The sequence below is a fragment of the Arachis ipaensis genome, chromosome B9, assembly GCF_059453495.1.
Source record: "Arachis ipaensis isolate K30076 ecotype BB chromosome B9, ASM5945349v1, whole genome shotgun sequence".
Taxonomy (NCBI): Eukaryota; Viridiplantae; Streptophyta; class Magnoliopsida; order Fabales; family Fabaceae; genus Arachis; species Arachis ipaensis.
Genome location: NC_142444.1, coordinates 14,862,632 through 14,934,381, shown reverse-complemented (window position 1 = coordinate 14,934,381; position 71,750 = coordinate 14,862,632). Strand labels below are relative to the sequence as shown.

Sequence of the window (71,750 nt, the reverse complement as noted above, 5' to 3'; positions counted from 1 at the left end):
GAGGCGACCAAGCTCCATTATTGCGTTCCACGGCCGAACTTATAGAATCGTGTCGATCAGAGATAAAGCCCACACCATCCCGTGTCACCACATGTCGTCGCAAATTACTAAGGAAAAAATACCACGCATCAGAAGTCTCACCCTCGACAATAGCAAATGCAATGGGCACTATATTGTTGTTTCCATCCTGTGAAACTACCACCAACAGACAACCCTTATATTTTCCATATAAATGAGTCCCGTCTACCTGTACAACTGGTTTGCAGTGCCTGAATGCTCTAATGCAAGGGTAATAACTCCAGAAAACCCGATGTAGCACCCGAATATTAGGAACCAAGTCATCCCCCTGATAACAAGGCATGGTCTCAAAGTGGACGGCTGCTGATGGCTCCTTAGCACACATGACTTCAAACCATATAGGCAGAGCTTCATAGGAAGCCTCCCAACCTCCAAATATTTTTTCTACTGACTTCTGCTTTGCCAACCATGTTTTCCGATAACTTATAGTGTAATTAAACTTTGATTGAACTTCAGCAATGACAGATTTTACCTTTATGGATGGGTCAGCTTCTACCAATGTCTTAATGGCTTCTGCAATTATGATTGAATCCAGCTTGAAATGGTCTTGAGAAATACTTGATCTAGTGCAAGTGTGACTACCATTATATCTTCTAATTTCTGAACAATACTTCATCTGGATCATGCTAACCCTAATCAGTCAATTACAACTTGTTCCGTACTGTGTACATTTGGCATAGAATGTTTGGGGTTCTGATTCATACATCCGGTAATCTACGCCTCTTCGGATAGCATAATCTTTAACTGCTGCAATCACAAATTCGCGAGAACTAAATTCCATCCCCACGACAAATTCACCATCTGCCACAACCAAAGGCTCTACAACAACAATATCATGATATAAATTCACAAAAGTACATGTACAAGTATATATAAATACATACAATTTTATTAAACAAATTATAAATATATAAATTTATAATAAAATATTAATATAAAAATACATTAATATATCCATTCACGTAAATATATAACTTTCATGTTAACAAAAAATATAAGTTATATTATTCGGTAACCGTATAATATAACATAAGAATGTATTATACGGTTATATAATAATATCAACATATTATCTAAATTTAAATAAATATATACATAGATTTTAAATTTTGAATACTTGGACAAAATATATAATAGACATACATAAATAAATATACAAATATGTATAATATAAATTATATAACCATATAATTCTTAAATATAATTTAACTTTAATATATATATAATTTAATTTTATACACATCAGGATAATAATAATCATACTAATTGTCTTCAATAATAATATATAATAGTGCAATTTATATTTTAATTCTACAAATACAGTTACACATCACTACAGAACCTAATAATAACCATACTATTTGACATCAAATTTAATTATTTATATCATAAAGTTACTGTATAATTATCTAAACTACATACTTGCATTAAAATTTTTAGGATATTCTGGTGCATGCATAGCCTCCAGATCTAATGCACGCATAAAAGATGGCTCTTCGAATGGTTGCTGATTTGCTAGTGCATTTGTCACTTCCGCCACATCTGTCTCCATGATGTCATCAGCTTCATCATCGTTTTCGTTTGGCTGAACAACCTCATAGTTGCTGGAACTCAATGTACAGCTCAATAAATGACACTCGTGATCGACTTTCGAAGTAGACTGAAAACATCTCTTGCATGCTCCCTTCATCCGATATAAAATACTCGATATCATCTTCGGTATATGCGGATCTATTCTTTCGCAAATAACACATTTTAGTTCTTCAAATAGTATTGTAAAAGGAACAATAACATCATATGGATTCTCGCATACAAATCTTACTCCCTCAGGTGTTTGTAATAATATCTGACCATGATAATATAATTTTAACATAATTCTATCCTCCATTTTTTTTCAAAACAATGTCTCTCCTTTCAGCATTAGTTCAAAGTTGCAAAAATGAAAAAGAAAAACCCAGGCTTAAAACGAAGAAGGAAAAGATGAATTGAAGATGAATTGAAGAAGACGAAGTGTACGAGGAGAGTATATATATATTACAAATCTGACCCTCAGTTTTCAATTTTAATGAATTAAAGTTTTTTTAAATTCGAAAAATTGATCCACAAATTTCAATTTTGCATTTCATGAATTTTTTTTTAATCCAAAACTTACCTTCCGATTTGCTTTCTTCTATAAAAAAAAAAAAATCTAAATCCACACAAATCAAAGCACCGATATGTCCACTCCTTAATTTAAATTTTACATTATTAAAATCTGACCCTATGTTTTCTAACCCCCTACAAAACTGAGGCTCCGATTTATATTTTTCAATTTTAAAAAAAAATCAACTCCATATCTTTCAAAAACACACCAGGTTTCCATATCCAAGCATAACATGTATTCCAAATTCATAACTAAATAAATGAGCCAATTACATGCATGTGTAAATCTTATCTTTCTGGTTGTCTCCTGTTACAAACTTACACTTGTAGTCTTGTGTAAGAATATATGGATTGCAGTAGAATTATCAAGTTAGGGAAACAAAATGTCGTTGTGTACCCAAATTGTAGTGGTATTAAATATTAATATATAAATATACGATTTAGCTAACATGTACTTTAAGGGTATATGTTAAAATTACCAATTAAAATAAAGTTTTATAGAAAAAATACAAACTTTAAATTTCCAATGCATTTATTAAAATAATAATTTTAAAAACTTCTACTAATAATAACATTAACATGTGCTAAACCCATAAATATATTGGCTGCTAACATCCAAATAAAGATAGATATAAGAAGGAACTCAGACTTCTAACAAGTGCAGACTCTCCTTGTTATAATACTACCAAACAACTCACCATAGATCCTCATCTCTGGCATGGACTAAATTAACATCCTTTAGTGCAGGATCTTCATCAACCACCTTGAAAACAACCCTTTCATGGATGCAGAAATTCTTGGAAGACGTTGCTTTCTTTGTTAAAGTATTACTTCTTTCCCTTCTTGCCTTGCTTCTTCTCTGTATGATATCAACAAAGAACTCCAGATGTGTTTGGAGAAGCCAAAAGATAAAAATTGTTTCAACAATTACTTATCTGCATAATCACTTTGTTATATAATTGATTATCTGGGAGTTAATTAATGTTTAGATATTTTAACTCGAGGGATTTAAGATAATACGTTGTGTTTGGACCATTCAAAAGAATGTTACTTTTTGTATGGTAAAATTACTGATAAGGTTATAGAATGATTGCTTACATTATTTAGTACTTAGGAGTTAGGATCCATTCGGTAAAAGCAACATTTCTGAAACAATAATCAGCTTTTACTTACAATCATAAACTTCAAAAAAAGATTTATACTTATAAACTATTTCGCAACTTACAATCTATTTTTTTATTTACCAAACTATTAGATTGTTTCAAAAAACTGTTTATAGAGATTATAAAACATGCTCTAGGTGCATTAGTGATAAGGGTTCATCAGTCCTAATCTTTCCATCCAATTTTTTCAATTTTAGTAACACCACACTTGACTTCATCTTGTGGATTTTGACTAAAAAACATATTTGAGACAAATATAAAGGAAGAAACAGTATGCAGGCCTGAATGACTTGCTCAATTTCTCAACTGTAACAGGTTCACTTGAGATTTGAGAATAAAGTACACATAACCCTAAACATATCAACACACACAAACTGCACTACATCTCTTTGCGTAAGTATCTATATAAGAAGATATATATTAAAAGTCTGTATTAATATGAGAATGCTGAGGACAAATTTGCTAACCTTGTTTCCTCCTTGCTTCAGATTTTGCAAAGAATTCTCTCCATTCATCAGTTAGAACAAAAATTGGCTCGTCATCTTCTTCCTCGTCATGTAGCTCTACATGCTCCAGCTCTTGTGAACTCCTTATACGAACAAAAAAGCATCAGAATAAGATCACCTTTCAAAGATAAACAAAACAACATCAAAGTCTTATCCCATTAGATTGAGTAAGTTACATGGATCAAATGAAGACAAAGATAAACAAAGAGGAGATATATATAGTGCTTAATGTGTTTCATGGGTTCGTAGTTACAACAACAAAATGGATACACCGGCAATGAAATCATGTGTAAACAAAATTGTAGAGTTCAATTTCCCTAGTCAACCAGGACAGCACAACATACAGTATCTATAGTAACATTGAACAATGTCACACTTATTTTGGCGATGGAAAAAAATGGATAATCAAACTAACCAGGACAATTATCACAGGAAAAATTCCTTAATTTTAAGGAAAAGATTATATATCTAGTCAGCTTGTGATCTTAAGGAAAAACTATTAGCTGGGGTGACAACAGCTCAATTACAAAAGTGAATAAGTGATTGGCATTACCCAACCACAAATTTGTCCATCGTTAGAGATCACAGAGACAGTTCCTCACACAATAATCCAATTCTAGGTTTCTAACCAAGAACAGCAGGTTTCCCTTAAACTTTTACAGTGTGAAGTGTGCCATTTTAGTTCCCTAAACACAAGGTGGAACTCAAAATCTAACTATCCAATGGTTGAATTCAGAATCTGTATACTCTTCAACACTTCCCAACATTGCACTTTCTAGCATCCTTTCAACTATCAAGAGAAATCAAATCACCCTTTCTATCTTGCCTATTGCCCTCACAATTTTTTGGCCCAAGGGTTGCTTATGTAAAATTCCGGAGATTCTTGCATGAGCAGAAATTTAACACATCACATTTACATAGACTCAATTATTTGAGTCCCAGGATTTTTATTGTTAGCTAGAGCCTAGAAGCATGGACAGGCCGACTAAGTGAGGTGTCTGTGTCCTATCATTTTAAAAATTGTGCGTCGAGTGTCCGTATCCTTGCTTTTGCTTCATAGATTATGAGTGTTTCTAAATGACTAAATGTGATGCAGTAGATTCGTGCTCATCCAGCAATTTTTTTTTCATAAAATCCTCCCTAACAAGAATAATTCCAAGATTCAAACCCCTTAACATTAAAAACCATATAGTTCTTCTGCAATCGCAATCTAGTTCAACTACTGCCATAAATTACTTAAGCAAAAGCAAACTTCAATTTGATTCTGCAAACTATCTAACACAAACTTAAATTTCCAACTACAGTAAGGGTCTAAGAATTCTGCAAGAAACCCTAACACTGGAAACTACCATATTGCTATAACCTATATATTTCCATTCTCTAACGATCCTATGAAATTAGCTACAGTTAAACCTTTGATCTTGCTTTTTTTCTTTTACTTTTTTTCTTCTCAACACAACTAGTGTTTCAATCATAAGAAAGAAAACACTGAGAGAGGAGAACGAAAGAATCTTACTGTGCAACAAAAGCGTTGGATTCTTCATTATACTTAGTAGCCTGTGAAGTTGGAAGGTGTAAGGGAGCAAAGAGGTGGGGATTCTGAGGAAGCGGACGGAGATACTGTGGCGGCGGTGGGAAGTGGTGGGTGTGGAGTGGGCAGTGGTGGCAGTGACCGCGGAGGGGGCAGTGGGGACAGTGTGCTTGTGGAAATGACCTCCGTACCCTGAATTCTTGTGACGAAGCCATTTTCCGTTACACTACGATTTTAGGTTCACCCACAACGGAAGAGAAATGTGATGCGAACAAAAAGAAGAATGACTTGGTGTTGCAAATGTCCTATGATAAGATCCGGGATAAGCATACATATAAAATATAAATTAATTTTTTAAATTATTTTTAATATTTTATTTTAATTATATTAAATATTTAAAATATTTTTTTATTTTATTAAATAATAATATATGCTATATCTACATTTATATTAAAAATATATGTTAAGAATAAAATTTAGCATGTTGATATATGATGATATTTATATGTATTTAAATATGTTTAAAAATTTTTTTTTATTTTTTATTAAAACACAGTTAGACACAATAGACACAAGTATCAATGAGTGTCGAATCTAAAATGTGTCCGACACACGAATACAACAACTCAACAAAGTGTCCGTGTTTCATAACAAATGTATAAACAGTAAACGAATAAACTCCTATTTTTAGACTTTTTTTTTTTATAAATAAAAAAATCATATTTATGTTTTTAGTTAAAATTCAAATTTTTTACTGTTTTAGATATTATTTCTTTATTTTACAATCAAGTACTATAATAATGCATTCACTACCAACACTATAACAAGAAAACAGGTCTCAAACTATAGCGCAAATTTGCATACGATATAGCTAGATAACTTATTATTATTAAATATATGATTATTTTAATTATTAAATAGTCATCCAATATTTGTCGTGAGCAAGAAAAACTAGAAAAGTTACAACATCAGAACGTTCATCTACAGAGAAGATTTGTAATTTGTTTTCGGATGAAGAAAATGAGATTTGTGATTTATTCCTAGATAAGACAGAGGATGAGTTTATTGGTAGTGATTGGAAGGAGATGAGATAGTATAATGGTAGTGGTGGTAAAGGGAAGGAGGCAGCGATATCGGCAATGACGGTAGTGAACAGGGACGGATCCATATGAGTGGATGTGGAGACAAGCGTCCCACTACAATTTGAAATTTTATTGAGTAGTATATAATAATAATATTTATTTGCTCCCACTAAATTATTAAATTTGACTTCACAATAATTTTTTATTCAACTTTTGACACTTGATAGTCAATTTGAAAATTTCATATTAGATGTCAGTTATAATGATCAATTTTTAAATTTAAATAAAATTGGTGTTCTTTCTTAGAGATCGACTCGAAAGAATATTATCTATCCATTTGTGTTTCTTCTTTTAAAATTAACTTTAATTTTTTTCATAATAACTACACTAATTGAATGAACTTTTTTAACTATGAATATCATCAAGAGCTAATTTGTATGAAAGTTGAGTTTTAAATGATTGTTAATAAAAAAAAAGGACATTTTAATTATATTATTAAGGTTTCAAAATTTGAAATATAAAAAATTAAATTTTAAATTATATGTTATTATTTAAATTACTATTTTAGTATTTTAATTTGTAATTAGATATTTTGAAACCTAATCATATTTTACAATAATAAAATATAATTATAAGAACAATTATGCTACGTATACATAAAATAATCACTTGTACAGAATAAATTTTAAAATATAAATTTTGAAATATAAAATATATATTAAAAATAAGTTAAATGATATATGTATTTATACACAAATTTATAATAGATAATTTGATAGCTAATTTTTTATGGAATAAATTATTATTTGTATCCATGAAAGATGCAAAACAAATGTATCCATATAAGAATAAAACGACAATTATACCCACGAAAGATAGCTTTCGTGTGCCAAGAATACCCTAACGGACCAATTGTGTAACCAACGTTCGGATATTCTTGGCACACGGAAGTCATCTTCTGTGGTTATAATTGTCATTTTATTTTTATATAGGTACATTTGTCAGCATCTATATTTTTTATGGGTACAAATGATAATTCATTCTTTTTTATGTAAACATAATATTTTTATTATAAAAATTATTATAATGTTATATATATTTTGTCCCCACTATCAAAATTTTCTGAATCCGTCACTGGTAGTGAAGGTGGTAATTGAAGATGAGAATGGTGGTGAAAAAAAATTTAAGTGGTAGTAAGATTTTTTTTAGTGACTAGGTGGTAGTGAGATTTGGGACCAAAATGATAGTGACGTAGAGTAAAATTAGAATTTAAATTAGATTAGATTAAAAAATAGTTTAAAAATTTTAAATAAATTTTTAAAATTTAGATAGTTTTATCAATAAAAATCCATCTTTCATAGATATAAAAATCAATTTCATCTTTTTATAAATAAATTTGTTAGCATTTTAAAATTTTGTGAGTAAAAATAATAATTTATTCAAAATAAACACTAAACTCATTCCTTTTATTTTGCCCGATACAATTGAAAACCATTGCCCAATAACAACAATAATAATAAAACGGGCAAAAAACATAAATAAGTCAAGGAAAAAATAATTTTACACAAATCAGCCAAAGCAAAATCTGATTCATCAATCAACCAAACCACGTTTACATGTAGTTCGAACCTACCTGCTTCGAACTTGGAATGCATGTACTTCGAATCATATAGATTCGAATTACTCACTGGCACTCAAAGCAATATAATTCGAATTCAGCTGATTCGAATTACGCAGTAACATGTAATTCGAATCATGTTGATTCGAACTACTTTCATGCACGTCATTCAACGTAATTCGAAGTGGGTTAATTCGAACTACACCAAGTGTAGTTCAAACCAGGCTGGTTCGAATTATAAAGGAGCAGAGTTGTATATATATGGTGTGAATGTGGGTTGCTCTCATTAGAGGGGAAAAATGGCTAGCGAGGAGAGTTTTGTAGTGTTGGTTCACCATAGAGGATCGATTAAGAGGAAAACACATTCCGGTGTGAAGTTCACTAAGAAGGGTCATCTCTGTATTATCGTGAGGCCTATGACTAGGTATGATGACCTTGTTAACTCTGTACTGCTGAAACTTGGTCTGGAAGGTGTGAAACGGGTTAAGAAGTTTTTCTATCGCATTCCAATCACGGTGCTCCAAGAAACCGTGAAGTATGATTGTTTCACCATCGGGAGTGATGAGGACTTGTAGGTCATGTTTCAATGTCGCCGGCAATTTTCCGAAGTGAGGACACCAGAGCTGTTGGCAAAGTTGGTTGATGTGGTATCCAGCTCGGGGGTTCGAACCAGAATACCCCCACTTTAGGCACGGTAGCCGGTTCTAGCTCCAGACCTGCCGGTGATTCTTTGTCTGTCCCTGTGTATGAGCCACCCGTCCAGCCAGTCGCCTCCCCTTCGTTCGCTGTTGATCTCAACGGCAGTGTAGGCGTCGAGGTTGGAATAGGGGATTTTGTGCCGACCTCTTTACAGTGTGCTTTATCGGATGGGGTTTGGAGATGGATTGTTGGATGATCCAGAGGACGATGATGTGGAGCCAGATATGATTGCTGATGACAGTGGCAATGATGTTGGAGCGAGTGAGCCTGCAGGGGTGGGAGGTGGTTCTAGCTCTGGCACACAGCAGTACCCTCCACATTTTTCATCTTTGGAGTTGGATGCCATGAGGCAGGAGGGTGTTCCTGGGGAGCCTGCTGGATTTGGCGCTAGAGATGCGGAAGGGTCTGCAGGTCTGACAGAGTTTCAGGTTGGTCAGCAATTTCAGGATAAAGATGAGGCCTTGTTAAGTGTTAAGACTTACAGCATCCACCGAGGGGTATAGTACAAGGTAGTGGAGTCTGACTATCGCCGGTATGTGGGCAAGTGTTCTGAGTTTGGGAATGGGTGCACATGGTTAATTCGGCTGAGTCTCCGGCAGCACAAGGGCATTTGGGAGGTCAAACGGTACAATGGACCGCATACGTGTCTCGCGACCTCCATCACCAGCGACCACAGGAGTTTAGATTATCATGTGATCTCGGCTTTCATTATGCCAATGGTTAGGGCTGATGCATCCGTCAGCATCAAGGTGCTCCTAAATGCCACGGCCGCACACTTTGGGTTTAGGTCGACGTACAGGAGGGTCTGGTTGGCGAAGCAGAAGGCTGTTGCCCTCATCTATGGTGACTGGGATGAGTCGTACAACGAGCTCCCTAGGTGGGTGTTAGGAGTTCAGCAGGCGATGCCTGGTACTGTTGCAATCCTTAGGACGAGCCCTGTTCAAGTTGGGGGACAGCTGGACGAGTCTCAAGCTTATTTTCACCGAATGTTCTGGACGTTTCCACCATGTATCGAGGCATTCCTTCATTGCAAGCCGTTGGTTAGTATTGACGGCACCCATCTATATGGCAAGTATGGGGGAACGTTGCTTGTCGCGATTGCATAGGACGGGAACTCCAACATACTACCCGTTGCATTCGCACTAGTCGAGGGTGAGAATGCTGAGTCCTGTTCCTTCTTTCTCTCCCACCATCGTCAGCACGTGACACCGCAGCCGGGTCTGCTGGTTATATCGACAGGCATAACGGCATCAAGGCCGCGCTTGAGGCTCTCGACGGATGATGGCTACCTCTAGCTGCATACCGTGCATTCTGCATTCGACATGTAGCAGTAAATTTTCCCTTAACCTTCAAGGGCAAAGACGCAAGGAGGCTTCTTGTGAATGCAGCGTATGCTAAGACCGAGGTAGAGCTCGATTACTGGTTTGATATTCTGCAGTCTGAAGACCCTGCCATGTGTGAGTGGGCGAACCGGATTGAGTATTCATTGTGGACACAGCATTGTGATGAGGGTCGGAGATTCGGGCACATGACGACAAATATCTCTGAGTGTGTTAACTCAATTCTCAAGGGGGTCAGAAACCTCCCTGTGTGCTCGCTGGTGAAGGCAACATACGGAAGGTTGGCCGAACTATTTGTCCGCAAGGGGAGAGAGGCTGAGGCCCAGCTGGGTACCGGACAACAATTCAGTCAACACTTGGTGAAGTGTATCGAGGCCAACTTGAAGACGGCGAGGTGCTTCACAGTGACTTTCTATGACAGGAATAACTCGAAGTTCACCGTCACAGAGACAACTCCCACTGGTTCGTTCTCACTGGGTAGCTACAGGGTCTCACTTGGATCTCAGACATGTGATTGCGGATACTTTCAGGCACTTCATTTCCCGTGTCCTCACACCCTGGCATGTTGTGCCTACTCACGGCTTACTTGGCAGCCGTACGTCCACCAGGTGTATCGTCTTAGTTTCGTGTTTAGTGTGTATCGGATGGGGTTCACACCTCCCATTCTGGAGAGTCTCTGGCCACCATATGATGGGTCGACAGTGATCCCAAACCCGAACAAAAGGCGTGCGAGAGAGGGTCGTCCCAGGTCGACTCGGATACGGACCAATATGGACGAGGCAGATCCGAACCGGCCGAAGAGGTGTGGCCTCTGTCGGCAACCCAGACACACACGTCGGAGTTGCCCACAAGTCGGAGGACATCAGTAGGTGTATTGTTAGGTTTGGTACTTTGTTGATTTTACTTTGGCGTTTAGATTCCACTGTTTTAGGTATCCTTAGTTGTAGTTGATAAGTGTTAAAATTTGTTAAACTTAATGCTATGTACTTTGCATGGGATACTAATTAATGAATATGTTCCGTTTCCATGGTGAAGCATGAAATGTCCGATGAATACACAAGGGAAAAATGCCATCTACAATTACATGAATACATGATGGGAAAAATATCCTAATAACTTAAAGAAACAATGAACACCCGTTTTCAAAATAACGGAAACACAATAAAGCAACAAAGTACTCAAACATAAATAACCAAAATACAAGTTGGATCGCAGAAGTACATGAAAGACATAAATAAAGGTGGCTAAGATACAACACTGATCATCAAATAAAGTCATACAACATACAGAAGAATCATCTGAACAGATGCGAACCGGTGAAGCAACGACGGGGTACCCGTGTCTTGTGGCCTCTCTGGATAAGCGGCTCCTCGTCTTCGATCTCATCCTCCTCCTCATCCGGGGCAGGTTGTGCAGGTGGCCTAGGCTGGACGGGTGCCCCAGACGGCCCGGCAACTAAATGTGACGCAGCAGTATAGGCAGAATGAGGGGTACCACCCAATGCAAAATAGTCAGGAGCAAGCATGGTAGGAGGCTCGTTCAGATGGACATCTAAAGGTGCCTGTGTGCCCGACGTCTGACCACGCCGACGGGTCACATCATCCTCCTGCATGATGGCACTAATCTCATCTAGGAAGTGTGACCCGCCGAAATCCGCATCAAGACCATCACCGGCCAGGAAGTCTAAAAATATTGTCGTCGGGCTAACCCATGGCGTACTCTCCTGAAGTGTCTGGTCATGGGCGGGGACACCAAAAAAGTAATTGCCTAGCAGCCCTGAGCCAAGTCCACCATCACCCTGGTCAGACCCATCACCCGTACCGGACCCGTACCACTCTCCACCATGCCCTCCACTCACGCTGGCTCCGTCGTGTCCCCACACGAGCTCTCCTCTCAACCCGACACCTATCCGGCACGTCGTCAACACGATCCATATCAGGAACTCGCCCAGCACCCCTCTGCGTAGCCTCCACAAGAATAGGAACGATTCTCGGATCCCCCAGGTACATCTCTGGTGACAAGAACCTCTTTCCATGCTGACTCCACCACTCCAGGAAGTCATGTGAGGGTCCAGGGTCTGCGACAACATTGAACTGGAGAACGTGGTCCGCACGGCTCTCCCAATGAAGATGCTAGAACTGCAAACTGTATGGAAACCAACGATCACATCCTCTCCCATCCTTCGACATAAGAAAGTCGATGTTCAGGGCGGGCTGGGGACGGGGCTGGACTCCGCCGAACTGCGGTAAAACCCTATTTATCTTATGCAACTCTATCACGGAAAAATATATCAGTGACGTCACAGACCGCCGTAACGCTGTATGACGAGGCTCCAACACCTCCGGATGCACAACCTGTAGTACCTCGGGGGAGCTATACGGCATCCAGATGAACTGCAAAAATATTTCAACATTGAGAGGCCAATTAATATTCCAAAGTCATAAAGGTTAATTAATTAAATAAACATTGGCGGTTACTGTACTCACATCCATGGCCTGTAACATGTCTATCCTCAGTCTCCACATCTACACTCTAGGTCCCTTCTTGCTACCGGAAGGGTTGTAACCTGACCACCTGCATGTCACATCGGTGTTATAGCTAATTAAAAGTGTGACAGAATTGTATAACATTATAAGCGTACATGGAATTAATTAATTTAACTTGAAATAAAAGAGTTTGAGAATGGTACCTCGAGGCCAATGGCCAGCTGCACGTATCATACCCAGCAGGCCTAAACCTAGGAAAGTGCCAAAAGATCCAAGACTGAAGTAACTGTAATGGGCCCGCTAACTTCGCCACATGTCTGTTGGCCACTCGGCACATGCACCATTACAGCCATGCTAGTGCTACAGACCCCCAACTGTAGGCACCCATCTCCTCAAGCCTAGCCACGTAGGGTAGCCATCTGATGTGAATACGGTTGCCGGACTTGTCAGCAAACAGCTGAGTGCCCAACAACATCATGATATAGGCACGAGCAAATCGGCGCACAGTCTCCTCGTCGGCTCCTGCGGGGCACTCTCCAAAAGTCTACTGGAACCAGGTGCAATTTACTGCGAACTTTTGAACCTGGCTCGGAGGAGGAATCACTCCAAGCAACTCCTGGAACCACACCCAAGCTAGACGGTCGCCCTGGATGTATATCTGAAAATCTGTAAGGCAACCACTGACATAACGCCCATCCATTGGCAACCCCAACTGGTACGCCATGTCTTGAAGTGTGATCGTGCACTCTCCGAACGGTATGTGGAAGGTGTGCGTCTCCGGACGCCACCGCTCGACAAAGGCACTGACAAGGGGCTCATCTAACCGAAACCATCTATCGTTCAGTCTCGCAAGATGGTATAATCCGGCCATCTGCAAGTACGGAACGTACCGCTCATCGAGTCGCATGCCCTGCTGCCACCGCATGCTCGAGATGCATCGCTGGGGCTGTGCATCACATGGACCGCATTATTAGAACCACTTACAAAACTACCAACAAAAACAACTAACAACAGAAACTATTTATGGAAACCACTAACGGAATCTACATGCAAAACCAACATAATAAACAACTAGCAAAACCACATGCTTAAACCGCTAACATAAACTGCTAACATAAACCGCTAACCTAAACCATCAACAAAACCACATACAAAACCACTAACAAAAACCACTAATAAAAACCACTAACATAAACCATCAACATAACCGCATGCAAAACCTCTAAATTAAACCACTTGCAATACCACTAGGATAAACCACTAACATAAACCGCATGCAAAACCACAGAATAAACCACATCTAATACCACCAACATAAACCGCTAACATAAACCGCTAACCTAAATCATCAACAAAACCGCATACAAAACCACTAACAAAAACCACTAATAAGAACCACTAACATAAACCGCCAACATAACCGCATGCAAAACCTCTAAAATAAACCACTTGTAATACCACTAGGATAAACCACTAACATAAATCGCCACTAAAACCGCATGCAAAACCACTAACTCAGATAAACCATTAGCACAAAAATTTCTATCTACTAACCTCGTCGTTGATGACCCCAGCTATATGAGCAACTCCATCCAACCGATATAGCCTTTCCGGATCATCCCCATCGGCTGAGTATTCTGCTCGAGTCTTTGTCAGAGCGAATCTGGGTCGTTTTCTCTAGGATTTGGTGGGGTATGAGAATAGAAAAGTGATTCGAATGAGGGAGATTCGAACTCCTTATATAGCCGGATCCAGTGTAATTCGAATCAACCCCATTCGAATTACTACTAGATGCAAAATGGGAGTAATTCGAATCAACTAGGTTCGAATTACTTGGGGAATCATGCACATGTGTAATTCGAAATTACCTAGTTCGAATTATGCTTGTTTGTAATTCGAATCATGTAGATTCGAATTAGTGTGTTATTGTCTTCGAGTATAATTCGAATTGAGTAGATTCAAATTATATACAAATGTAATTCAAATTTAGCCCTTTCAAATTACATAGAAATGTAGTTTGGTTGATTGATAAAGCTTTTTTCAGATTGGCTGATTCATGTAAAATTTTGCTTCCCTTAGTTTAATTGGGTGTTTTGCCCTAATAAAACAAACCATAGTGGCAGAAGCTCTAAAGTAAAAAATTAGTAAAATCAAGTAGAAAAAATTAAAATAATTATTGAACACAAAAATGCTATGTTAACAAATGATATTTATATCATATTTTATCATTAATTTTTTCATCTAATAACAAACCATGTGAATATAAATATCATTAAAATATTTATTTCTTTTGCTAACAGGTGAAGACATGATGTAAAGAATATTACTTTTGATAGATATATGATAGGATTAATATTAGGTTAATTAGCTCAATTAAAGAATTATACTATAAATAGGAGTATAATATAATAATGTAGGATAGACATGATGTAATTGAAAATTTTATTTTTTTTCTTTGACCCTAATTTTAGAAATTTTTTTTCTATTTTCTCCTATTATCTCTAATTCTCTCTAGTTCTTGATACAAAATCTTATCAGATAGTGCTTTCATTAAACACCATGCCAAATTCCTATGATGACCTAAGTAATGTTTGGTTACCAAAGAAAATCAGCCAAAAACAGGCATAACTTGTCTTATTTAGCATTCATTAATTGTTGCAATAATTAATTAATGTTAAATAAGACAAATTCCTATGATGACCTAATTTGGGATTAGAGTCAAACTAGCTTAGATCGCTTGAATTCAGATTATGAAAATGATCCAAGATACTTGCAGAAATTCAGGAAACTTGCACCAAAATTTGTGCTACCTTGAACGATCATCAACGACTCCAGCAGCCTCCAATATGCCAGATTCAAGCCAAATCAGAAGCAGAAAATTCAATCCAAATCCAACAGCAAAAAATTCAGAAGCTAAAGAAAAATCAGCTCTCGGACCAAGGTCCAGTGCTAGAACCGAATTCATCAGAAGATTCATCATCAGATTTCAAGTTTCAATTTCAACCACAACAAGCAAATTCAACAGAAACTCCATATCAAACAACAATTCAACATTCATTATCGTCAATTTGTAAATTACAAAGAAGTAGTATCACAATTTCAGCAACAACAACCAAATTCTTGCCAAAATTCAACAATCATAGATGCAGCAAAAGAAGAAGAATCAACGTTCAGTTTTGTAGTTCAACCCGTAGAATCACCAGATATGCAGATCAAGCAGGATTTCAAAATTCAATTCCAGAACTGCAATCACAATTACCTCCATATCAAGAAAATCACTTACTCTCAGGAACAATTACGAAGACAGTAGCAGCTCGCAATAATAGTAGAGACATCATAACGTCTTTCAACGAGTCAAGCAGGCCCACTTTTTTCGCGGGGTCTTCAATAGTGACGTTCGCGATGGAGCAGGTGGAGTTCGCGGATCCAGAACTGACAAAGGTGAGGGTGCCGTGACCGCCATCGAAACCACCGCATCTGAACTCGAGTGCGGTGGTCTTTGTCGGCACCGATGACGCTTCAGTGCTGCACAGAGGGGGCGGCTTCGAGGATGGTGCACCAGCAGATCTGACCCAATTCTAAGGATTTCAGTTTTTCTGGTCTATTTTCAGATTTCTGCAGCAATTCTATTTTGTTGGTTGTGGATTGAACAAATTTTTTTTCAATGGGATCTTGGTGGTTAAATTTTTTTTTTAGCAGTAGCATAGACAATTTTATTTTAGAATTGCTGATATTTTTTTTTACTTGTAATTTGCCTTTACAATTTTTATTAGAATTTATATTTTTTTCGCAACATTGAGGACAAGGTTATTTTAAAGGGTAGGATAATGATAGGATTAGTATTGGGTTAGCTCAATTAGAGAATTATACTATAAATAGAAGTATAATGTAATAATGTAGGACAAGCATAATGTAATTGGAAATTTTATTTTTCCTCTTTGGTCCTGATTCTAGGAATTTCTCTTCTATTCTCTCTGATTATCTCTAATTCTCTCTAGTTTTTTATACAAATTCGTATCAATATATGAGATGAAATGAGTTTCATATATTCTAGTTATCTAATTATAATATTTTGATGTTTTCTATTTTTTTTTATTATGAGTCTTTATAATGTATTACATGTAACGGATAATATAATATATTTTAATTTGTGTTTTCTGAACTAAAAATATATTTAGCATATAATATATATTTTATTTTATAATTTAGATGACTTGAATTTATATTTTTTTAGAATTATTTTGTAATTAATTATCATAATTTTTAGATATGATTATGTTTTAAAAAAATAAATATTGCAATTTTGAATTATTGTCTAACAAATGTGATGCAGAGTACGAAAAACAGTGATGGTAGAGTATTAAAATCGCGACCATAGCTTATTCTATAGTCACGGTTTTTAAATCAAGGTGACCATAAAGTAAGTTATAATCACGGTTTGAAAGGCTGAACATAGATTAAGTTATGGTCACAGTTTAAAATTTGAGTGGTCATAGCTTTTAGATGGTTATAATTTTAAAAAAGCGTAATCATAGAGTAAGCTATGGTCATACTTAAACTGTGATCATAGAGTAAGTTATGGTCACGGTTTTAAAATAGCATGACCGTAGAGTAAGTTATGGTCACAGTTAAAAATCGTGGCCTAAAGTATTAAATAGAAAACACTACAATCAAACCATAGATAAAGAAACTGTGATCATAGATTTATGACACGCCAAAATAGGTCACATTGAAAATCGTGACCTAAAATAAAAAACAATGACCATAGATTTATAGTCACATTTTTCACTAGCTATGATCATGGTTTTAAAATGTGATCATAGGTCAATTTTTTTGTAGTGTATTCGATCCGATCCGATTCGCAAATATCCGTACAAATTATAAAGAGATATTAATTCTTTGTTGATTCTTGAAGTTGGGAATACTTCAAGGTTTTCTTAGAGTATGATTCTCTAAGTAGTGAGACTTTTATACACTTAGTGGAAAAACGATACCTCAAAATATATTAAGTGTTCAAAGAAAAATTATATAAAATTTGAAATTCTTCATGTTCTTAGAGCTAGCAATTTTAATTAGAGTTCGATTTAATAAATTAATGGTGAGGATTATGTGAGATGTATCAAAGTGTTATTGTTTGTGATGGTTTATCAAGCATCTTAGAAGGTTGGTGAATAATAAATAATTTTTTGGAAAAAGGACAAATTAGTCCCTAAGCTTTTATTTTGTGGACAAATTTGTCCCCGAAGATCTAAAAATACAAAAATGCCTCTTACTATTCAAAACGCATGACGGATCGGTCCTTCCATGCAAAATGCTCCCTCAGACGTAACGGAGACAGGTGATGTGGCACTTAGTTGGCGTTGACGGGTGACCTCCACTGTAACGGTGTACAGGTGTAAAGGTCGATTGATGTTAGGGACAAATTCGTCCCTAGATGAAAAGACGACGTCATTTTGCTTATGTGCCCTATGGCTTCAAATGGAACCCAGTCGTCATTGCTGTTGTCATTTCTATGAGAGCTTGAGAGTGATGGTATTGTGCAGTGTTCAATGGCCATAGACGGAGCTTCATCCAGTACATGACGCGTTTCACTACCGTCAACCGTCAAATGCGTGGAAGCTAGAGAGGAGAAAGACGAGATTGCTCCGATGTGTAAATGTGGAATGTATGCCATATTATACAAATTGAGGACGACGAGGACGAACCTCAATAGATTGTTCTTTGGATGTCCATTCTTTAAGGTAAGTTGGTGATTTTGTTGTAGTGAGTTTGATTATACGGACTTTGTTTATGTGATTTTTGTTTTGGAATGATGAACACGTAGTTGAAAAACCCCAGTCATTGCAAGTTCTTTTTATGGCTGGATGATCATGTTTCAACAATAGGAGCCAAAGATAGGTTTATGACTGAGAACGAAGTTGATGATCTAAAAGTGTATCTTGGAAAGAAAGTAGTAGAACAGAGACTAACTGATTTTGAGAAGAAGCTGTTGCATCTAGAGAGGAAGAAAAATGTTAATGTGTATTGGGTTATTCTTGTAATGGTTAATATAATTTTTGCTTCCGTTATTGCCAAAATTGGATGAAAAGTGAAAAAGTATGTCAGAAAAAATGCTGTAATGAGGTATGGGATGGGTTCCCAAGAATTGTATATTTTTCAGACAAAAGTATTGAATTAAACGATGCTATATCCAGCAAAGTGATGAAAAATGTGTATGAAGCTATTGCCCTAAGCAAGTTAATGGCAAAATCTGTAGAGATATGATTAGATAAGTAAAGCATATATTAATCTCATGAAAGAGATGTTAGTGTCATCAAAGAAGTCTAAACATGCCTACTGCCAAAATAAGGCATAACTTAAGCCTGCGAGTTATACAATCACATTGTTTCCAAAAAGAGTTGGTTTGTAAATCACACTGTTTCCAAAAAAGATGTTGATATCATAACTGTAGTCTAAACATGTAGTGTTAACTACTAGGCTTGTTTAGTCTTGGAGTGGGGATGAACTTAAACAGTTGTTGAGTTGCTTTGCCTGCTGATGCCAAAGTCTGTGGAGAGGCTCCTGATGTAGTTGTTGTGAAGAGGGCAGATGCTGTTCAGGCTGGGGAAGTGGTACAGGTTGAGAGGGTTTGTTTACCCCAGGCTTCCTCCTTATGGTTTGCTTAGGTCTAAATAGCCTAGGAGCAGGCCATGATGAAGACTGGGCGAGAGGCTTAAATGGTGCTTGCAGAGGTCTTGATGGTGTCGCAACCACTGTTACTGAGGGTCCAGATTCTTGCTTAGACTTCGGGGCAGAGTTTGTATTCGGATTACTCTGTAGCAAGGTCGAAAGAATTGTAAATACATCGAAAACAACAAACAAAAGCCAACAAAGTCTATGAGAGGATACCTCATTAGCAAATGAATATTCAGTAGAATTCTGTTCAACATGAGGAGGGTTGGTTGCATCAGGGTTACTTTGCTACCTAGTCTAAAATGCCATTTAGTGTTAACAGTCTCAATGAAACATTTAATAAATTAAGACGTTTAAAACCCTAATGAATTACTGTAGAGATAAATAAAACCCTAAGTAATTTTAAAATGGACAACTAAACTCCTGAAGTTATTATCGGGGAGACAGTAACATCCCTGAGTAACTAAGTACTACCTCTCCCTGAGGGGCTGACTGTGACAATGGAAGCACCACAAGTGAGAGGCATTTGTTGGGCTTCTTCCTTGGCTTCTTCGTCTTTGGCTTCCAGTTTGGGTTGGATGGTGCCCCTTTGCACGTCATGTAGTTATGTCCTGTCGCACCACACTTGTTACACGTGACATAGAAACTCCTCTTTAACTTGTCATCATCAATGACAGCCTCAGTTGGGTCTTTTTGTCTAGTATCGACCTTGGGACGTCCAATTGGCCTTTTTAACACGGGTGGAGCATGTTTAGTATACTTAGGTCGTGTCCAGTATTCCTCACTAGTTACTCGCTGGATGAAGTATTCGTATGTCTTTTTAATAAACTCCATACATAGCCATAGATGCACATAATCATTAGGGTTATCATGTCTTTTTCTTACCCCAGCTATAGCATGAATGCACGACATCCCTTTACAGCAAGACAACAGTAAAACAATAATAAAATGGCATAAGCATGATTAAAATTTCAGGCTTTGACTGACCAGTGAGTTGCCATCTGTTACATGAGCAGCTATGCTTGATCAGATCCACATCGACTTTGGAGCCCTTGTACGTGACTTCAAAACGTTTGCGCTCGTTATCACCAGTCTACTCCACTATCCATTTGCTGCTTGGTTTGATGAGCCTCTTCAGCCTTTTCTCTTGCACTGGTGCGAGTTTCCCTTCATGAGTCCCTAACAGTTTCTTGTGTTGAACAATTCGCCGCATCACATAGCACCGTAATTCCTCGCACATTGTAAGTATCGGCTTGCATCTATACCTCAACACCTTTGCGTTAAATGACTCGCACATGTTGTTTGTTAGGTTGTCAACCTTGGGGCTATGGCTAAAGTATGCTCTAACCCAGGTAGCAGGATCAAATTTCATGAGGTAGGCCCAAGCGTCCTTGTTCACTTCTTTCAGTCTTTGCATGGTTGACTTGAATTCAGAGATGGTGGTGCATCTTACACAGTCTCACACTATTTCTCTGATATACAAATGGTTTATGAAATTCTTCCACATATGCATGACATAGTTTCTGACATGTGCATTAGGCATTACCTCTTTCAGTGCAAGTAGCAGGCCGCCAGGCCCTAATAAAAATGAAATAATCCAAGTTTATAAATAAATATAATCCACATAATGACTCACAGAACACATAAGGATTGACAAAAAGTTAACTAACCTTCTGTTGGTCCGACATAAAATTCCAACCGTGGTTTCTCACATTACCAATATCCTCTTGTAAAATTGTTAGGAACCATTTCCATGATTCTTTGTTTTCAGATCTTGCAACTACATATGCAATGACGTAGAACTGATTGTTAGCATCCTGTGCAATGGCCGAAAGTAGTTGCCCCCATGGTAGGTTTTAAGAAATACTCCATCCAGGTGAATCAATGGTCTACAGCCACTCTTAAATCCCAATCTACATTGTGCTCATTTCTATGAATCTTGACTTGGAAGCATTGTAATTGCCTATTGTAAGACAAGTGGGCAATCCAAGGACACTCTTCATCCTTGCACCCAACCTTAACTCTTTCTCTGTCATTCTTGATCCAAACTAACTCCCTGCCTTCAGTAATAAAGGTATCCTTTACAACCTCTTTGAACCTCTTAATTGTAGCAAATCTTGTTCCAAGCTCAAATTTTCCTTCTCTGAAACTATATTGATAACTGAACTCAGGCCAATGATGTTTGTTTCCCTCATCCTCAGAAGAAACGGGTGTATGCAGCTCCTCAGACTCATACTCCCAGACAATATCATCATCATCCGTGTCTACATCACTGATATAGTCTACAAGTGCTAGCCTTGCTCTTCTAGTTCTATTGGGCTCCCTTGCAGGCCTAGATCTATTGGGTTGTCTTGCAGGCCCACCTGTCTCGGGCTCATGCGTAGGCTCATTCTTTCTTGCATTAGACCTTGTTCTCTGAGACACACGTCTTGCTTATTTTTTGGGTTGCTTCTTGGGCTGAGTGGTTCTCTTAGAGGAATCAGGCACTTGTTTCCTCTTCCCTTTGCCAGATATAGTCCAATTGACACCAGCTTCTCCACTCTCACTGTTACTTTTATAACTGGGAGGTGAAGGTGCATACACCTCATCCTCTGCACTCTCGTAACTATCATGCTCAGTCGACGACTGATCCAATTCCTCCACTTCAATACGAACGACATCTTCCTCTACCTCATCTTTTTCCTTACTAGCACCATCTGCAAGCTCCGGGTCATCAATAGGATAATTGAAAATATATAGAACTCATCAGTGTCTTTATTTTTCATCTTAGCTTGACGCATCTGGTTGATTCCTGCATCTCCCCTCAATACATGCAGCCTTGACTCTATATCCTTGCTCTTTGGATCGTACCAATATGCCTCCTTGTATGCTTGATATCCCAGTCCTTTGAACAATGTTATCAAATCACCAAAATTTACAAAATTCAAGTCCATCGGTGGGAACCTCTTAACTTTACCATGTAGGTAAACTAACTCACCAGTAGGGACCCTTGAAAAGTAGCCCCCATGATGAAAAACAGGAACCACAAAAATATTGTTCATCTGCAACATTGTTCGACACAAAATATTCAGATAGTTCACATTTTACCAAACTTGTCTACCATGATTAGCACTAAGCATTAGCAAATCGGCACCTACCTAAGCCCTAAACCCCCACATAACCCATCTTCCATATCCCTCACTAACTATATTACACAGAAATCCCAACACACGATATGTATAGCAAATAACGTTCGAAAGCACAAACCCAATGAGTTTTGAAATAAAGGTACTTACTAGTATAGACGACACCGTTAACTCCACCAACGAAGCTTCACTAGTGCAACGTTACACGAAAACGAAGAACTGGAGAAGATCAATCGTTGTTTTTTTTTTTTTTTGGAGGAAAAAGATCATACATATGTGTGCTAGGGCATCAAGTAATTGTGTGGGATTCATATGGCTTCTTTGAAATTACGTTTAAATGCAAGGACTACCGTCAATATTCTCAAACGTTGCCGTTTTAAGTCATAGGGATCTATTTGTCCAAGACTTTTTTCACAACGGACACACAAAGCTTCCTCAATGATACCGTGTCAACACATAGACACATAACACGTCCACTAAGCGCCACATCACCTGTCTGCGTTACGTCTGAGAGAGCATTTTGCACAGAAAGACTGATCCGTTATGCGTTTTAAATAGTAAGGGGCATTTTTATATTTTTAGATCTTCGGGAACGAATTTGTCTATGAAATAAAAACTCAGGAACTAATATGTCATTTTTCCTTATTTTTTGACATGGTTGTGGGAAGGACTAAACATAGGTATAGAAATGTGACTGAATCAAAATAAAATTTACTGAGTAAAATCTCTCTATCTTTAAATTCTATACATTTTATTGTTATTTATATTTTAAAGTATTATGCAAAGTTTAGAATTCACTTACAAATCTTTAAAGAAAGTATTAGTACGAAAGCATTTGTTCATTTAACTTGATTATGCTTTCAAGTTATAAAAAATTATCGATTTTCAATACCTAGTTCACCACTCGGGTATCTTGCAACAGGGTGAGGGGACAAGGGATGATTGAATGTGGAGCGAGGGTTGGAGAGAGAGAGACAGAGTGTGGAGGATGATGAATGATGATGATGGTATTAGGTTGAAGGGAATAAAATTAGTAAAAAAAAATGGCTAAAGGTTAGCGGTAAGAGTAAAATTAGATGATAGAAATAAAGTTAAAATAAATTAAGAATTCAATTTTGAAGTGTTGTTAGTATATAAGAATTTGACACATACATTTAGTTATATAATGTCACTTAAAAAAAAGATTTTTTTTACATTGATCACATGAATGATAATTTTAAAAAACAGATATGATTAACTGACTATATAAAATATTGCATACGGTTAATATATTAAAACTAAACTTATAAATTAAATGTTAAAAATAATATTAAAAATTTTTATAAATTTATCCTATGATTTATTTTTTAAAGAGTCATTTTGTTTTTGGTGAAAAATGAACGTTTTCCGAAACAGGAATGCTACACATCCATATAACTATGTAACCAAGTTGGCTCAACACAAAAAAAAAACCCAATAAAATTAAATGAAATGTGAAATACACGCGCCCAACACATACGAAATCGCTCTTACCCAACGCTTCTTCTCCCCCACGCTTCTTCTTCTTTTTCTTCTTATTCTTCTTCTTCTTCTTCTTCTTCTTCTTCTTCTTCTTCTTCTTCTTCTTCTTCTTCTTCTTCTTCTTCTTCTTTTCACGCTCGTTTATGCACGGAACGTCTTCTTTTTCTTTGCCTTCTTCTTCACGTTCCTCCTTCTCCGTCCTCCTTCTCCTCCTTTTTCGTGTTCCTTCTTCTTCACGTGTTTTTTCCTTATTGTCATTCTTTTGTTGCTGTTATTGCTGTATTTTTTTCTTTTCCTCCTTCTCTCTCTGGTGAAGAAGCAGTAGAAGGTGAAGAAGAAGAGTTTTGAATAGTATAGAATGAACCGAACATAGTACTCATGGTGAACTGAACACAATACAATTGTATAGTACTGAGTGAACGAAACATAATCCATTATATAAAATCAAATTCAAACAGCTTTCTGCAAAATAAACCGAACACAGTACTCATGGTGAACCGAGCACAATACTCATGGTGAACCGAACACAGTACTCATGGTGAAACAATTGTATAGTACTGAGTGAATGAAACATAATCCATTATATAAAAATCAAATTCAAATAACTCTGCCTACAATTTACATATTATCAATTCAATTCAAATCAATTCAATACACCTCTGTCCATTTAATTCAATTCAAATTAGCAATTGCATTCCATTCAATTCGATTCAAAATTGAATAATCCAAACTTTGTCAGTTTGATTCGTTTCAGAAGAGTAATCCAAATCGCTCTCCTGTTTACCAAAAAATTATGAACCCCTAAATACTGAATCCTAAACCCTAAACCCTAAATACTAAAACCAAAACCCTGAACACTGAACCCTGAACCCATAAACCCTAAATCCCTAAAACTCTAAAACATAAACCCTAAACCCTACACCCTAAAACCTAAACTCTAAACCCTAAACCCTGAACCCGAACCCTGAACTCTAAACTCTGAACCCTGAACGCTAAACCCTAAACCCTAAACCCTGAACTCGAACCCTGAACATTGAATTCTGAACCATGAATGCTAAACCCTAAACCCTAAATCCTAAACCCTGAACCCTACCGTATACCCTAAACCCCTAAAGCCCTGAACCCTAAACCCTAGACCCCTAAACCTTAAACCCTCAACCATGAATACGGTGAACTGAAATTAATACACGGGGCGAACCGAAAGTTTGAAATACACTGAACCCCTATACACTAAACCCTGAACCCATAAACCCTAAACCCTAAAATCATAAACCCTGAAACCCTATCATCATTTTTTTATTGTTGTTGTTGCTGTATTTTTTTTTGTCTTTTCCTCATTCTCTCTCTGGTGAAGAAGTAGTATAAGGTGAAGAAGAAAAGTTTTGAATAGTGCAGAATGAACCGAACACAGTACTCATGGTGAATCGAACACAGTACTCATGGTGAACCAAACACAATACAATTGTATAGTACTGAGTGAACGAAACATAATCCATTATATAAAATCAAATTCAAACAGCTTTCTGCAGAATGAACCGAATACAGTACTCATGGTGAACCAAACACAGTACTCATGGCGAAATAATTGTATAGTACTGAGTAAACAAAACATAATCCATTATATAGAATCAAATTCAAATAACTCTGCCTACAATTTACATATTATCAATTCAATTCAATTCAATTCAATTCATTATACCCCCCTCCATTTAATTCAAATTTGCAATTGCATTCTATTCAATTCGATTCAAAATTGAATAATCCAAACTTTGTCAGTTTGATTCATTTCTGAAGAGTAATCCAAATCACTCTCCTAATTTGAAGTTGAGTCATTTATTGTTTCGATTCAGAAGTGCAGATCGAAGAAGAAAATGAAGAAGAATAGGAAGAAGATAAATGCAACCAGATCGAAATAAGAAAATGAGAAGATGAACGCGACCAGAGGAGAACGACAATGGTAATGCATATCAATAAGGAAGAACGTGAGTAGAAAAGAAAAAAAAAGAAGAAGAAAGAGGAGGAGGTTTACATTGCAGTAGAAGGTTTACGTTGAGCAAAACTTTAGGTTGCAGCACGTTATATGTAGCACGTATATGACAAATGAGTGAGGGGTGGGAGATGCACGTGTAGAGGAAATTACTTGAGATAAGCCTCAAAGTGGTCCCTAAAGTTATCCTCGAGCCTCAAAGTGCTCCCTGAAGTTAAAAATTACTCATATTCATCCCTGAAGTTGCACTCCAAAACTCAGACTCGTCCTTTTGGTCAATTTCATCCAGCTGGCACAACCAAAAAGCTGACCTGGACTCGTTGGTGACATGCTGGCTAGCTGACGTGGCGACGTAAACTGTTTTGACTCAATTTGGTCCCTAAATTGAGGTTAAAAACCCTAACCCCCAATTGACTCTCTTCTCCATCACACACTCTCTTCTTCTCTCTTCTCCATCGCACCAGAGGTGACTCTCCTCTATTGCTTCTCCTACAGTGTCTTCTCCATCTTCAAAAACCACACGTTATGGCTAGCGCGAGCAACGCAGCTAGGAGCTCCAATAACCCACGATCATTTGGAAGCAACATAAGGAGAATGAATAGAAACAGAGATGCACGTCTGCTAGAATGGTGTGAGTGCGGGTTGAGACCAGTGTTGTGATGGTCAACGATGGATTCTAATCCAGGGAGACTGTTCGTGGATTGCCCAAACTACAATGTAAGTGTTTGATGCTGTTGTTTGCTGTAATTCTGGATGTAAACTTGGTTGATTCACTTTCCAGGGTGCAGACTGCAGGTAAGAGGTGGTGTGGATTATTTCTGTGGGTGGATAAAATTCTGGAAGAAGATGCGGTAACATGTGATGGTAGAACAAGCTCTTCAAATGACAACGAAAAATGTGATTATAAGCAAAACAAGCTCTATTTCATATTAGATATGCAGATAATCATATGTATGTGATTGCATATGCAATTGTCTCTGTTGAAAATACTGAAAACTGGAGGTGGTTCTTGGAATTACTTCATGAAGACTTGGGAGATTATAAGCAAAACAAGCTCTGTTTCATATCAGATAAGCAGAAGGTACGTTTTAGAAATTTATTTGTTGTTGTATAATTAGTATTGGCTGCTGTGATAATAGAATAAGTGAGAAGATATTCATTACAGGGTAGTTGGATCACTGCTTATATAATGAACTGTTGTGTATATAATAAACTACTGCTTTACTTAGTAGATGGACTAATGCTTGATGAACTGCTGTGTATATAATGAACTGATTTGAATGTAAAGAATAGGGACTATTTTGATGTCACTTATAAAACTGAAGGGACCATTCTGATGTCACTTATGTAACTCTAGAGCTGCTAATGAGGATGCTGCTGTTGCTGCAGAGGCTGCTACTTGCCAACCCCTTGCTACTAATGGTGATGAAGCCACCCTTGTCCCATAACCCCCCACCAAAATTTGGCTTGAACTCAGTCAACCACCCTTGTCACAAACCGATGACTCTTGATAGGTTCAAAAAATTAGATGACATTCATTTTATTATGTGCATGTTCTTATGTACTTTTACTAACTATTTTACATGTCTTCACTAATAGGTTTTCCCTTCTCCTGTGAGGCCACCAAAACTCCCTCCCAAAAGGAAGTCCTCCAAACAAGAAAAGACAACTTCAAGAAGCAAAAATCAAGCAGCAACCACCTAACCAGCAACCAGTTAACCCACAACAAATCATCTGTCTCATCCTATGCAAGGTGCATCACAGGAGACCGTTACAAGGCTTGCTAACTTCATGAAGTTTGTTCCCAACCTTGGATTCAGATCACCCAGAAACAAAAAATGAAGACTAGGATTATTACGTTTAGGATAAGATTATTTTATTTATCTATTTTGATGAAGCAGCGTGCTTTCTGAATTTTGAACCCAGTGTTGGGGATTTTAGTGTTCAAAACTTGTGTTCTCAATATGTTGAGAACTTTGATATACTTGTTGAATATTGCCCTGACTCTGTAATGCCTATTTTAAATATGTTTTCTGCATTATGAATATATGAATATGGATTATGACTCCCTTGAATTAAGTTGTGGCAGATTTTTTTTTCTTGGTCTCTGATATGCAATTAAAATTAATTCCATTAGATGAATCCATTAGTAGTGCAGGAATAATTATTTACATATAACCTCTTGTTTATTCAAATTCCAAATTATTCTTACACAGTCATGTCAAACAGTTTAATCTGCATTTCTGTCAACCAAAAGGACAGGTACAAGTACATGAACAGAACAACATATACATATCCCATGTCACATATTTTTTTGCTAAATACAATTAATTTTGTTGTCTATCCAACCTTAAGACAAGCACAACAACTGTAATCAGTAGCAGCAGCATACATGTAAACAGCAAAATCCCCCACCCCCATTTTGAGAACTCTAACTTTAGAATCTAATCTTCATCCTCCATTCTTTGTTGTCATTTGAAGAGCTTGTTCTACCATCAGATGTTATCGCATCTTCTTCCAGAATTTTATCCACCCACAGAAACAACCCACACCACCTCTTACCTGCAGTCTGCACCCAGGAAAGTGAATCAACCAAGTTTACATCCAGAATTACAGCAAACAACAGCATCAAACACTTACATTGTAGTTTGGACAACCCACGAACGGTCTCCCTGGATTAGAATTCGTCGCTGACCATCGCAACACTGGTCTCGACCCGCACCCACACCATTCTGGCAGACGCGCATCTCTGTTTCTATTCATTCTCCTCATGATGCTTCCAAATGATCGTGGGTTGTTGGAGCTCCCAACTGCGTTGCTCGCACTAGCCATAACGTGTGGTTTTCGAAGATGGAGAAGACACTGTAGAGGAGAGTCACCTCTGGTGCGATGGAGAAGAGAGGAGAAGAGAGTGTGCGATGGAGAAAAGAGGAGAAGAGAGTCAATTGGGGTTAGGGTTTTTAACCTCAATTTAGGGACCAAATTGAGTCAAAATAGTTTACGTCACCACGTCAGCTAGCTGTTGTGCTGATAGCGTGTCACCAACGAGTCCAAGTCAGCTTTCCGATTGTGCCAGCTGGACGAAATTGGCCGGAAGGACGAGTCTGAGTTCCGGAGTGCAACTTCAGGGATGAATATGAGTAATTTTTAACTTCAGGGATCACTATGAGACTCGACGGTAACTTCAGGGACCACTTTGAGGCTTATCTCGAAATTACTTGGTTAACAACCATGTAAAAAATACATGGATGTAGAACTTTTACGTTTCCAAAATTATCTTTAAATGTGGACTAAAACCTCAAAGTGGTCCTTGAGATTGAGCGAGTTACCCATACTTGTCCTTGACTTTCAAAATTTCCTAACAGCATCCCTCACATTCAGCTCCGGGACCCATAGTTGCCCTGCAACCCTTTCCGGCGCCAAGTCAGCAAATGGAGGGATGATCTGGCACCTCCAATGCCACGCTGGAGCTAAGTGAAACAACGCAGTATCGATTTGGTGCCCAATGAAAAAGTAAACGACGTCGTTCCTAAGTTGGAGCCGTTGAAAACGGTTCGCCTTCACCATATTTGTTTGAACACTCTCACAATTTGTCTCCTCTCCTCCACGCTCAGTCTTCGTCTTCTCATTCTCTCATCAATGGCAGCGACTTAGCCTTGTCTTCCCCGTCTCCTCCACTGTCACACTTCGTTTGAAGAGTTTGGTGTTCCTTTGGAGGCAAGTGGTTTCTCTGTCTTCTGCGTCGTTGAAGGTATGTGTTGGTTGAAATAATTTTTGAATTTATTTCATGAATTAATATATGATAAAGGTGTATGATTGCCTTGTTACTGTGTTGGGTTGTCCTAGAGTTTCATGGCTGCATTACCTTAAAGGATTGTATTTAAGGATTTTTGTTAGGGTAAAGGGTTTGGTGTGTATATGCTCTATTTTTTGGCAATGAAACAGAGATTTTTCAATAGTGGGTTAATGCATGTTGGTGACTGTGATATTAATGTATAGGATTTTAATATGATGTTGAAGTCCTCCGATATGATTGTGTGAGATTTAATGGTTTTGATTTGTTGGTGTAGATGGATGTGTTGTTGGATATAATGTTTCATCATGGAGGAAACTTTGGGAAAGATGATGAAGAAAATTTGAGATATACCCCTGATAACTTAACTTGCCTAGGTGATCTGGATGAGGATACTTTGGACGTTTTCTTCATTGTTGGTGGCTAGTCCCCGGGAGGATGTTAGAATCTGGATTAAGGAATCTAAACAGTGACAACGAGCTTAGGAAGATGTGTTTCCTTGCTCACAAGAATAATGGATTGGTGGATGTGTACTTTGAGCATGGGGTGTCATCTCCAGATTATTTACAAGATGAGGAGGAAAAGGCGGGCATGGACAATACAGGAATGGTTGTTGCAGAAGAAGAAGGTGCTATGGTCACTCGTAATGACAAAACAAGGAACCCCAGCAGTGAATCCCCCCAAAACAAGCCAACGCCTGTCAACACCATTGACATTCTGAACCTTCCAATTAATCCGACTCCTCCTACTAATCCAACACCTCCAACTATGCCAGAATCTATCACGAATCCAAAACCTCCAAGTTAGGAGAAGTCTCTTGCCAATCCAAATGATCAATCTCAGGCAAAGCCTGCTACTAGTCAAAAGCCAAAACCTCCCACTAATCCACAGCCGAAGGCTCCTACTAATCAAAAGCCAAAGCCTCCTACTAATTCAAAGTCGAAGCCTCCTACCAAGCCTATTCTCCCTAAAAGTGTGTCAACAGTAACATCCAACTCCACACTAAAATTCACCTTCAAGAAGAAGAAAACGACAACAACCACCCATAATTTTAGGCCTTGTACGAGGAGTGTTGCTAAGGGAAAGGCGGTGTTGCAAGCATGATAGGAGGGAGGTGATGCACTATCCTCTGATTCATATGATAGTGACGAAGATAGTTTGTATAAGTCAAGGATCAAAGATAGTTCTTCGTCTGATGATGATGATTATGATAATGATATTTGTAAGGCTAAGACTGTTAAAAAAGACATCAGATTTAAACATGCTCCTGCTGCTGCGTTTGCTAAGGATAAAGAGCAAGTTACTATTGAGGATGATGCTTTGTTGAGGAGGTCTCAGATGGGGATGTGGACCTATGCTTTGTGGGTGGAACAGGGGATGATGCATATAATGCATATGATCCAGGGGCTGACTCAGACGGGGCAAATTCATGGCATTCTAAAGAAATGAAGACTCCCCCAAATTCAAAAGATGAGGGGGCAGATGAGGAGTCCGAAGATGTTTGTCCTGTGTTCAGAGAAGGTATAAGGTTTGGAGAACTGCAACTGGAAGTTGGCATGAAATTCAACACAAAATGGGATTTTAAAGAGGCTGTTAGGGAGTTCACAATCCAAGAGGGCAGACGGATTAGGTTCAGGAAGAATGACAACATGAGGATGAGGGCTACATGTCAGGTGAAAGGATGTCCATGGGTGGTGTATGCATCAAGGGATTATGAAGATACTTGTTGGCAAATAAAGACATTCCTTAATGATCATACATGCCCAAGGGAAGATAAGAACAGGGCAGCTAACAGAAATTGGGTGGCGAGTAAACTAGTCAAGAAGGTTAGGAAGTACCCCAATTTTAAGCATTGTGATGCTGCCACTTACTTCAAGTCAAGGTTTGACTTGACCTTGAACAAGAACTCAATATCAAGGGCCATCTTTGATGCACGAAATGCTGTGTTCGGGGATGAAAAGGAACAATACAAAATGCTGAGGGATTATGGTCTTACACTTCTCATGAGTAATCCTGGATCAACAGTTGAAATTTGTTGCACTCCCCAACCAGAATCTGATCCAATATTTGATAAAATGTATGTGTGCTTGAGTATATGCAAGAGTGGTTTCAAAGCCGGATGCCGACCGTTGATTGGACTGGATGGTGCTTTCTTGAAAACTCAATTTGGTGGGCAAATTCTATCGGCAGTGGGCCAGGATGCTAATCACCATATCTACATCATAGTGTGGACAATTGTTGGCGTAGAAAACAAGGAGAATTGGAAGTGGTTTCTTGAGTTGCTACACCAGGACCTTGGAGACTATAGACAACATGGGTGGTGTTTTATCTCTGACATGCAGAAGGTATTTTCTAATTCATGAGTATGTTAGAAAATAGTGGATTGTTAGTCATGAGTAGAGATGAAAATTGTATGCTTTCTTATCTCTTCCATGCGTTGAACATCTATGCAATTTATTCAACAAGGAATTGTATGCATTGTGTAAATTATTAGTTATGAGTAAAGATGAAAATTGTATGATGTTTCTATGCTGATGAATTTTAATAATGAGGATAAGAAACGATAGATATGACGGACTTATATGAGTATCGTTTCTCAAAATCAGGGACTATTATGTGTAAACAATTCAAAAGTCAGGGACTATTATGGTGAGCGTGAATGAGAGTCAGGGTCAATTATGGTGATATGGTATTTGGTTTTGTGCACAGGGTTTGTTGCCGGAAATGGAAGAAGTGATGCCACGTGTTCATCACCGCTTTTGTGTTTGGCACTTGTGGCAGAATTTTAACAAGCAATGGAAGGATTTACAACTAAGATCCTTGCTGTAGGGTGTGCACGAGCCACCACGTATCAAGAGTTCAGAGATAATATGAACAAGATCAAGATTATCAAGGAGGATGCATGGGCATATCTATCAAAGTGGGGAGGAGAACACTGGACCAGGAGTCAATTCAGTCACATGCCTAAATTGGATAGCATATGTAATAATGCGTGCGAGGTATTCAACTCAAAAATTAAAGAGGCAGGGCCAAGCCAATCATTACTTTGCTTGAAGGTGTGAGAATGTTTGTCATGAGAACAATAACTAAGAACAAGGTAAAATTAGCTAATCATGTGGGTAAGTTACCGCCAGTAATTCACAGTCGTCTAGAGAAAGTGAGAAAAGAGTCAAAACATTGACACCCAATATGGACAGGTGATACTGGTTATGAGAAATTTGAGGTACATGGTTACCCAGCAAACCATGTTGTTGATCTAGGAAAGCACCTTTGCACATGTCAATTTTGGATGCTGACAGGTGGATTTTATTTTGTCCAAAGTAACATTCATTCATATATTACTACCTAACACTAAGTACTAACTTGATTCATTGCTGTTTCGGATGTAGGAATACCCTGTGTGCATGCCTGTGCTGCACTAGCTAGGGTGAACAAAAATCTAGAGGATTTTTGCCACAAACTAGTTACTATGGAATCATATAGGGAGACATATCAGCATCATATCAATCCCATTCCTGGGCAGACTTTCTGGGAGGTTTCAGAATCTCTTAAGCCCTAACCTCCAAAGATTAAGAGGGGGCCAGGTAAGTTACAACAAAAAAGGCGGATAGGCACAGATGAAGCTAAAGGTGTCTCGAAGAAATCCAAACCCACTTCCACCAAGGACAACACAAACCTAAAGAGGCAGCTTGCACCATTCACATGCAGCTACTATGGGAAAAAGGCCACACAAAGAGGGGTTGTAAAAAGAAGAAATTAGCAGATGCTGCTGCAAAAACCAAAGCTGCTGCTGCTGCACAAGCAAAAGCTGCCGCTAAGAATACAAGTAGAGCTGAAGCTAATGTGGTTGAGGATGGTTCGAATGCTGCTGAACCTAACTCCAATGCTGAACCTGATCCGAATGCCACTGATGATGCCAATGTTGGTAAAGATGCTCCGGCTGATGATGATGACACTAATGTCCAACCAGTTGAAGTTGAGCTTTCTCAACCAATTTACTCTGAACCAGAGGAGTCTCAGCAGGTAATCAATTTATTTTTCATCTAATGACAACTTGTAAATTGTTTAGTGTTATGTAATTATAACCGCATCCTCTGATATACTACAATTCTTGTAGGCTGCTGAAGTTTGTACCATCACTAAATCAAGACCGGATAAGCTCCCACCAAAGAGAAAATCATCTATCTCACTAACTTCTGCCCATACGCCAGTTAATCCCATGCAAGGTGCTAGCTTAGGAACAGCTGCAAGACTTGGCAATATCCTCAAGTTCATTCCCACTCCTGGATTCAAGGCACCTAGGAAGAAAAATTGAAGACTCTTGCTTGTTGTATTGGGAGTTATTTTGTATAAGACAATTTAAAAGTAATTTTGTATAACATGCTTGTTTGGTTAGGTTTACTTTGTTACCAGACATATGGTTATGTTTATTTTGTTAGCAGCACCTTCTTATGACTTTGTAAGATAGTCAAAACTTATGAATCATGACTTTGTTAATTTAAAATGATTAATATATTTTGCTATTGCTATATTTTGCTATTGCTATATATCCAGATCTCCTTTAGTGATACAAAAACAGTTAGTATCTCCAAAAGGTTGGCTAACACAGTTACATGTTGAGCAACTTTTTTTTCATTCATGCAAATATTACACATATGAACTCAATCGCATCATTACTCAACATTGAGATCAAAGTTTGCAAAATACCACTAGTAAGAACAACAGCATTACAGAAACAACCACAAACAATAATTTGATCATAAACTTTTGACTCCTAACATCCGATTCTAATTTTTCCAGCCTCCAACCTTCTGTCATCTTCTGCTCATCATTATAGTTAAGACTTTCTGATTTTGCAGGCACAGCCTCTTGCCCAACATCTGCCCAAACAAACAAATCACACCATCTTTTACCAATTGTCTGCAATCAACGAATGTTTCAATAACCAAATTAGAACTTGGGAAAGAAATGAAAAATCAGAAAAAACCAACAATTACAGCTAACATTATAATTTGGGCATCCAAAAAGGGGCTTATTTGGGTTGGAATATGTCCCAGACCACCGGAGCACAGGTCGGCAGCCGCAACCACACCATTCTGGTACACGCGTAGTCCTGCTACGATTTTGGGTCTTCGCCCTGTATCCATTGCTTGTTGACCGTATCGAGCTCCCACTGGCTTGCCCTTCACCTCCAAACATTGCTTCAGAGCTTCAATGGTGGACCAGAATGTTGGGACGAAGGAGAGAAGAAGAGATACTAGTTATAATAACGAATCTTAGCTTTTAGGGTTTTAATGGGACCAGGGACCACATTGGGTACAAAATTTAGATTTGCCACATCAGCTAGCCGTTGCTGACTCCAGCGTGGTATTGGAGGTGCCAGATCATCCCTCCGTTTGCTGACTTGGTGCCGGAAAGGGTTGCAGGGCAACTATGAGTCCCGAAGTTGAATGTGAGAGATACTGTTAGAAAATTTTGAAAGTCAAGGACAAGTATGGGTAACTCGTCCCATCTCAGGACTTCTTAAATGTGAGTGAAGGTGAAGTTGGTGCATGGCTGCAGCCACCAAAACATTTACCCACCCACCAACCCAATCCCACTACACAGATCCCTATCCCTTCCTTTTTGGTTTGCACTTTGCAGCGCCACCTTATATATACATACACCACACACAAATTCAACACATCCCCACCCTTCGTACCATTCGTTACCAACACCACCACCAACCTTCTTTCTTCTTGTGTGGGTCCGTCTTTACAATTCCATTTCATTGCATTCTACGAGATAGAAGACCAGGATCCACACATTTCAAGATCAACCTTAACCCCACGAATCCATTCCTCCTTGTCTTCCCTATCTCTTTCTCTTTCTCTCTCTGTCTCTAATTCATGATTCTTTAATTCCTTCTGTTTCCGAGACCGATCTGATATATCGTTTTTCTGATTTCTGATCTGTTTGCTCACTCTGTCTCGGATCTTGTTCTCGTCACTTTGGATCCGTTTTGTTTGATATTGATATCGATATTCCTGGTTTTGTGGGAATTGTTAGATTTCAATGGGCTGTTTGGATGAGGGGCATTTCAACGGTGAGCTTGAGAATGAATTGAGTATTGGACTTGGTGAAGTTGGTTTTGATGAAGAGCGTGTTGCTGCCATTGGTGATGCTGTGAAGCTTCTCTTGCAAGGTCTTGGTGAAGATGTAAACAGGGAAGGTCTTAGAAAGACGCCTCTTCGTGTCGCCAAAGCCCTCCTTGAAGGAACCAGAGGTATATCATTTATATCCCCCTTTTTCAATTATTTAGAGTAACTTCTAGCTTCTGTTTTAGTTAATATTCTTTTGAGACAACATCATTAGAATTCTGTAGACGTAACTGAACCCAAAAACTAGTGCATCTTTGGTTTCCCACGGTTTCCCCAGACAAGGACTAATATACCGCCAATCAGAACTCCATTCAAGGGTCTTGAATGCCGCTGGCAGTTTGCTTTATACACAAGGCAGGATTTGAACCCCAGACTTGTTTAAGTGGTTGAATAGTTAACCATTCAATCAACCCTTTTGGTTAAAACTAGTGCATGTTAGTCGTTGTTGATTTTTCTTTTAGAGGGAGATCTATCAAGTTGTTACTTCATCATTGCCATTAATATTGGTTTCTTCCTTGTCCCATCCTAGTGCATGTTTGGATCTAATTAAGATGGTGGAAGTTGGTGGAGGGTGCTATACTTTCTTTTATTTTTGCTGCATGATCTTTATCAATTAATGCTGCATTTAGCCGCGGGGATAGTATACAAATACAGAGACAAAAAGTTTGTCTTCCCATTATCTCCACTTTCTAGAAGGACAGAAAATACATGAAATTTGTATGCTAGGACACAGTGTCAGTACATGTCTTGAGTTCTGATTTGTGTATCTTTCTGTATTTGCGTTCTCTATCAACTACCAGATGTAGCCAAATAGAATCCCTTTTGGTCCAGCATTTTAATGTGGTTGTGAAATCATCACATATCGTTGAGTGAATGTATATTACTTCAACCACAAACTTTGGATCCTTTGCTTATAGTCTCAACTTTATGAGGCACAAAGGATTTGAGGTTACTGCTCTTTAATTAAATGTGTACACTATGGTTAAGATATAGATAGTCATGATGATCATTGTTTATTTCTAGGGTTGGCTGACTAATTATTACGTTCAAAACTTTTGAATTTTTCTTCTGCCTTGAATATTTGATCATCTTCTACAGTTTCTTTTGATGTTGATGTCCGTTTAGCATTTTATCAAATTGTGTTATCATATTTTCTTGATGGTACTCTTACTAATCTTTTGTGAATTGATCTTCTTCCAGGTTACAGACAAAAGGTGAATGAAATCGTTGGCGATGCTTTGTTCCCCGAAGCTGGTCTGGACAATAATAGAATCGGTCATGCAGGGGGTGCAGGCGGACTTGTGGTAGTCCGTGATCTGGATCATTTTTCCTATTGTGAATCATGCTTGCTACCATTCCAAATCAAGTGTCATGTCGGTTATGTCCCTTCTGGAAAACGAGTGTTGGGTTTAAGCAAACTTTCTCGTGTGACCGATGTATTTGCTAAACGACTCCAAGAGCCACAACGTCTGGCAGATGAAGTGTGTTTGGGTTTGCAACAGGGAATAAAGCCAGCAGGTGTTGCAGTGATACTTCAGTGTAGACATTTACACTTTCCAGATATAGAATCAATCTTTCTTGAGTCAAACCACCAAAGGTGGGTGAATGTGATTGTCTCTTCAGGTTCTGGAGTTTTTGGAAACAAAAGTGCAGATGTTTGGACCGATTTCTTTGGCCTACTTAAATTTCGAGATATAGATATTGAAAATGTTCGTCCTAGAGGATCATCTGACCAATGCTGGTGTCCATCTGTGTCTTCTCTTTCTGCTAAAGTTTCGTCAAAAATTGTACCTCTCAATCCTGCAATGGTCACAGCTGTATCTTCAATTCTAAAATCACTGGGAGAAGATCCGATGCGGAAGGAACTTGCGGCAACTCCTAGCCAATATGTGAAATGGTTGTTGAATTTCCAAAGCATTGACATGGATGTGAAGTTGAACGGTACTCTTTCTGGTGGCCTAAACCCTCTGAACTCCAATTTGGAAGTAAACTCCAACAACAAACAAATATGCTCTGAGCTGAACTTGCCCTTTTGGTCGCAGTGCGAGCATCATCTACTTCCATTTCATGGAGTTGTTCACATAGGATACTTCCTTTCCGAAGGCTTCACTTGCATCGGAAAATCCCTTTTGCAATCAATTGTACATTTTTATGGTTTCAAGCTCCAGCTTCAGGAACAGCTTACAAGGCAGATAGCTGAAACCATTTCGCCATTGTTAGGTGGAAATGTAATAGTAGTTGTAGAGGCCAGCCATACATGCATGATCTCTAGGGGAATTGAGAAGTTTGGAAGTAGCACATCTACCATTGCTGTATTAGGACACTTCTCAACTGACCGCGCTGCAAGGGCTGCATTCTTGCAAAGTATTCCTACTCCTACATATTGCGAAGGGCAATAGTTCTTGTGGAGCTTTTACTTGGAAGGATTTTCTTTGCATTCTTGAAAGATTTGTTAACCACACTACAAGCAATGCTGAAGCCTAGATCTCGATGAATTCAAAAGACATACTATCATGGACAGGTTCAGAAATTTTGAAGTCGCCTCCACTGTGAAGTTGACTTATAGTTGATGGTTAGATCTTCCTTTTATGTTTCACTTCTTGCTTATAATGCGATAACATGCCATAAATCATCACTTCTTTTAGGGTGTGTTTTTAAGTTGAAGTTTTGAAGAAGGGATAGAAGTAAAGGGTTATAAGTGTTAAACGGATGTGACTTGCACTTCAAGCGTTCCCTTTTCCTTCTTTTCCTTCCAAAATCAAAATTGCATACAAGAAAAATTCAAGGGGCAAGCACTTCTTCAGCCAGGTCCAGCACTTTGTCTTTAGAAGTTAGTTTTGGTCCCTTAATATAGATTATAATGATGGTTCTTCATTTTCATTATACTATATATAGGGTTTCAATTTTGTTGTTTTATGTAAGGTTCTGAAAGTCATGATTGAAATTCAATTGTTGTTGTGCCTGCGAATGCTTGAGTGCAACATATATGAAGCGTTTGAATGGAGATTACCAATATCATCTAGACATTTACCACTACTTGAAATGATGATTATAAGTGTCATTTTATTCAATAGAAAATGATAAGAATGATACATGTACCAAAAGAAGGGTTTGCAAAATATAATCTAACCTATTATCGTTGACAAGTTAAATGGATTAATTAGTCAGATTTAACCCCTTTTTGTCATTTCTCAGTTTGATAATTATCCCTTTTTTCGGTGGATAGAAAATTTAGAGGCATCAGAAGAGAGTTAAAACAGAGTTCTTTTTTCATTGTCCTTAGGCTTTGGTGGACAAATTATCAGGTTTGTGCATTTTGATTGCTTTTGTATTTGTCTTTCTTCAAACAGGTTTGTGCATCTCACTTTATATTTCTCTTATATAAAGTGAAAGGTAGTTAATTTTACTAATGTGGTATATATTATTGGATGCATATGTAAAATTGCTTTATATTAACAAGGCATTAAAATTAAATTCTTTAATTAATAAAAACTTTGAAGTTTTCCATTTGAAGCAACCTTAACCAGGGACCTTGGGCAAAACACCTTCTTTTATGAGGATCTTGGTAATGTGCATAATACGTAATTAAGTTAGTTTGTCAGTTATGACATTGGTATGTGGTAGTTAGTTACAGTTAGGCTAACCATGGTCACATGCGGCTGACTCTAGTTAGTTAGCTTGTATATATACAGTGTATAATCACTAACTTAGAAACAATATGAATCATTCTTCATTGTTTATTCGTGTCTCCTTGTAAAGTTAGTGTAATGTTCTCTCATTTCTCAGAAAAGTAGTTTGATTCTCATTCCACGCTCACCATTCATGGAGCAAGTGTCTTTTGTGATACACTTGATATTGTTGCAGGTTGCATCAAAATGACAAATTGCTTTTGCAACATTGTGTTGAGTGAACTTTTATTGAAACCATTTCTAAGTGTAGAAACATATTCTGGCTACTCATATACATTTACACACTTGATGCATGCCATCAAATAGGATTCGAATTTCAAATACTTGAAGCTATTTGCAGACCAGCAGCATATTGTCGCGCCCACTGGTCATAGTGAAGGATTTCCTCAAGTGAAGGAGACGGCACCAATTCTTTCTGATGCGCTTCGCATGTTAACTCCACAACCTTGAAAATATCCAGATAGGTAATCCTGGAAACAGAACCAAGTAGTTAATCAGAACAGTATTTAATGCATGTTTTATTTGTTTTAGGAATTAGGATTTAGGATTTAAGATTTCAGTTTTGCTAACTTTACCCTAATTGCGGTATGAGTCTGCGCAAAACATGCATATGCACACATTATTGGACTAATATGTTTTCTTAGAGGCTGTTTGTGAGTTGGATTTCAGGGAGAACTGGAAGGAAAGGTAAAGAAAGTTTTCTACTGTAAATTTTACACTAAAAACCCTTAATTTTCCTTCCTTCTCCAAACTCTCATCCTTAGGAACAGCCAATTAGTTTCTTTCACTATTCATAGCTTCAAATAGAAGGAATTCTTCATGCTACATAAGTTAAGTGGCATATATTCTCTTGAAAATGAGTAGTCATTGTAATAGTGGATTGAAACTGCAAAATTGTTTCTAATAAAGAGACAAGATTGTTCTTCTCATATAAACTAGTAAGTAGTTTTACTTGGGAAAAATAAGCTTACGCAATTCAATAGTCCAGATGCATACTACTCAAGTGTATGATAACCTTCAATAAAGGTAATTAAAAATGTCCATAGAAACATAAAGAATGCAATGAAATTTGCATAAGAAAAATTAAGTAGGGAAGTTAATACTACTTACTTTTCTTCAACAAATAATTCAACAGCTTTCTCATTTGCTGCACTGAGAACTCCAGTCATTGTTCCTCCGGCACGTCCAGCAGCATAGCAAAGATTCACAGATGGGAACTTATCAGTGTCTGGTGCTTGAAATGTTAGGGAACCATACCTGAGTATTCAAATTTTGAACATAAACTCTATCAATCACCCAAAAATTTGCATAGGGAACTCTCTTAAATCAATAAAATGGTTTTCAAGTGATATTACTTGCTAAGATCAAGACGGGGCCAAGTTACTTCAGAACAAGGGACTCTTTCTGGCCATGACAATGTGTAGAGGAGAGGCAAACGCATATCTGGTAACCCCAACTGTGAAATAACAGATGAGTCCTGAAAATAACAACAATTTTTTCGTAAATTTAATAATCGAATATATCTCGACATCTTGTTCTGCTGTATGAACCCATTTTTGTTGTTGGATATTATACAAAAGAGATCAAACAAAAAGGAAAATAAAGTGAGAGGTGAAAAGAAAACTATGCCTTTGATTTGTGCTTTTGTTTTTAGTGTTTTTTGTTTTTTTTGTAAAGAAAGAATAGAAAAGTAGAGATAAAAACAGAAAATATAATTTTATTGTTTTCACTGTCAATGTGTATGACACACAAACACGCAGTTAATGTGGTGATTTTGTGCTTTCTAAATAAATATAAATAATACAAATTCAAGTAACAGCTAAAAGGATATTGCAAGGTTAAACCTGAGTTTCAATCATTCCATGTATGATAGATTGTGGATGAATAACAATCTCAATATCATCATATTCAGCTCCAAACAAATAATGTGCTTCAATTACCTCCAGACCCTACAGAATAAGAAATAGAGAAATTTAATTTATAACTATGAATATTATCAAATAGATTTCCTTTTTAAAGGAGAAAAAACCCAGAAACATTGAGGACAGGAAAACCTTATTGAAAAGGGTAGCTGAGTCAATAGTTATCTTTCTTCCCAAACTCCAGATAGGATGCTTTAGTGCATCAGCAAGTTTAATTTCTTTCATCTTTTCCTTTGGCCATTCCCTGTCAATTATTCGAATAGACTAGTCAGCAATAAAAGCAGGTAGACTCATAAATCAGTTTCAGAAAACCTACAAAACATAAATCACTTTACACAAAAACCAATTCTATAAAAAGCAGAACCAACCACACAAGACTCATAACTCAAGCCAACCTTAAAAACACTTCTTCTAACTACTTTTCTTTACCTGAAAGCACCTCCAGATCCAGTCAAAATTACTTTCCTAAGTGCACCCTTTGGCAACCCCTGGATACACTGTATATAGGAAATAGTACTTCAAGCATCAGTGATGATCATCAGCATTAAGTGGTAAAAAAATTGCAATAGTAAATTCATTGACTCCAACCAAATAAATGAGATAAGGATTATCTCTAAGTCATGTTTGGTAAGTATCTCAAGACTGAAATTCAAAACAAAAATGCTATGTAAATACACAAAATCAACTACCAAATCAGGTACTATGTATTTGTATATAAACGCATATATTGTTTAACTCATTTTCAATATGTATTTTGTATTTCAAACATGTATTTTATACGAGCGGTGATTTGGTGACTGATTTTTTATGTGTAGTAGCATGATTGAATTCGAAAATACCGAGACAATGACAAAACAGAAAGGTTATATCTCTGTCTATTACAAGTCCCACATCTCTCAAGGATAAAGTGTGAATCATCCTTCATCCATGAACTAGTTTTTGGGGTTAAGTTAGGCCCGTCTAATCTCAATTCTAATACTGTCTTCATTTTTTTCGGGTAAATAAAAAACTAGACGGATTTTTCCCCCTAAAATACAGACATTGTTTGTTTTTATATCTCAGCATCTTTACCCTGAGATAGTCACAAAATTGGACACAAACGATGAACTTAGAAAGCACCTGAAAGATGGCAGAATGTTCTGAATCAGCTGGAAGAATTTTGATGTTATGTTTGTGAGCAAGAGGAAGAACAAAGGCGCCTCCAGCAATCATTGTCTCTTTGTTGGCCAATGCTATGTCTTTCCCTGCTTCTATGGCAGCAACAGTTGGCTAAAACATTAAACAAATAAGGGAAAGTATCAACTTCCTGTTAACATTATAATGGTCTTTGTATTTTGTATCAATATATGTGTAATGAATCATGGAAGGTTGTGTGTATAACGAGGAGAGTTTAATGTAATTCACCATTTTCTATATGTCTTTTATGTAATTGAAATGTAGTAACTTGTATCCGAAGAAAATTGCTTTGCAGGGAAAAATTCATAGTATGCAATAAACATAATCTAAAGATAGTTATCACCACAAAGAGATATCTTTTAACAGATTTGAATTTATGAAGATGGGTATTCCTGTGAAGATAACATTGCAAACTGTCGGATGGTTCAGTCAAACAAGTTTAGTCAACTTGTTCTGAAACACAATTTGCTATTTTATTTTATTTATATTATTGTTGTATTAAATTACAACATTCAAAATTAGATACACATTAAATAGGTAAATGAGATAATGTAAGCAATTAGAATTTAAATTACCTTTAATCCTGCGCAACCAACTATTCCTGTAACTACAGTGGCTGCATCAGGGTGGCGAGCAACCTGAAAAAATAAAATAAAATAAAATAAAATGGAAGAACAAATTGTGTTCTATAAAGTAGCTGAATGATATGGTGTTGAGGACAAAACATTTTCCCACCTCAATGACTCCTTGTTCTCCGGCGACGATTTCAGGTTTGTGATCGGAATCAGCAATAGCCTCTTTGAGTTCACCAATTAGAGACTCATTTCTAAGAGCAACAAGTTCAGGCTTAAATGTTTTTATCTGCACAACATGGAAACATTATACCAATTAAATTAATTTATCAAAACCGTTTGAATTGATGTTGAATCAATCTTAAAACTGTATTAATCTAATCTAAGTTAAAATGTTTACTAGAGTGTGAGCATATAGGAGACTGGACTCTCAGTATTGTGTTTGATAACTAGAGACTGAATTAAAATTTTAGTTTTGAGATAGAAAAATTCGATTTTTTTGGTACCATAAAAAAATAGAGAAACAGGAACTGAAAATTTTAAGTATGGAGACTGAAATTTTAATAATATTTTAAGAATGAAGACTGAAATTTTAATAATATTTCTTTTCAAATTTCAAATATACCCTTCATTCTTTATATTTATCTTAAACTAAATATAATATTGAGACATAACTCAGTTATATATATTTAATATCAAACATAATATTTGTCTCTTAAGTCTTTGTAATTTAATTTCAGTCTCAGTCTCTCTTTCAAATATAGCATAACTGACTGACTGACTAACTAACTAATTTTAACTGCCAACTATATAGTTGTAACAGAAAACTGAAATGCTTTAAGAGCAAAAAATGAATTGCAAGGGCCAATTTCTTGCCAAAAAGGAATGACAAGGAGCATATACTGCATATGGTGCAACAATTCTAGGAATAATAAATGATTCAAATTGATAGCAATTATTTGGACTAAGTAGTTATTTATTACCTGATCAGCAAGAAGAGTAACATTTGAACCAGCTGCAAGCCCCACCACTTTAAATCTATCCGGAAACTCAGCCACTATATTCAGTGTCTACAATAGAAAATAAGCAAATTACTTAAAAACATATAACATAACGTATTTTAGTTCATTCATATTCTACATTGCAAGTGTTTCCTTAAATGAATTGAAACAAGTGAGTCAATTGTGCATACCTGGGTTCCAATTGAACCTGTAGATCCTAAGATAGAAATTGGTTTTGGTCCATCCCATACTTTAGCATTAGGATCAGGAATAGCAGTTCCTGGCCATGCTGGTGCTGGTGATTGCACTGAGCAACATATTCTTCTTTCTACTGTTGTCTCATTTTCTTTTCTCTTCAAAGAAAAGCTTCCTGATAATACCAATCAAATTCCACCATCAATATTTACCTACTATTCCACTACAACCAAGTTTATCCAAACATGTCAAGGGATTAATATTTTTTATTAATATTAGTCAATATTTTGACTAACACTTTATTTATATACTATTAGAATTTAAAATTTAAGATTTAATATTTAAAGTGTTGATCAAGTGTTAATAAAAAATAACAAATTTTATTGATCATGTAGTATTGTTATTTAATAATTTTATTAGTCATGTAAAACTACACATATGTCGTTGTGTGAGAGAGCTGGTAGGTTTTGGTGCATTAACATGAAAATAGAAGGTATGCAAATTTATTTGGTAAACAAGACAGTGACAAAATAATAAAATTTTTCAACGTTGAAATCCTCTCAAAAGTTTCTTTCAATATATTATTAGTAGCAAATTAAATATCTAGAGAGGGTCTTGATCGATGAAACTATCAAACTAATATAACTGTATAAGGCTGTTACTCGTAACTCCGTTTTTGAAGATCTTATATTTCAGGGGTAATAAAATCAGTTGCAAGAAAACATATTTTCTTTTTCAACAAGGCTACAACTACTTTAGAAAATTCTAAAAAAATAAAAAACAAATGTTGTGTTTTCAAGAATGTAAAAAAGCAACAACTTCACTACTACGTTACTAAAAGTATTTCTACCATGTCAATTCTTATTTATGATTGTGTTTAATGAAAGTATCTTTGTAAATGTGTCTAATAAAAATATTTTTTTATGACTGTATTTAATGGAAGTATCTTTATAGATATATTTTCTGGATGTGTTTCTTTATATATGTGTTTAAAAAATAATAATTAATTATTATTAACAATAAGTTGACAGATAGTATATTGGTACCCTATACTTTTCCAAAAAATAATAATGCTAGTTATAAAACTATTCATTATTAAAGGGTGTTTGGGATATTAAAAAGGCTATTTTAAGTTTTAATGTTTATATATGGAAATACGCAAATACAGTTATTTTCAAGTGAAGTTAAAGTAAAAATTTATAGTTAAAAATTATTAAATGAAATGACATGTTTGATTAAATTATCATTTAATGATATTTAATTATTAACTTTATATAAAAACAACTGCATGAAAGTTTTCACTTTTATATATAGTTGAAAAATGTGAAAACTATTTTTATTTCGAAATATTATTATTAAAAATATTTCTAAAATATTGTTGAAAAATGATTTTTTGTTGAAACCTTGGTTATTTCATAAACTTCAAACAAGCATGCAAAAGGTGAATTTGTCAATAAAAAAAATGTTAGAAAATGTTTTTTAGGGCTAATTTATATATAGTTATGTTAGAAAATAAATTCGGAAAATATTGTACAGTAAAAAAGATCTTTTCGTAGATAAATAAAAATATAATAAAAGTTTCGCAACAATTAAAAATAAAACTAAAATTAAAGCTACATACTTTTATTTTTCAACAACACTTTTAAGTTAATCACACATTTTTAATTTTCAAATTAAGAAGTACTGAAAATAGAAAAAAAGAAATTATAGTTTTAATTTTAGCTATATTTTTTTAAATATTGTAAAAAATTTATCTACTGTATTTATCAAATAAAAATACTATATACATACTAAAAAATAGCTATCAATTAAGTCATTATGTATTTAATTATAAATACATATATGTGTAGTTTAAGTATTTAACTCATTTTAATTATATTTTTTATTTTAATATATATTTTATATTAATGATGATATATATTATTTTTTTTCCTATTTCTCTCTTTCCTTGTCTGTATTCCTCCTCTCTTGCTTTCTTTATCTTTCTTCTTAAAATGGATAACCCACTAAAAGCGGGTTTACGTACCTATCTGTCACTACTCAAAATATAGTGATCTCCTAATTAGACGAAGAGAAATGCTATTTGTACACTAAAATTAGATACTAAAATTAGTCACCAATATATTTGTATATAAATATGTGTGTGGTTTAATTTATTTTTAATATATAGTTATATTTTACCATATATTATATACTGATAATTGACTTTAGTATCTGATTTTAGTGTATACGTAATCCTTAAACGAAAACAAATAATTCAACCTTTATTTCCCATTTCTTTTCTCTGTCTAAATATTTCTTATTATCTTCATTTCATGCAGCTTATCAGTCAACTCTTTGTCAAATATATACATACAAGGCTTCTTTGGTAAAAGCTTTTTCTTCCTCAATAATCAAAATAATATGCTGCATGATTTTAATTTATGATCTTCTAATAAAACCAGTTAAACTGCTTTAGTTTGTTGCCTTCTCCATGGTTTCCAACTTTGATCAAAGCGTTGATCAGAGCATATATAACATCATAGGTGTAATAAGAGGATGATGGCACATGTGGCTAAGACTAAGAGAAAAAAAAAAAAAGGCGGTTATTCAAGAAAATATTACTAAGTCATCACAATAATAGCCCATAAATATTGGTCCAAATCATAAAAGAATTAAAAAAAAAATAAAAAAGAGAAGAAGAAGTTACCAGTGTAAAAAGGTATATATATCAATTTAGTTAAAGAATTATTTTTTTTAAGAAAACAATCAATAAAAAATTAAACAGAATATTTTAAGCCAATTTTTTCAAATTTTATAAATTAGGTATAATAGGATCACCTTCTCATTAGTTTTTTTTTTTTTTTTTTTGTTACGTTATTAGTAAATATGAAAATTGAGAGTATAAGTGAAAAGTGAAAGTGAGAAGCAGAAGCACATATAATTTAGAAAAAGACAGATAGAGGAGAGAGAAATGAATGAAAAGAAAGAGGATGAAGAGAAGAACCTGGAAGCTTTGGGGAATCAGAAGCGAAAAAGAAGGGCTTCACTTGCGCTGGAGAGGGCAAGTTCAGAGCCATTCAAATGTATTATTCGCACGTACACCACCAAACAATGAACCAATCACCTCTATTAATATTCTTCTTCTTATTCTACTTATCCTTAATGCTATGTTATTAATCAAAACATCCAAAATAGTAGCTTCCATATAGTTAATTAGCAAGTAAGTAACTGCCACGAATTGATTTGTGTGGTCTGTGAAATTTGCTAACCCTAACGAGTTACATCCCATATTTCTATTTTTGTGTTCAATAAATTTTCTTCTTTTTCGTTGGTGCACCTGCCTTCTATTATTGTTAAAGTCCAAAATGTGGATAATGCTCTAACTATAAGTAAAGAATGAAAGCCACGGCGCTTTTTGGACTTCGGAGGTGGGTCCCATTTAAATAACCAGGACTGTTATGAAGCTTTTGCTCGTACGTACGTATCTTCATCCATTCCATAAAGTATGAGAAAAAAATTAGAGAAATCTTAGATAAAAATGTTATTTTTGTAAAGTTTTTTTTATGCATTTTTTTCCGATTAGATTTTATTGTGTTAATAAGTTATTGGATTAATTTAGATGAATTTAATTACTAAAATATTTGATCATGTAGCATTATCGTATAAATTATTTGTTTTTGCTTTTTACAACAGTCTATTTCATTTTTTTCAAAATACATTAACTTTTTAATAAAATATTTATTTTACTGAAGAAAGAATAATTAAGCAACCGAATATTCTTAGAGAGTTTGTATCAAGGGAGAAATTTAAGTGTAGTTAACTTTATGTGAGGTTGATAATTGAGAATAGTTAAATGATTTGATAAGTTTGACCAAATCATTACCTAATAACGACTCTGAACTATCAACTTCACATGAAGTTAACTGTGCACCTGAGTTTTTACCTTGTGTCAAATACGTACATTTATTAATATTGTTCCGTTAAGGATACTCTCCGAATTATAGCTCGTCGCCGCTACTTGATAAACGCTTCCACGTTTTCTGAATAGCGGAAATAGGAGACCTTGAAGTTCTTGTCTAGTCGTGAAACCTGCAAAAAAGACTCCGATACTCAAGTCAATAATATATCTCTTAAAAGATTGACGTTTTTTCTCTTGAAATCTGCCCCTTTAACCCTGTTAGTGCTGCTATTTATCGTTGTTCAAGTTAACTGACTGGTCGCCACTATCTCCAAATTTTAGGGTGAATCCGAGAGAGTTGGAGGTGTTTTTTTTTACTGGGAAGATCTTTATTTAAAATATTTTGAATATGAATCCGAAGTATAACCGTCTTCATCCGAGTTATAAGGTAACAGAAACACAGCCCCAAACTTAACTTGCTGAACCGCACCTTCTTGTTAGCAAGTTGAGCTTTCGTTATGGTGTTAAATCTCGGATTAATGTTGTCCCTTGAGCCCCCAAGTTCAACCCGCGACATTTTAGTAGGTAGGGGCAAGCTTGGTTTCTTATCTCTGGAATTCGAAAAGTGTGATGTGGTAATAAATTTTTGTGTGGTTATTTCAAGGAAATCATTGGTAAATGAACTTTTTTTTTTAAATTTAACCGTTGAGTAGTGGGAGAACGTGTGAGGGGGTTTACTTAGTTTCTTTATTATCTGTTTTGCTTTGGAAAAGACACTAGTTATCTACTGTATCTAGGTTGAAGAGAAAAAGACATGACTTCAAAAGGTTAGTTGTTCTTGTCTTTCTTTTTGTTTCTTTAGGTGATGGCTAGAGATAAGGTAGTAGAAGTTAAAAAAGATGATATTTACGGGTGGGTTCACGTTGATGTGAAGCATCGTGCTTTAGCTTTCAACAATGTTGAGTCCTTGCGTGGACTCAATTCTGTAAAGTTGATAAAGACTGGTGCGGCTGTTGGTGTTGAGTTACTTCCCTAAAGTGGTGAAGAAAGGGTTTGCGAGAAAAGAGGGGAATAGGCGTATTTCTACATGTACACCCTTTGTTTGACAAAGTTAAACTTGAAGTTCTTTTTTTTAGAGTTCGAATGCAATGGATTGACTCAAATTGTGCTCCTTCGCAACTCCATCCAAATGCATGGGCTTTTCTGCGAGCCTTTGAATGTTTTTTATGGATTTCTTTGAGTTTCCTCCTTCATTGAATATCTTTTTCTCCTTATTTCAATTTAAGGGTGTGCGAAAAGATTTATGGATTAACCTTAGTAGCTACCTAGGTCGCTTTCTGTTTATTTTGTATAAATCTTCGTTTAAAGATTTAAGGCTATATTTGTGAAGGCTCGGTCATCAGAAACTGAGTACCCCTTCTTTTTAGATGACGAGTTTGGTGAAAAATTTCTCCTTTACTGGTGTCCAGAGCCGATGCAAATATTGGGGGCTACTGTGAGGAGTGACGAGGAGAATTTGTTTTTGGATTACTTGATAGATTGCTTTGCAGCAGGGGAATTGTTGTCGATATCTGAATTGTTAAAAGTGGAATCAGATAAGGAGGCACTAGTGGATTATATAGGTAAATGAATTATTTTCAGAGAGTTTGTTGTATAATAATGTTATTTTCATATGTGTATTTTTCTGTATATTTTAGGTAGAAGGGCTTCGAACTTGGCCACTTCTTATCTACAGTCTTTTCTGAGCCAGAAAAAGAAGAGTGACAAAGATGGTGTTGCTTCTGGTGTGAACAAGAAGGCTGGCACTGATGCCACTCAATCAAGTGCTCTTCATGTTCACCAGGTGAAAAGGAAATGACTTGACTTAGAGAAGTCTTTAAAGATTTTTTTTGAGGAGGAGTTAAATGTGGGAACTGGGGATAAGTCTATTTTTGAAAGGCAAAAGAAGTTACATGGTTTTATCAATGGGGATGGTGCACAGTCTCAATGGAGTGAGTAGTTTCCTTTTGCAGAGCTGTCTGATAAGATCGCTTAGCATGTTAGCGATGTGAGGATGTTGAAGAAAGTTGGGAAGGAGGGTATTAGGAAGTATATGCAGGTAGAGTTTGTAATGTTTGGATTATATATTTGTTTGTTGTTCATTTAGTCTTATGTGACCATTTGTTTGTAGGTAATTACTTCAAGGCCGTTGTGTATAGGTCAGACCACTAAGCTGTTAGGGGCCGAAGAAAAGGGTCAGGCAAAAAAGGTGGCAAACTTGATCTGTGAAAGAGAAGGAGGCCGTTACTACAAAGATGAAAGATGGAGAAGAAGAGATTATAAAGCTTCAGGATCATATTCACCTCTTACAAAGCCAGATGAAGGAAGCTAATAATGAAAAAGGAAAAATGATGTCCAGAATTCATGAGTTGGAGCATGAGGTGTTAGAGATGTTTGCTGGAGGTTTTGATTGAGTAGTGAGTCAGGTGGTGACTTTCACACCCGAATTTGACATCGGCAAGCTTGATGTTACGAAGATCGTCGTCAATGGTGAGCTCATTGATGACAAAGCTGGTGAAGTGGAAGATGAGAACGTGGCTGCTGTTGATAAAGATATTGCTTAGTTTTGGAATTGTCTTTCTCTAGTTTTGGAACTTTTTTATTTGAACTGTTATTGTTGGATTGTGACCGATCTTTAATATCGGTTTTGTTTTGTAGAAAACTTATTTAGATGTTTGGGTAATATGTTGGTTTTGATTATTTTATGTTGAATTTGTTGACTTTCAACTTTTGTAGGTTGGTTTGTAGAAATGAGATAGTGTGGAATGTTTTGTTTTTATTGATAAGACCTTCCGTTGTGGAGGGCGTGGGGTGATCGGCCTCGTTAAATCCTATCCAAGAAAAATCCTTTGTGGGATAAAAACTCATGATCAGGAAAAAAAGTACATCTCAATCCCGTCTTTTACACAGGATTATCTATAATACAATTTTAAGGAAGACATGTTCCATGTATTGGGTAACTCCATTCCGGCTAGTGTCTGCAAAGAATAAGCTCCTTTTCCATGAACCTTTGACACTCTGAAAGGGCCTTCCCAAGTTGCTGCAAGTTTTTCATGTCCCGGAGGTTTCCAAACTTCTTCAATTTTTCGAAGTACCAAATCTCCTTGTTGCAATAATCTTGGCCAAACTCCGTTGTTATACTTTCGTCGTATTGTAAGTTGCATAGATTGTTGTCTTAGCCTGGCCAAGTCACGTTCTTCATCTAGTGTGTCGAGCTCGGTTAATCATACCTGTGTGTTGGTCGTGTCATCCAAGAGGTTAGTTCGTAGTGATCGTTGGGAGATCTCCATTGGAACTATCGAATATGCACCGTGTACTAGTCGGAACAGTGTTTCTTTTGTTGATGACTGTCGTGTGGTGTTATAACTCCATAAGATTTCGGGAATAAGTTCGGCTCAACATCCTTTGGCCTCTGCTAATTTTTTCCTTAAAGCCTGTAAAATAATTTTGTTAGCTACCTCTGCAAGCCCATTGCTTTGTGGATGCTCTACAAAGGAAAAATGGTGCTTGATGTGAAGATTCGTTGAAAAAGATGCAATTCTTTTATCAATAACTTGCCGACCATTGTCGGAAATGACTTCTCCGGGCAAACCATATCTACATATTATAAATTTCCAAATGAAAGAGCGTACCTTATCCGAGGTTATTTTGGCAAGTGGTTGTGCATCTATGCACTTTGTAAAGGCATTGATGAATGGGAATGGTCTGAGGATATCGAGTCCCCATTTATGAAAAGGCCATCCGATTTTTTAGGCATGCAACAGTTCATCCGGGCTATGGATAATTGGTGCGCATTTTTTACAACTATTGCAACAGTAGACTTTTTCCATGCAATCTCTTCTTAACATTGGCTAGTACCTAGTAGTATCCTACTTTTAAGAGCTTTGAGGCTAGGCTCCAACCTACTATATGCATGCTGCAGATACCTTCATGGACCTTAGAAATTGCCAATTCTACTTCTGTGGGTCCGAGACATTTCAATAATGGTTGGGAGAACGCTATTTTATACAAGTCGTTTCCCATGATTGTGTAGTAACTTGCTTTCTTTTTAAATAACTGTGGCTTTTCTTCGGGTGGTATGTTCCCAGTTTTCAAATAGTTTATGTATAGGCTTTTCCAATCTGCCTGCTGCGATAAACTTAGAACATTTTTATCATATATGCTTGGTTCAATAAAGGTTAGCTGTGATAAAACATTCTGAAAATCTTGTATTCTAGAAGTTGCTTATTTGGACAAGATATCTGCTCTATGATTTTGTTCTCTAGGTATGTATGATATTTTAAAATGTTGAAACGTTGTGTAAGATCTTTTACTGCATTTAAGTATTGTTCTAAGGGAGGGTCTCATACCTGGAAATGACCACTTACCTGTTGGATGATGAGTAGGGAGTTACAGTGTACTTTGAGATTTTGAATGTTTGCCTCATTCGTAAGTCGTAGTCCAGCGATCAAGGCTTCATATTCGGACTGATTGTTTCTCACCTGGAATGAGAACCTTATGGATTGCTTGGCGAAGACGCTGATGTTGTCTTTAAGTAGAATTCCTACTCCACAGACCCTATCATTGGAGGCTTTGTCGACATATAATTCCCAAACTGGGAGGATTTCCTGTGTAGTGGTGAATTTGGCAATAAAGTCGGCCAGTATTTGAGCATTCAATGATCTTCTTGATTTGTAGGAGATGTTAAGCTCTGATAGTTCGACTGACCACTTGTTGCGCCTTCCGGCTAGGTATGGCCGTGCTACTATTTGGCGTAGTGGTTGGCTTGTTCGAACTATAATTTGATTATTCTGAAAATAATGTCATAGTTGTCGAGATGTGATTATTAAGGCGAATCTAGTTTTGCCACAGTTGGGTATCTGGTTTTCATATTCTGTATCACCTTGCTAATGAAGTACACTGGGCGTTGTTCTTTGCCTATTTCTGTGACAAGTACAGAGCTAACTATGTGAATTGAAACTGGAAGATATAAGTAAAGAGGTTTACCATGTTGTAGTTTCTGAAGAATAGGTGGCGAGCTGAGAAGATTTTTTAAGTCGATGAATGCTTGTTTGCACTCGTCGGTCCAGGTGAATTTTTTTGCCTTTCTAAGGCTATTAAAGAAGTGATACAACCAGTGAGTTGTTAAACCTCTTTAATTATTCGAGGTGATTGCATCTGTATCACAGCTCAGCATTTGTCAGGGTTTGCTTCTATCCCCCGGTGTGTTAACATGAAACCGAGGAATTTGCCCCCATGAAATCCAAATGCACATTTTTCTAGGTTTAACCTCATATTGTATTGTCATAGTTGCTGAAAGACTTTGTGAAGGTCAGCTTGGTGGGCTTCTTTCGAATCCGATTTTACTACCATATCGTCGACGTATACTTCCATATTCCGACCAATTTGATCTTTGAAGACCTGATCCATCAACCTCTGATATGTTTCTCCTGCGTTTTTAAGTCCAAAAGGCATTAGCTTATAACAAAAGTTAACGTGATCAGTTATGAATACAGTTTTGTCTTGATCTTCTGGGTGCATTAGTATCTGATTATATTCGGAGTAGGCGTCCATGAATCTTAAGACTTTGAAACCCGAGGTGTTATCCACCAATTTGTCAATGCTCGGCAATGGATATGAATCTTTGGGACATGCTTTATTCAAGTCTGTAAATTCTACACACATGCACAATTTCCTTAAGCTCTTTTTTACCATAACAACACTTAATAACCATGATGAGAATCTGATCTCACGGATAAACCCTGCAACGAGCAATTTCTATGTCTCTGCAATGGCGGCATCTCTTCTTTTTGTTCCCAAATTTCTCTTTTTCTGACATATTGGACCATTGGGGTTAATGGCAAGCTTATGGCATATGATATTTGGATCAATTCTAGGCATATCTGCTAGTGTCCATGTGAAAAGGTCGATATTGGATTGGAGTAATTTGGTGAGGTTTTGTTCATTGCCTGCAGAAAAAGCAGATCCGATATTAGTGTATTGGGTTTAAAGTTTGGTGATTTTACCTTGTGCAACTCGTCCATTGGTGTAGGTCAGCTGGAGATATTGTCTTGAGGGTCGAGTTCGGCCAGTGTCGGGATGTCGTCTGTATTGTAAACAGGGTTGACCCGTTGAATTGGTTCTGTTGATGGTGGTTTCAATTTCAAGCCTGCATTGTAACATTGTCATGCATCCTTATGGTCGGCGTGTACGATTGCAACAATGTCATCTTGCAAATCGAACTTTATGCACAAGTGAACTGTAGAAACAATAGCTTTAAAAGAATTAAGGGATGGTAATACCAAAATAACATTATAAGGGTTGACGCAGTCAACCACTAAGAATTGAATATCTAGGGTTTTTGAGCGTGGGTGCTCCCCTAGTGTGGTTCTTAACCACACATAACCTGTCACGGGAACCCTTTCCCTGGAGAAGCCTACCAATTCTCCGGTTGAAGGTTGCAAAGTTTTTTCACTAAGTTGCATATTTTGAAAAGTTGAGTAGAATAATACATTTGTGCTGCTTCTTAGATCGAGTAATACTTTTCTGACTGTCAGGTCCTCCATGTTCACTGAGATTACAATAGGATCATCTAAGTTCGGGAATTGTGACTTGAAATCCGATGCATTGAAAGAAATGTGTTCAGGGGGAGGGGTTGTTGTGATGACGAAGATCCTTCCATGGTTAGCATTGTTAGGTAACTTCGCTTTCTAGCCGAGTTGGTGGTTCCTCCTCCTACAAAACCTCCTGAAATATAGTTAATAACTCCCCTTGGTGTGGGAAGTTCAGACGAAGTATGCCATTTTCCTTTGTCTTTGGATGCTGAGTTATATTTCAGCTGATCTATTGTAGGGCTTGTTATTTCTTTTTGAATTCTGTTATTGATGTATTTGTCCAGGAACCCTTGTCTTGCCAGCCTTTCTAATAGGTCTTTGGCTACTACACATTCATCGGTGGTGTGGCCAAACTTTTGATAGAATGTGCAGTGTTTGCTCTTGTCTACGTACTTCTGATCTTGATAAGTTCCTGCTTTGTTGGGTGGTTTTATGATCTTAATGTGAAGGATTTATTTTATTATGTCTTCTCTTTTCGTGTTAAACTTTGTGTATGAGTCGAACTTCGGCATCAACTTAAATAGCTTCTGTTGTTCTTGTATTTATCTTCTTCTCTTCGGGGCGTTTGCTTCTCGGCTTTCCTGGCTTATCTTAGCTCTTCATTTTCTATCTGGCCCGATGCTTTATTCCTAAACTCGGTTAATATTTTAGGTAGTGACTGCAATAGTCTCCTGGAATCTTCCTGGGCAGAGGCCGCTCTTCAGCACATGTAGGTGCAAGTCTGGACTGAGATCAGGAATTTTCATTGCGACTGTGGCAAACTTTATCATGTAATTTTTTAAGCTTTCATGTTGCCCTTGCTTGATGGTGCTGAGGAAATTAGAGTCATGGACGTAGATCTTTGAAGCCACAAAATGGTTAATGAATAAGTTGGCAAACTCTTCAAAGCTAGAAATTGAACCTGCAGACAAACTGAAAAACAATAATAAAGTAGCTCCGTCCAAGAAAGTTGGAAAGGAACGACATAAGATTGGACCAGAAGCGCCATTTAAAACACATCATGGATTCAAATTTAGTGACGTAAATTTTTGGGTCACCAAAACCCTTATATGGTTTTAATGTTGTTGGGAGTGTGACATTTTTTGGCATTTGGAAACTCATTATTTTTTGCCGAGAAAGGATTTGTTCTTCTTTTTACGGATTTCAGGGGAGTATCTTCCATCGCCATATTTGTTTCAGAATGATGTTCGTCCTCAGGGTTTTCCTTGCTCGCATTCCTTTTGTTACCCTCCTCCCTATCTCCACCTGTTCTACCTACTAGAAGTTTGTACATTTTCTTCACTTCCGCCTGGAGGGCAGCATTCATAACTGCTAATTTAGCATGAGTGGGAGGAAGGGGTGATGCTGCGTCATCGGTCATGCTAGGAATTCTACAAAAAAGAAGTAAAATAAACAAAAAAGAAGAATTGTGGGGTAATGTTAGAATTCAGCCCCACGGTGGGTGCCAAATGTTCTGTTAAGGATATTCTCCGAGCTATAGCTCGTCGCCGCTACTTGATAAACGCTTCCACATTTCCTGAACAACGGAAATAGGAGATCCCTAAAGCTTTTTCCTGGTCGTAGAACCTGCAAAAAGGACTCCGATACTCAAGTCAATAATATATCTCTTAAAGTGAAAACTAAACTAAAAGTATTAGGATTTACATTCTTTCTCTTGAAATCTGCCCCTTTAGCCCTGCTAGTGCTATTATTTATCGTTGTTCAGGTTAACCAACCTGTCGCCACAATCACCGAATTTTGGGGTGAATCCGAGAGAGTTGGAGCGAGGTGGTTCTTTTTTATTGGGCAGATCTTTATTTAAAATATTTTGAATATAAATCCGAGGTATAACCATCTTCATCCGTGTTATAAGACTTAAGGAACAATTATTATTATTATTATTATTATTATTATTATTATTATTATTATTATTATTCCAAAAATGATATCTAGATTACGTATTATTGACAAGTAAATCTTCTACTAATACTTGAACTTATGCCTACAATAGATTTCGTGGAACTTTAGACCAACTAGATATCGTTTCTTACTAGAAGGATACGGTTTACTACATCAATTTCGACAGATAATTGCGGTTTCTGAAAGCCAATTTTTGAAAATCACTACTAAATTAATGAAAGCAGTGGTGAAAATTTCATGGGTTGTGGAATCAATTTTATTTAGCAGCAGTTTAGTCAAAACTGCTGCTAAATGACAGTTTAGTAGCGGTTGGCAAGGCAAAAAAACATATTTGTTGCCAAATCATTGATATTTTAGTGACGGTTGTTGCACCAAGAGATATATAAACCGTATTTGATTTAGCAGTGCTTTGACTATGAACCGCCGCTAAATCAAGCAACTACTGGTTCTTTATTTCCATTCATATGAAGGTGTATAATCCAATTTGATTTGCTATCTTAGTATTTTCTGTATAAAATTAAAGCTAAAAAATTAAAAAAAAAAAGGATGAATGGAATTTGAATAAGCTATCAGGCAGTAGTCTCTCTCAACTTTGGTTAAGCTATCATCAAATAAGAAGTATTCGTTGTATCGATGGAGGCTTGTGCATGCTGTGAAAATGATAGAGGAGAAAATTAAATATAGACTCTTCTAGCTATAAAGTGTGGTAACTTTAATTTGTGCTTCGTGTTCATACTCAACTAAATCTGCTAGCTGCTGTCTTATTCATATTATTTTCTTTTTGGGTACAACTTTCATATTTGTTACTTTCATCTCTATCCTAATAACGTCCAAAAGTTATAAGAATGAATGCGCATGGCTAATTCATTGTTCATTCTTCTCCTGAAGGTTATAAGAACGGATAAAGTATATATTTTTTTCTATAATTTTATCAAAAAAGTTTAAAATTATTTTTAATATATCTAACAATTTTAATTATAATATTTTAAATATTTCAATGTGTTTTCACTGCTTCTATCAATGATTAGAGCCAAAAATAAGAATCATATTACGTATACATTAAAATCAACTATTAGTATAAAATACATATTAAAATATAAAATATATATTGAAAATGAGTTAATCAATACATCTATTTATATACAAATATATAATGACTAATTTTAGTGTACAAATAATATTTTTACAAAAATAATTACAAGTTTTTGAATTACGAATAATGTTAAACTATATATTAATAGTAAGTAACATGTACAAATAGAATTAAAATTTATTTTAAATATTAACGATAGAATTTATATAAATTAAACATTAGATAAACGTATAAATGTTTTTACAAACATTAGGATCGAATTTAATAGATGAATTTATTCTCAAAGAGGGAGCAGAAGAGAAAATGATAAGCCTAGCCAAGTAGCCATGATTGATGAGTATGTGTGCGGTCAATAAATGCGAATAATTGGCTAATTTCTAACCATGTTGACTAAGATATGGTATTTTCCCTTTCCCTTTTTCAAAGGCATTATTTTAATCCCTTTTTTCCTATTGGTGCACCTGTTTTGATCCATTATTGGTGAAAACCAAAACGTGGCGAGAAACGGAAACTAAGTAACAACATGATTAAGGAGGGCCCATCAAATAACGACCATAGTCCATACACACAAAGATATGAAGATATGCATTGTGAAGTCCTCCTACGTATCACCATATATGCTCCAAGACAAGATTTCATATCATATTTATCGTCCACAAATGCATGATCGTGCATTGTCGTGCACAAGACGCATATTTTCGTGCATTCTCAGGGCATAGATGAAGAAATCCTTAGCTAAGGAGAAATACTTGAATAGAGTTGGCCAAACAGTTAACAATGATCAACGGCTAATATGAGGCATTTTCTTTTGAATCCCACTAGAGAGCCAATGAAATATTTGTACAATGTGTACAATAGGCTGCTTATTTGATCTAATGTGTATTAATTACTATTGTACACATTGTATACCAATTACATTGGCTCCCCGTATTTTTCTTTTTTTTTTTTTTTTTGTTGCCGACAATATCTCTCAGTATGGCAGGACAAAGACTAATTCGTCACGGATTGGAGCTTCGTTTAAGAATTTGTTACTGACTAATGAGTTGTTGGCTTGCTATATGCACAAGACAAGATTCGAACTCACACTTTTTTAAGCGGACTAGTGAGTTAACCACTCAATCAACACAAATTGATTAACAAGAGACATATTTGAAGATATTAGATTCAACATTTTTGTTATCCAAGTTTACCAAAGTAGTTATGCTTGGGTACCGAAGTTAATGACACTATAATTTATTGGTTTAATTATTCTGTTGGTCATTATAGTTTTACCAAATTTGCAATTAAGTTTCTATATTTTTTTTTCTTTCAATTGAATTCCTACACTATTTTTAGTTTTATAATTAGGTCTTTCCTGATGTAAAAACTATTAAAGTTAGCTGAATATTTCTTTACAAATTAAAAGTATTCATAATTAAAAATCTAATTAGATCTTTGACCGCATGAATATTTTGAAAAAAATATTCTATTAATTTTAATATTTTTGACATAAAAAGAACCTAATTATAAAATTAAAAATAGTATAAAGACCCAATTAAAAAAAAAGAATAAAATCCTAATTAAAAATTTGATAAAACTATAAAGATCAATAAAATAATTAAATTTAATTTATTTTTAGATAATAAAGGTGATCAAATTATGAACTCTCAAATTAAGAAGAAAATTAAAACACTTTTTTTAAATAATACTCAAACAAATTTAAATTAAGAAAAACCATATTTTTCTCTTTCTAATGTTATTCATTATTTGTTTTTCTCACTCTCTTCAACTTGCATATATATATATACCAACTTTATCACTTGTCATCATCATTTACCGTGGAATCATCTTTCTTTTTTTTTTCTTTGACCAAAAGACTAATATTGATATTCTTTATAACTGTCGTTCTTACATTTTTTTTATTGCATTCATAAATTGATATATTTAGATTTAATTTGTCTCCAAATTTACCAAAAGGCCGAATCCTTTTTTTCTTAATTTTTGATCCTCAAACAAACCAGTCTCAATGTTTCAAGGGCCAACCGGTAGTCCATGCCCTCATGAAGTAGAATGGAAGAATGAGCTATTATTTATATATAAGCAAAAATTTACAATTTACAATGTCAACAAAATTTTACAGTGCAGCTTGTCAAAAGAAAAAATGGAGAATACAATGGGGAACTCATCACAGATTTTACAGAACCATCGTGTGGTGGTCAACTATATGTTAGAAGCTACTACTCTAAATGCTAACTACATAACTGAGCCATCATCAACATATATTCCATATTCCAATTTTGAATGAATTTGGCATTTTATATGGAATGACAATTCAAAATATTCTGCCGAGTAATATTGGGATCTAACACCAACATTTTGGTTTTGACATCAACGACTTACAAGCCAACCCGGTTTAATTAGAACGTCTTCCTTGAAGTTGCGACCCGAGACTGAAACTGACTCACCTTGACGGCGATAGCACTGTAAAGGGTTCAAAGCACTAGTAAGATAACGCATGCTTGATAAAACAGACTTCCACACAAATCGGGAGAAACAAAATTTTAGATAAGAATTATTAATGTAGTCCAGCAGAATAGAAACTTTGGTGCTTCCCAAGTTCAAAATGCCTATAACAATTATAGTTGGGAAGAATAATAGTTCTTATCATGTGGGAAACAAGTTTGCAGGCATATACATATCGGAAGCAAACAGAACTCCCAACTTAATGAAGCCAATAAAAATGTATTAATAGAGGTTAACTTAAAAGGATCTCTTTATGGACCTAAACAATATTTTGGTGTTAATGTTTGGGACATCACTTGTGCAATGGGTATAAATGAAAAGACAGTCCGGTAACAAACATTCCACATTAACACAGGGTCCAGGGAAGGGCCGCGCTTAAAGGGTGACATATAGCGAAGCTAAACTTGATAATTACATCAATGCAAAGGGTGCAATGAGTATAAATAGATGAAAGAAAAACACAATTTTCATGCAAGGCTTGACTAGCTCCATAGGCAAACATTTCAAAGTGTTGCTGCTCATTTGTAATGGATAGCTAGAAACACACTGCAAAAGCTGCATCAGAATTCCATAATTTTAACATGGGACTGAAGCCTCATACCACCGAATCCTAAAATTTACCTTGTTACCCAGCAATGCACATCAAGACATTCTAAAAGATGCATTTGGCAACAGTCTACCAGAAAAATTATGGATGGGATATGAATGGATAGAAACAAAAGTGCCATCAATTGAGAGAAGAGGTTGAGTACAAACCTTGTAACATATTACAGTGTCATCCGGGTACATTGCGAATAGCTTTGTACCAAGGCGTGCATCACAGGAGTCACAGAGACTCTCATCATTAATCTGAACATTCCTTGATCTTTCCTCCAATCTCGACAATCTTGCATCCATGTCTACGGCTCGTGATAAATTATGCACAATCTGAGAGAATTTAGCTACTGACATTAGTGGTGCACTAAACTGGCTTGGCTACAAAAGCATGGACACTATTGGGCACTGCATCCATGTACACATTTATACTGTTCCATTTAAAGAGTTCTTTTTTCTTTTGAATCTTTCAACTGGCACAGGTCAAAAGAAAGCACAAATTGTTATTTCAAAATGATTGTCTAGAGAGGAATTTTTTGGAAAAGAATAGTTCAAGCCCACTAGGAATAATGATCGGACAAAAATCATCATATGGTAGAGACTAAGCAAAACGGTAGTTGAAATGAGTCACATACGGTGTCAAAATGTGTTTGCAAATTGGTTATACTTGCCAAAAATCTTGAGGAATATGCTCAAGCTCACTTGGAGAAACTTTCCCGAGGGACTCATGCCCATTATTTTCATGATAACAACTACACATCTTAACTGCTCAGTCTAATTTAAGTTACCTTGTACTTTTCTTCTCGTGTTAAAATAAGATCAGAGGTTAGGGCAATCCATCCGTAAGGAAAGAATTATGAAGTACCTGCCCTTGGTGATGATGATGAACTCTGGCCCTGAACATTCTTAATAGAGTCTCAGAAGCAAGTTGAAGCGGCATATCTGGTGACAATTTCTGCATTATAAAGCCAATTTTTTTAGCAAGTAAAAACCCAAAATTAACAATTGCACGTCTCTTTTGAATGCATTCAACAGTGTACAACAGGAGAATTCAAAACAGAGTCAGAATTTTTGACAATTCAGAGAGACACACCCATCCAGATCGGTAATACAGCCCAAAAACAAAAGTATTTGATTAAAACATTCATGATGGTAGAATCTACAACTTAATATATATATATATAGTGCAACTAGATATCTTTTAAAAATTGTCCTTTATTCAGCCTTTAGAGGAGAGAGAAAATAAAAAGCAAATAACTTCCCTAATTTTTTGAATAACCGATACCGTAAAAGTAGGTATAAAAAATTAAAATAATATATTATTAAATTTAAAAGCTGACCAAAGGCTGAAATTTAAAAGACAAGCATATATATATAAAACTTGGAAATTAAACATGAAGAATGCACCAGATGTATCAATTATTAAATGAGAGATTCAAAAAGAATCAATAACCTCTCATTTATCAAGCAGCAAGAAATACAATGTTCTAAGTATAAGGTGCAAAATGGAAAATCAAGTACTTTACAAGCCTTCCTTACAAGTCAGGTTAAAGGCTTCCATTGTGTGTTCATTGAAAATTTTGATTTTCTATATGCATACTGTGTGGCCACCTAATGCAGCTACTCAGGCCAATTTCTAAGAAAATAGGGAAGAGGAATGTGGCTGGGTAGGGTGGAAAACAACCATCAATTCTCGTGAGTGATTAACTGCTTCTTTATATTAATCTATCTTCTGTGTCCAATGATGCAGGTTGCAAAATATTCACTATTGTAGTATAATTGAAAATGGTTTTAGTATTCAGGAGAAGATAGAGTAATATAAAACCTCTAAAACTTGCAAAGGGTCCAATGATTCTCCATGATTGTGGAGAAGGCGAACAGCAGCATTAAACATGGGCTCCTTACCATCTTGTGGATCCAAATACATTTCAAGCAACCTGAGGCCATCATCACATTTAAGAATGCATAATTCCATTACAATGTGCAAAAGAACTTCTAAATAGATAAATAAAGTATTGAAAGGGTTCAAGGGAGACATACTGCATGTAAGCATCAGGTCTGCCAATTTCAGCACAATACTCCTCAGCAGCCTCGCTGTCTTCCAACTTCCTATGAGCCAACAGACATAATAATATTTTAAAATATAAATAAATAAAACGAAAAATAAAAAATATTTTTCCAATCTAACACCTTGTAATTGTTTGCATTTAAGTGTTCTATTGCATGTCACACAAATTAACCAGAGAATTACAGAGAAACTGGAGAGCGTTGCTTCTATCGTTTTAATGTATTTTTATTTATTTATTTATTTTATTGAGGATACCTGGTCCTCAGATATCTATTTAATATCCTTCTCTTCTTGTTAATGATATTTCTTCTTTTGTCAGATACTAATAATATTCAGAGGAGTCATGTGAAAGAAAGTAAAATTTTGAAGCTAGCTGGGTTACTCACAAAGCCAAAATTTGGAGGACCAAAGTCTCCTGCCCCAGTCTTCTATACAGAATAGCCTGCCAGTGTCATATAAGCTCAATAAATAAAATCAGTGTATGATAATGATCACAGACAAAGAACTTGGTATAAAATACATACTAACCAAAGTCAGATAAACAGAGTTTAAGATAACACAATTAGAAGACTTACCTTTTCTAACCATAACTCTGACCCTTCAATCAAGTCAAGAACTTCTTCTGGATCATACAAGTCAGACGATTGCAAAAATACTTGCAGTCTTTTTCTTACACTAGTCTGAAAGATTGATATCCCAGAGGTACTCTCAGTATTACCACTATCGAGATTTTCAGACTCAAATGCTTCAATAGCTGATTTAGCAAGCGATAGGGCATACAACGTGTGCAACTGAGTGTCATTACAATCTTGCTCTTCAATCAACCACTGGAGAAACCTACAATGAAAAGAAATCAGGTCAACTGGAGGTACCTAGAGCGTGTTTGGGAATCATTGGGAAAAGAGTAAAGACCTTAAAAATAATATGTTTTGGTAGAAATGGAATAGATTATAATCGAAACTGATAACCTTAAGCTAAAAACAGCTTATAAGCGAAACCAATATTTTGAAGCTTATGAGTATATTAAACTGCATATATACATTAGATTTTCAGCCAAAAAACTTGTACCATTGCATTTACTGTAAAATAGTTTATTCCACATAACCACACATTTTATTAATCTGAATAAATTCATTCATACAGCAAATACAATGGTAAGCACAAAGAGTGATAGGGTCTAATCATGGATGACGATACTGCACCATCACAGCACCAATGCCGTATTTAAAAGTATGGGAAAAGATGTAAAGAAAGGAAAGACATAAAAATGTGGATGAGATTTATAATGGTTAAGTGATTGTATGAGATGCAATAATAATTAACCTACACTTCAAGTACAATAACAATATAATTATATCTAACTATTTCTAACACTATGAAAAAGCTGCTATATTTAATTATATGTACATGAAAAACATAAGACAAATTAAAACAAGACAAAAGAATCACCAATAGCATAATAAAATCCTCAGCCAGAATATCACCGAAAACCTTAGATAACATAGTAAAATCCTCACATATTATCATGAGTTTGAAATAATAAGCATACTGCTAGCAGATACCACAATGAATACCTTTGTAAGATTTCTACCTTCTGTGGATCAATAGCCGTAACAACTTCATCTGCAACAAGAAATGAAATGACATATGACTGATGATTTCAGAAATACAATAAATTAACAGAAACAGAAGCATAAAGATCACTGCTTTAGAAACCAAGATAAAAAATGGTCATATATATATATAAAATATAACCTACTCAGTAAATAAACCTGTTTAACTATGGAACAAAGAAAACAGAACAGAACTTCTTTGCAGAACTCCCTAGATTTGAAGTATTTTGCTAGAGAGCAATTTACCCACTTTTGATGATAGATTTTTTAATTTAAAAAAAAAAAAAAAAGACAAAACAAGTATTAATGGACAATAGAATTAGATGTTTAGATTCTATTTGGTCCAAATCACGTCATCTTTTCAGAGGACTTATTATCTCAAGAAAAAAAAATTAAAAAAAAAATGAACAATAAATAAAAACTTATTGCACCAGTGTCTAACACTGATATTTGAGAACGCTTTAGCTGAGGGCATCACAGCAATCACTTTCTCATAAAGACACCAGTAATTAGTATCACTCTATGATAATAACCAATGAAACAAGTAGTTCCAAACTTAATGAAACACATTATATAATACACAAAAGGCACAAAAAGTAAAAATTACATAAATCGTGTGAAATCATGTGTGTGAGCATTCTTTAAGAATCACAAGACAAACCAGGATTTAGTTGGACTACTCGTCTGTCTGATGTTAAAACTTTAACTGCAAGAACCTGGCTGATATCGGCAATCTAAAATTAAAAGGCCAAAAGTTTCAGATCATTAATTAAATAATGAAATTGAGCAAAACATATTTGCATTAACAACTGTTTATCAATTGTACCCATCCTAAATGTTGTAGAATCAAATCTTGGTCAGATGACTCCTCAAGAATTTTTGCAGCTTCGGCTGCAGCAATCTCCTTGCCAGAAACAAGGTTTTCCCTGCTATCCCGTATATTATTATTATTATTATTCAAGGCAGTGTCTATCCAGAGGCCAGATGAATAGTTTCTTGCTAGTATGCGCCAAATAGAAACAGCTTTTGAGCTCATTCCTTTACTGGCACATAGGAAAGCCAGTGTACGTAGGTGCCCAGACTCTTCCAACATCTGTTCCAACTCTTCCTGCACAAGAAACGTATCTCATAAGATCATCTTTCAGGCCTTCCAGGCAATTACCATTATATTAAGCAATGCAAAACAGGACAGCACAATAAATCCATAATAGGAAAAGGAAAAATTAACTGCTCAAATCTTATCCATGAAGCCAACAACTCGATCTTGATTGCTTTAATGAACAATATAAGATGTATACAAATCTCTTCAAATTATCAATAGGCCCTCCTTATATATATAAAAGTTCCGCAAATATCAAAACATTACCAACAACAATCTGCACATACCACAACACACCAGTTTGTAGAAGATGCCAGCCGCTCCATGTCCTCAACACGATTTAGGGCTCTATAAAGATACATTAATAGCGTGTCAACTCCCTCCCTAACTGATTGTGTTAGGTCCTTTTCTCGACAAGCCTCCAAATATCTGTACAAAATGACATAATATTGACAAATGTGCTTATGATTAATGAAACCAAGTCTAAAGATATAATTACAAATATAAGAAAGCTTTCATGTGCATAATTAATTAGCGATCCTATAACAGTATAATATTTAAAACTAGATATTTCAAAAAGATTCTTTTTCTGCTTAGTGCTTATGACTCATGATCTGCCGGAAAAAGAAAAAAAAAAAAAAGAAAAGAGTCCCAGACTCCCAGGAACAGGTGTATAGGATCTCTTCCATTGGTGTCTAGATGAATATCAGTCAACAGCAACATACTGATTTGGAAACTGAAACAAATAACTGAACGGAATTTAAACCTGCTAATGTTCTTGATTGCTGACTCCAACAAATCAGCTCTATTCGGTGGATTCAGAAACAGGTCATTATCTACAATTGTTTCTACACCTGCTTTCCTCAAGAAAGAAGCTCTCTGGATTGTCATTAAACCATCATCTACTACAACTTCAAGTGGGGCAGGTGGAGGATGCAAACCCCAATACCGATTCCTAGGAACCTACAAAAGCCAGTTTGAACCTCTGTACCACATTCATACAGCACAACCTTCAAACATTTGACCAATTAATATGCATTAACAACAAGTGCAACATTTCACAGCATAGAACAAAACCTAAGAGAGCAAACTATGAGTTAAGCCTGCATATGAAGTTGAAATTTATTAAGCACATTAAAACTCCACAAAATAGGCCAATGTATTACAAAATATAAAACATAAAGTTAAAATAGGCAACCGTAAAAAAGTTTATTTTCTTTTCTTATATTTATATATGCCTCAGATACATAAAATTTGTCATTGTCAAGCAAACAAGTCGCATATGGTTTCTATAACAGTAAGACATCCCCAGTTCAATAACGTGCAAACAATTTCAATGAAAATTGGCAAGACATGTCACAGAGTTCAAAAGTAAAACAAATGACCAGACAGAACCCAGAAGTGAGAACAAACAAGCAACAAAACTTTGAAACATAACTTATGAAAGCATTATATAACATAGCATGAAGTGCACAAAAGTACCAGTAAAGACCAGCGATTCGGATCTTGCATTATAAATGGGAATACTTCAGAAGGCTGCATTGTCTCTGAGAGCAAAAAGTGATCCACTGCCTCTTCAAAATGCAAGTCAAAAAGTAACAGAAACCCCACTTGAGCATGAACAAATGAGAGCAAATCTTTTGGCATTTCACCTTCAGCCTCAAGCTCCTCCACTAAGGATACCGCTCCCTTGTAATTCTTCTTCCTCAACAGATCCTTTATTTGTTCTTCAGAACGTAATTTCTGGTAGCATACTACCTAGTAATATAGTTTAAGAAACAGATTAGAAAAAAAAAAATCTTTAATGAGCTATAACTATGAGAGAGTGCATAGGTGACTGTTAAACGAAACATGTTGCTTGCATTTTGAAAATCAATCCAAATTGAAATTATAGACATAGATCAAAGATAATAAACTAGGACTAAAGTAAGTAAAATAAACCATAAGAGACATAGTTAGTTCAGTAATGGAACTCAATCAGATGCAATTGGAGCTTGTTATACCAAATTCAATCACATAAACTAGAAGTGAATTCAGATACAATATTTAATATAGTCATTCAACTCAAGTCCTTTTTCTATCCCTTTCATTGAAGTGAGGCCATAAACCTTCATTTGTATTATCCATCCTATACCTAGGTTAAATAAAACTCAGAATCAAACAAAGGTTGATTGGTTTCAGATCAAAATTCAACTGAATACCATGTTATCCAAACATGGGCACAGCTTTGTTCCATCAAAATGGATGACTAGCAAAATACAAATTTTGCAAGTGCTTTACAGCTACTGATGATAATTATTTCTAGCGGTCAGTGAAAGCTGTCACATTCTATACAGTGTAAACTACATACATAGGGTTAACAACAGTCACCTTACATGGAGTAAGATTTTCCAAATGAAGAAATCATTCACACTTGAGATAGCAAGTAGAATAATAAGTAGGCAGTAAGTATAGCAGCAGAAAGATCACTTTAGCCAAATACATACACAAGAAGTCACAGATAAGCTGAGTAATCCACTGAAGATTGCGAAAAAATAGATTTTGATTGTTTACCACATAACCCTGAATTTAAAACAGCTCTAATGTTAAAGTATTTTATTCATCATTATATTTTCCAAATCAAAGCAACAAGTTCAGAAGTTATCCTATTTTGAGTACTTGAATTTTCTACAATAACTTGGATGAAGTTCTGTACATTTTCAGTCTTTAGTTATTTTCCCCTGAGCATGGTATTTCCAAAAATAAATTTCTCAAACAGTTTTGGTCATTTTCATGAAATAGTCACAGAGCTACACCTCTACAAACAATTTAATTATCTGCATCTTCAAGCAAAAGGCCTATCTTAATTTTATCATCAATCCACAAATCCAGAACCATAATAAAATCTAACAGAAACCAAGCAACTAATTAAGCCAACCATATCAGCTAAAAATAAAAAAACCACACATTATAAAACAAAAACAAAAACAAAAGTAGAGAGTATATTCCAAATGAAGGTCTAGTGCCATAAGATCCACACTGGAAGGAACATACCTTGGTAGCAGTTGCAACAGCAACAAGCTTCCCACCCCTGTCTTCCTCACTTGCAACAATACAAGGCCCGATTCCTTCCCCACCAAACGGCAAAACCTGAACACAACTGCCACTTCTCTTATGATACAACTCAATTTTCCCATCACTCACTATCACCACATATGAAGAAATCTCTTCCACGGAGTCCAATCCGTGACGAAACACCAGACTACCACCCACCGGCTGTCCGTGGGGATCAACAATAATGCCCACATTGTCCACTAACAAGAGCACTCTCCACTCCTTCCTTAGCAGCTTCAACCGCGGAGGGCGTGACACATCCGGCAAGGAGAATATAACCCCACTCTGTCCGGTAACACTAGAAATCAAGCTATAACCATTGGCAGTGCCAACGATAATCGAGTCATCAAGCCACACCATGGTACTAATAACACCATCAACAAACTGAATCTCTTTCAAAATCACCAAAGAGCCGGTACCCCCACCACCCAAAACAAGCTCAACAAGCAACAACCTCTTCCCAGCAACAACTGCGAAGACGGAATTACCCTCACCGTGGGCCTCCCCTTCCTTATTTACCCTCAATCCATTTACCCTAACTCCACTCCCCAATCTCTTCAAAAACCTCTGACCACCACCACCACTGCTGCTACTAGCTTGTTCACCGGAACCCTCAGACTCAGCACCACTCCTCACCCTCCTCGCAACCACCGAAACCCCTTTCGGAAAACTCAACCTCGCCGCGTGATTAGTCAGCTCCGAATCCACCAGAAACAAAGAACCCTCTGAAAGAACCAAAACCTTCCCCAACTCAACAAGAACGAAAATTGACTCCACGGGCGAATCGCCGACAGATACGCTTCTCTGGAACGAAAGCTTATGCAAGAAAGTGGACTCACCGGTGCCGCCGTTGTGCTTGGGGTGATCTGAGCCGTTGGATGAGGCGGAATTGTTGAGATTTGTGGAGAGGGAGAAGAGGGTTCCGGAGTAGGTGCCAACGTAGAGGAAAGCGTGTTGAGGATCGGAGGGTGACGTGGCAACGGCGAGGGATCGGATGGTTGTGGCGCGTGAATGGGAAGAAAGGTCGAACTGCGAGAGTGGCTCAATCACTGTGCGGCTCATGCTGCTGACTTCACCTTTCGCCATTTTTTGTTAATTTTTAAGATGGAATCAAATGTGGGGTTATTGGTGTGATGAATGTCATTGAAATTGAAGATGAGGTTGGAGTGAGTGTTTCCGTTGCACTGTGCTGTTGCTTGCGGCAGGGTCGAAGGGGATCTCGGGATTCTTGGTAGACGCCTGCTTGTTGCTTGCTGTTTTGTGTTTTCTATGCTGACAAGTGACAATCAACTTTTTTTTTTTTTTCCTAGGTTTAAAAATTGAAGAAATTAATTTTAGGGCAATTCACCATAATAAATAAACTGACATCTAATATTATCAGATTACACAAAATGCAAAATATATACCAAAATGTATTTTTCTCATAATTTATGTAAATCGCAACAGAAGTCCTGCGGTTTACGTATACACGTAATCCGCTATAGGAGTGCCGCAAATTACGTTATAAGGAAAGTAAGCATAATCCGCGACAGGAGTGTCGCGGTTTATGTGTGAATGACGAGTGTGCATAAACTGCGACAGAAGTCTAGCGGTTTATGCGTTAGTATAAATGCGCTTTAGGAGTCTCGCGGATTACATTTGTGGTGGTTATAAAGTTTTTTAGAGAGAGAAGGAGAGGTTTTCTAGAGAGAGGAAAAGAGAGAAAATTCTGGGTTGGTTGAGTTGAGATCGGGTCAGGACCATGACGAAGGCACGCAGTCTTTACAGGCTCAACGACGTTGCGCACGTTGCTGGCAACATAAACGAAGAGGTTAGTTTAGTTATTTTTAGTTAATGTATTTCGTATAATATTTTTCCAATGATTGTGATTTAGATATATATTTAAATTTAGATTTAAATTATTATTTTAAAATCATAAAATTTAGTATTTAATTAATTTAGATTAAGGTCTTGAATCGTTTATACCTTTCATTGAATTTTGTGATTAGAAAATAGGAACGGTATGTTACCTGTTTAAACTTTAATATTGTATTTTTTGTGTTAGATTACTTTAAATTAGTGTTAGATTTTTTATATGTTTGGTTTTTTCTGTCACATGCTCCAACCGACTAGGTGTATTTATAGTGTCCGGAGGCAGCAGAACATGCCTCTGCATGACAGGATCGTACCCTATTTGGAGAGGGCTGGTTTGTACCACCTGGCGAGGCTCAACGCCAGGTGGTTCTGGTTGGACGAGCCGTTAGTCAGTGCTTTCATCGAGAGATGGCGTCCTGAGACGCATACCTTTCATATGCCTTTTGGAGAGTACACTATCACGCTGCAGGATGTAGCATACCAGCTGGGGCTGCCGTGGATGGTTTACCTGTATCCGGGTGCTTTACAGATTTTGAGAAGCTTATGGAAGAAGGCAAACCGGCGTGGGAGAGGTTTTAGGAATTGTTTGGCGAGCTTCCACCACAGAATAAGGTAAAGCAGTATACAGTCCACTTCACCTGGTTTCATGAGAGGTTCAAGGTGCTGCCGGATGATGCTACGGAGAAGACCGTACGCATATATGCACGGGCTTATATTATGATACTGCTTTCCACTCAGTTGTTCGGTGACAAGAGTGGAAATCGGGTTCATATACAGTGGTTGCCCTTTGTGGCGAGGCTTGATGATATGGGCAGTTATAGTTGGGGGTCGGCAGCGTTGGCTTGGCTATATCGTTGCATGTGTCAGGTGGCCAACAGAAACGTGACAAACTTGGCAGGCCCCCTGCAGCTACTGCAGTCATGGATTTTCTGGCAGTTTTCTAGCCTCAGGCCGCAGGGATTCGACACCTATTCCTTCCCATTGGCTTCCGGGTATACATATCTGT

The 71,750-nt window shown here is 36.4% G+C and overlaps 5 protein-coding genes across 13 annotated transcripts; 2 read left to right on the top strand and 3 right to left on the bottom strand.

The window, feature by feature from the left end:
• Positions 1-1,327: 1,327 nt before the first annotated feature.
• On the bottom strand, positions 1,328-5,732 carry LOC107618160 (uncharacterized). Of its 8 annotated transcripts, none has more exons than XR_015899297.1 (4): positions 5,406-5,715; positions 3,851-3,972; positions 2,919-3,079; positions 1,328-1,814 (listed from the first exon to the last, which is right to left on the bottom strand). XR_015899297.1 is itself a non-coding variant. In XM_016320119.3 (3 exons), exons 1-3 carry the CDS (start codon positions 5,633-5,635, stop codon positions 3,048-3,050), a joined length of 384 nt encoding a protein of 127 aa, XP_016175605.1. In that variant the 5' UTR covers positions 5,636-5,732; the 3' UTR covers positions 2,735-3,047. The 8 variants fall into 8 exon arrangements, 5 of the variants coding, with proteins under 5 accessions (XP_016175605.1, XP_088354315.1, XP_020968429.1 ...); XR_015899296.1 differs by having other exon boundaries at positions 1,328-1,809; XR_015899298.1 differs by having other exon boundaries at positions 1,328-1,762.
• A 29,515-nt stretch (positions 5,733-35,247) lies between these two features.
• Positions 35,248-38,905, top strand: LOC107617657 (GTP cyclohydrolase I). Its single transcript, XM_016319475.3, has 2 exons — positions 35,248-35,987; positions 37,063-38,905. Exons 1-2 carry the CDS (start codon positions 35,777-35,779, stop codon positions 38,259-38,261), a joined length of 1,410 nt encoding a protein of 469 aa, XP_016174961.1. The 5' UTR covers positions 35,248-35,776; the 3' UTR covers positions 38,262-38,905.
• A 735-nt stretch (positions 38,906-39,640) lies between these two features.
• Positions 39,641-47,780, bottom strand: LOC107617659 (1-deoxy-D-xylulose 5-phosphate reductoisomerase, chloroplastic). Its single transcript, XM_016319476.3, has 12 exons — positions 47,404-47,780; positions 44,414-44,592; positions 44,205-44,291; positions 43,385-43,510; positions 43,225-43,287; positions 42,593-42,742; positions 41,903-41,970; positions 41,606-41,717; positions 41,396-41,500; positions 40,907-41,028; positions 40,662-40,808; positions 39,641-40,021 (listed from the first exon to the last, which is right to left on the bottom strand). The coding sequence occupies exons 1-12, from the start codon at positions 47,474-47,476 to the stop codon at positions 39,868-39,870; spliced, it is 1,386 nt and encodes a 461-aa protein (XP_016174962.1). The 5' UTR covers positions 47,477-47,780; the 3' UTR covers positions 39,641-39,867.
• Positions 47,781-49,771: 1,991 nt separating this feature from the next.
• On the top strand, positions 49,772-50,668 carry LOC148543835 (uncharacterized). Its single transcript, XM_088498414.1, has 3 exons — positions 49,772-49,919; positions 49,995-50,140; positions 50,468-50,668. The coding sequence occupies exons 1-3, from the start codon at positions 49,772-49,774 to the stop codon at positions 50,666-50,668; spliced, it is 495 nt and encodes a 164-aa protein (XP_088354540.1).
• Positions 50,669-59,966: 9,298 nt separating this feature from the next.
• Positions 59,967-70,191, bottom strand: LOC107618161 (Vacuolar sorting protein 39). 2 transcript variants are annotated; one of them, XM_016320124.3, is made up of 14 exons: positions 68,831-70,191; positions 67,280-67,555; positions 66,564-66,760; positions 66,085-66,226; positions 65,525-65,806; positions 65,360-65,432; positions 64,660-64,708; positions 63,661-63,922; positions 63,472-63,527; positions 63,058-63,126; positions 62,843-62,954; positions 61,883-61,972; positions 61,180-61,350; positions 59,967-60,381 (listed from the first exon to the last, which is right to left on the bottom strand). In XM_016320124.3, exons 1-14 carry the CDS (start codon positions 69,974-69,976, stop codon positions 60,289-60,291), a joined length of 3,018 nt encoding a protein of 1,005 aa, XP_016175610.1. In that variant the 5' UTR covers positions 69,977-70,191; the 3' UTR covers positions 59,967-60,288. The 2 variants fall into 2 exon arrangements, with proteins under 2 accessions (XP_016175610.1, XP_020968175.1); XM_021112516.2 differs by lacking the exon at positions 59,967-60,381 and adding an exon at positions 60,693-60,978 and having other exon boundaries at positions 68,831-70,167.
• Positions 70,192-71,750: the final 1,559 nt, after the last annotated feature.

Excerpts from the sequence above, each read along its gene's own strand:
- LOC107617657 (XM_016319475.3), top strand. The coding sequence starts at position 35,777 with ATGGGCTGTTTGGATGAGGGGCATTTCAACGGTGAGCTTGAGAATGAA. Across the intron at positions 35,988-37,062 it reads CCTCCTTGAAGGAACCAGAG|GTTACAGACAAAAGGTGAAT; the intron begins GTATATCATTTA and ends ATCTTCTTCCAG.
- LOC107617659 (XM_016319476.3), bottom strand. The coding sequence starts at position 47,476 with ATGGCTCTGAACTTGCCCTCTCCAGCGCAAGTGAAGCCCTTCTTTTTC. Across the intron at positions 44,593-47,403 it reads TGATTCCCCAAAGCTTCCAG|GAAGCTTTTCTTTGAAGAGA; the intron begins GTTCTTCTCTTC and ends TGGTATTATCAG. Across the intron at positions 40,809-40,906 it reads CCCCGTCTTGATCTTAGCAA|GTATGGTTCCCTAACATTTC; the intron begins GTAATATCACTT and ends TTGAATACTCAG.
- LOC107618160 (XM_016320119.3), bottom strand. The coding sequence starts at position 5,635 with ATGGCTTCGTCACAAGAATTCAGGGTACGGAGGTCATTTCCACAAGCA. Across the intron at positions 3,973-5,405 it reads TCCAACGCTTTTGTTGCACA|GAGTTCACAAGAGCTGGAGC; the intron begins GTAAGATTCTTT and ends TGTTCGTATAAG. Across the intron at positions 3,080-3,850 it reads TGAAGCAAGGAGGAAACAAG|AGAAGAAGCAAGGCAAGAAG; the intron begins GTTAGCAAATTT and ends GATATCATACAG.
- LOC148543835 (XM_088498414.1), top strand. The coding sequence starts at position 49,772 with ATGCAAATATTGGGGGCTACTGTGAGGAGTGACGAGGAGAATTTGTTT. Across the intron at positions 49,920-49,994 it reads GGCACTAGTGGATTATATAG|GTAGAAGGGCTTCGAACTTG; the intron begins GTAAATGAATTA and ends TGTATATTTTAG. Across the intron at positions 50,141-50,467 it reads GTGCTCTTCATGTTCACCAG|GTAATTACTTCAAGGCCGTT; the intron begins GTGAAAAGGAAA and ends ATTTGTTTGTAG.
- LOC107618161 (XM_021112516.2), bottom strand. The coding sequence starts at position 69,976 with ATGGCGAAAGGTGAAGTCAGCAGCATGAGCCGCACAGTGATTGAGCCA. Across the intron at positions 63,528-63,660 it reads CAGAGTTATGGTTAGAAAAG|GCTATTCTGTATAGAAGACT; the intron begins GTAAGTCTTCTA and ends TGACACTGGCAG. Across the intron at positions 61,973-62,842 it reads ACCCTTTGCAAGTTTTAGAG|AAATTGTCACCAGATATGCC; the intron begins GTTTTATATTAC and ends TTTATAATGCAG.